Below are 72,089 nucleotides of genomic sequence, written 5' to 3' on the forward strand. Positions count from 1 at the left end.
TATCTATCTATTATATTGCACGCCTATCCGTGGCAGGTCATAATTATTCGGCATGTGGTGCTTATGGCTAGTGGAGCTGATGGTGAGAGTTCCTTATCCTGCTTTGGGTACGTTAATAAATGTAGCACTTGACACTTTATCACTTGAATTGTTAGGGGGACAGACAATTATGCTTATCAATTACTCTATGCACTTGTACTTTATGTATTCTTATAATGAATTTTGTATAATATGTAAATCATATATTTGGATGATGAATTGCACAATAAAATGTAAATAGTAATCACACGATTATATATAAGAATTAAGAGGGTCACATGATAATAACTGAACCCCTTTTTACATGTATAAACAGCGCAAAGTGAAGATTCTTTGTAACAATTTACAAATAGTGTAATCATGAACATGATATTATGAATATCATGAATGAATGTTGAATGTGCATGGCATAATAAATATACATATCCTCACGTTGCCTCTTTAACTTTTAAATAAGGACCAAGCATACTCGAATACATGGCCAAAACTCAAAATTGACATTGGATATGTGCAGATTGACCAGTGCAAGGCTATGGGCAAGAATATGTCCCTCTGCTGAACAAAGGCAGGACCATGCAGTAATGGTCATAGACAGAATTGTAGTAGTGTACTCAGAAAGCTGGAACACTGAAATAATTAAGTGGCTTACACTATTCTAAAATCTATTGGACATAAACACAATTGTGTAATTATACCAAATTAAGATCGAAATAAGGGGCCAAAGGGGAGAAGGAAGCAAAATAAAGCTTCATACTTGGTATCAAAGAGAAAAATAGACACTGCAAAATACAGCTTACAAAAAGTTTAATAGTAAACATTTACAGAAAAACTGAATATGGAAGAGATCAAAAGGGAATTTAATTTAAATGAGTTCAAGGGTCAATGCCTAAATCTATACAGAGAAGAGAAGGAATCATTAAAAATATTAAGTCACAATATCAGTGTATGGCATATAATACCTTTGACAGAAAAATGCTGAACCTAACCTGACACAATGATTCATATTACATTCAGATTATAATAATGGATATGGAGGCCATGTGGTTTTAAGGTGCCTTGTGTAAATATCTGTTCTAATTCCCTACTTTTTAAGATCCATTCATGATCTCCATTACCACAAAGAGGGATTATGTGATCACTGATGCTAAACCGGAGTTATTTTTCAGCGTCTCTGGGTTTTCCAAATAGGCCAGTTTGTGTAATAGTCTACAATAGGCCTACATGTGAATATACCTGCCTAGCACATATCATCTTCAAAAATACTCTGCACCAATGCCACATTCAGTATTGTTTTAATGTGTCTACACAAAATGAATTTAGGATCAGTAGCAGTGCATTTCTACACCTTGTCTGCCAACTGTCTACAGTTTTGACTGAGAAAGTCCTTCTTTCAAGCGCAAAACCAATTTGTGGATTTGTGGAGGGTGGCAAACCAGGAAAGTACTTGGCCAGTAGGATACAGAAATTTGCTGGGAAATCTACCATAACAGCAATTAGGGGAAGCGACGGTAGTATTATCAGGGATAATCTTAGATAGGCTGAGGTGCTTTTATTTGGAATGATACAATTCCGAACAAAGACCCAACAAAGCATTAGTGGAGGGATATCTTAAACATGTACGGTTTCCCACAGTGTCATTATAACAAAGAGAAGAACTGGGGGCCCCTATTACCCAACGGGAGCTGGAAAAAGCCCTAGAGTCATTTGATAAGGACACAACCCCAGGCCCTGACGGATTACCATTTAGCTTTTATAAGAAATACAGCAAGACGCTTCTCCCAAAATTAACCAGGGTCTTTGAAGTGCTCCTGCGTAGCAATAGGGTAGCAAATTCAATGGATGAGGCAGGCATTGTATTGATCCTAAAAAAGGATAAGAATCCTCTGGATGCAGCCTCATACCGTCCGATTTCCTTACTTAATACAGATGTAAAAATTCTGGCAAAGTTGCTGGCCCTCAGATTACAAAAAGTGATATCCAAAATAGTTCACAATGACCAAAACGGTTTCATACCTGGCCGGAGGACTTGGGACTGTATCCAGAGAATCTTCTCCGCCATTGAACTGGGGGAGGGGGAGCTCCATTCTATCCTGTCGATTGACGCAATTAAGGCGTTCGACAGGGTGGAGTGGGGCTTCCTATGGGAGGTTATGTTGAAATTTGGCTTAGGGGAAAAATTCACTAACATGGTGAGATGAATGTATAATTTCCCGAAAGCCAGATTTAGAGTTGGGGACAAAAATTAATTCGAGGCACTAGGCAAGGATACCCCCTCCCCCTACTGTTCGCTGTATATATGGAGCTACTGGCGATTAATATAAGAAACTCAGCACAGATAGAGGGTGGGGGATGTGGTGGCCTAGGCGATAAAATCTGCCTTTATGCAGATGACGTGGTGCTATACCTTCGTAACTCCCAAAACACTATCCCCAAAACAATCCATTTGGTGGAAGAATTCAGAACCATTTCATGTCTCAGGGTAAACTGGAACAAGTCCAGCATAATCCCTCTGGACAACGAAGTAAAAGAATGGGTTAGAAGGGAAGGACGGTTCTCATGTGTAGACAGCCTGAGATATTTAGGCATTGAGATTTCTCATAATATAGGAGAATTTTACCAACTCAATCTGGTCCCCTTAATTAAAAACTTGAGGAAAAGAATACAAGGGTGGGCCGGATTGTTCCTGTCCAAAGCGGACAAAATTGGGTTAATCAAAATGATTTTGCTCCCCCAGATCTTGTATGTTCTCTCCACATCCCCTATCTGGATTGACGCCCCCTTTTTCAAAATGTCAGAGTCAATGTTGAACAAACTTATTTGGGGGTGGAAAAGAGTGAGAGTAAAGATGGCATACTTATATAGACCGATTGGAGAAGGGGAACTAGGACTACCTTTTTTCCAAGGGTATTACCTGACAGCGCAGATGGGTAGATTAGTGGGTTGGAAAGATAACCCTTTATTTATAAAAATGGTTCAACTAGCAGATGGGAAAGTGGAGAACATTTTAGAATTACTAGTAAGTTCTCTTTTGAAAGAAGTACCCTACAACAACTGGATAGTAGTGAAGACATTGGTGAAGGCTTGGAAGGGTTTCAAGGATATATACAGGAGACCCCACTGTGGTTTTACACATTTTTAAGAGACCCAATGACACTCCCAGATAAAACCTTTTGGTGGAGATTAGGGATTAGATATCTCTCTCAAATTATGATTGACGGCCAAATGATGTCCTTCTCTGCACTTTGTTTGAGTTATGGTTTGAAAAAAAGGGACTGGTTGCGTTATAATCAATTATCACACATAATTAACAGTAAATCACAATATAGTAAATTTTCTTTAGTAACACATAAATGTCTTGATATTATCCGTAACACAAACGATTGTAATAAAATTATATCCAAAATATATAAACACTTAAGAAATCATTACTCAGCACATATGAAACACAACTAGAGATGAGCGAACATGCTCGTCCGAGCTTGATGCTCGGTCGAGCATTAGGGTACTCGAAACTGCTCGTTACTCGGACGAATACTTCGCCCGCTCGAGAAAATGGCAGCTCCCGCCGTTTTGCTTTTTGGCGGCCAGAAACAGAGCCAATCACAAGCCAGGAGACTCTGCACTCCACCCAGCATGACGTGGTACCCTTACACGTCGATAGCAGTGGTTGGCTGGCCAGATCAGGTGACCCTGGGATAGACTAGCCGCTGGCCGCGCTGCTCGGATCATTCTGTCTCTGGATGCCGCTAGGGAGAGAGCTGCTGCTGGTCAGGGAAAGCGTTAGGGTGTTCTATTAGCTTACTGTTAGGCAGGAGTGATTCTCAAAGAACCCAACAGCCCTTCTTAGGGCTACAATAACGTTCTACTTTTTTTATTTTAATTTGCATCTTTTACCATTTTGTGAGGAATTAGCAGGGGGACTTGCTACCGTTGTGTTTAGCTCTTAGTGGCACACATATCCATAGCAAAGACCGAAGTGGGAAAATTCAGTAGGGGTTGGATTTCTATTAGGCAATAACTCAGTGTCATCTCATCTGGCATAGTAGTGTGCTTCCTTTGATACTTGGCTAGAAAATAGCCATAGGAGAATACAAACAGCTTCTTGAAGCCTACAGTAGCGTTCTATATATTTGATTTCTGGTTGATCTGCTGGTGGCTGTAGTTTCTGCAGTGCATGTACTTGCCAATTCTGAGCAATTTGTAGTGAGACTTGCGACCGCTGTGTTCTGCGCTTAGTGGCGCACATATCCATAGCAAAGGCCGAAGTGGCAAAATTCAGTAGGGGTTGGATTTCTATTAGGCAATAACTCAGTGTCATCTCATCTGGCATAGTAGTGTGCTTCCTTTGATACTTGGCTAGAAAATAGCCATAGGAGAATACAAACAGCTTCTTGAAGCCTACAGTAGCGTTCTATATATTTGATTTCTGGTTGATCTGCTGGTGGCTGTAGTTTCTGCAGTGCATGTACTTGCCAATTCTGAGCAATTTGTAGTGAGACTTGCGACCGCTGTGTTCTGCGCTTAGTGGCGCACATATCCATAGCAAAGGCCGAAGTGGCAAAATTCAGTAGGGGTTGGATTTCTATTAGGCAATAACTCAGTGTCATCTCATCTGGCATAGTAGTGTGCTTCCTTTGATACTTGGCTAGAAAATAGCCATAGGAGAATACAAACAGCTTCTTGAAGCCTACAGTAGCGTTCTATATATTTGATTTCTGGTTGATCTGCTGGTGGCTGTAGTTTCTGCAGTGCATGTACTTGCCAATTCTGAGCAATTTGTAGTGAGACTTGCGACCGCTGTGTTCTGCGCTTAGTGGCGCACATATCCATAGCAAAGGCCGAAGTGGCAAAATTCAGTAGGGGTTGGATTTCTATTAGGCAATAACTCAGTGTCATCTCATCTGGCATAGTAGTGTGCTTCCTTTGATACTTGGCTAGAAAATAGCCATAGGAGAATACAAACAGCTTCTTGAAGCCTACAGTAGCGTTCTATATATTTGATTTCTGGTTGATCTGCTGGTGGCTGTAGTTTCTGCAGTGCATGTACTTGCCAATTCTGAGCAATTTGTAGTGAGACTTGCGACCGCTGTGTTCTGCGCTTAGTGGCGCACATATCCATAGCAAAGGCCGAAGTGGCAAAATTCAGTAGGGGTTGGATTTCTATTAGGCACTAACTCAGTGTCATCTCATCTGGCATAGTAGTGTGCTTCCTTTGATACTTGGCTAGAAAATAGCCATAGCAATAGGATAGGATTGTTTGGTTTTAAAAACTCAAAAAAAAACAAAAAACACAAAAAAAAAAAAAAAACACAAAAAAACACCAAAAAAAAAAAAAAGAAGTAAAAAAAAAAAAAAAGTTATAACTCTCATTTTAAAAATGTTTAACCCGAGGGCTAGGGGTAGAGGACGAGGGCGGGGACGTGGGCGTCCAACTACTGCAGGGGTCAGAGGCCGTGGTCCTGGGCGGGGTGAGACACCACCTGCTGATGAGGGAGCAGGGGAACGCCGCAGAGCTACACTCCCTAGGTTCATGTCTGAAGTTACTGGGACTCGTGGTAGAGCACTGTTGAGGCCAGAACAGTGCGAACAGGTGATGTCGTGGATTGCTGACAATGCTTCGAGCAATTTGTCCACCACCAGTCAGTCTTCCACGCAGTCCACCCATGTCACCGAAATCCCCACTCCTCCAGCTCCTGCACCTCAGCCTCCTCCCCCCCAGTCTGCCCCCTCCCAGGAAAATTTGGCATTTGAACCGGCATACTCTGAGGAACTGTTTTCTGGACCCTTCCCACAGTCACAAACCACTTGTCCGGTTGCTGCTGAGCAATTTTCCGATGCCCAGGTTTTCCACCAGTCACAGTCTGTGGGTGATGATGACCTTCTTGACGTAGTGGAAGTGTGTAAAGAGGTGTCCGACGATGAGGAGACACGGTTGTCAGACAGTGGGGAAGTTGTTGTCAGGGCAGGAAGTCCGAGGGGGGAGCAGACTGAGGGATCGGAGGATGATGAGGTGACAGACCCAAGCTGGGTTGAGAGGCCGGGTGAACACAGTGCTTCTGAGACGGAGGAGAGTCCTCGACCTGAACAGGTTGGAAGAGGCAGTGGTGGGGCCAGACGGAGAGGCAGGGCCAGAGCTGGTGCATCAGCGCCACTGTCAACTAGTGAAGCTCCCGTGGTGAGGGCTCTTGCGGCGAGGGCTAGATCTTCAGAAGTGTGGAGGTTCTTTAAGGAAACACCGGATGACCGACGGACTGTGGTGTGCAACATTTGCCAAACCAGGCTCAGCAGGGGTTCCACCACTACTAGCTTAACTACCACCAGTATGCGCAGGCATATGAATGCTAAGCACCCCACTCAGTGGCAACAAGCCCGTTCACCTCCGGCCGTGCACACCACTGCTCCTTCCCCTGTGTCAGCTGCTAGTCAGCCCCCTGCCCAGGACCCTGGCACAAAAACCCCATCGTCGCCTCCACGATCCTCCACAGCATCCACCAGCGTTCAGCTCTCCATACCCCAGACGCTGGAGCGGAAACGCAAATATAGTGCAACCCACCCGCACGCCCAAGCCCTTAATGTGCACATCTCCAGATTGCTTAGCCTGGAGATGCTGCCCTATAGGCTAGTAGAGACCGAGGCCTTTCGCAACCTCATGGCGGCGGCCGCCCCTCGGTATTCGGTCCCCAGCCGCCACTACTTTTCCCGATGTGCCGTCCCAGCCCTGCACCAGCACGTGTCAGACAACATCATCCGTGCCCTGACCAACGCCGTTTCTGACAAGGTCCACCTGACCACGGACACGTGGACGAGTGCTGCCGGGCAGGGCCACTATATATCGCTGACGGCACATTGGGATAACTTGGTGGAGGCTGGGACCGAGTCTGACCCTGGGGCTGCTCATATACTGCCGACGCCGAGGATTGCGGGGCCTACCTCGGTCCAGGTGTTTCAGGCCTACTATGCCTCCTCCTCCTCCCACCCCTCCTCCACCTCCTCCTCCGAACTACCATCCGTGGGCACGGCGCCATCAGTCGGTAGCTCTAGGCACAGCAGCAGTGCCGTCGCTAAGCGACAGCAGGCGGTGCTCAAACTGCTGAGCCTAGGCGACAAAAGGCACACCGCCCAAGAGCTATTACAGGGCATCACGGCGCAGACTGATCTGTGGCTGGCACCGCTGAACCTCAAGCCGGGAATGGTTGTGTGTGACAACGGCCGTAACCTGGTGGCGGCTCTGCAACTCGGCAGACTGACACATGTGCCATGCCTGGCCCATGTGTTAAATCTGATAGTGCAGCGTTTCCTCAAGACATACCCCAATCTGTCTGATTTGCTCACGAAGGTGCGCCGCATCTGTGCGCATTTCAGGAAGTCCAGCCCAGATGCTGCCACTCTCAGGGCAGCGCAGCGCCGCCTCCAACTGCCCGCTCACCGACTGTTGTGCGACGTGCCCACGAGGTGGAATTCAACACTGACCATGTTATCCAGAGTTTACCAGCAGCGCAGAGCGATTGTAGACTGCCAGATGTCAACTTCCACCAGAACTGGTAGTCAGGTCAGTCAGCTTCCTCAAGTCTACAATGAGGAGTGGACGTGGATGTCTGATATCTGTCAGGTGCTGAGTAACTTTGAGGAGTCAACACAGATGGTCAGTGGCGATGCCGCCATCATCAGCCTCACCATCCCGCTGCTTGGCCTGTTGAAAAACTCTCTGGTCAGCATGAAGTCGGAAGCTTTGCGCTCGTCACAAGAGACGGGGGAAGAATATTCCCTTGTTGATAGCCAAAGCACCCTGAGGTCTGTTTCTCAGCGCATATCGGAGGAGGTGGAGGTGGAGGAGGATGAGGAGGAAGAGGAGGAGAATGTTGGCGAGACACAAGAGGGGACCATTGTTGAGTCCTTCACTGTTCAGCGTGTATGGGCAGAAGAAGAGGAGTTGGAGGAGTTGGAGGAGGAGGAAATGGACAGTCAGGCCAGTGAGGGGAGTGAATTCTTACGCGTTGGTACTCTGGCGCATATGGCAGATTTCATGCTAGGCTGCCTATCCCGTGACCCTCGCGTTCAAAGAATTTATTCCAGCACCGATTACTGGGTGTTCACTCTCCTGGACCCACGGTACAAGCAAAATCTTCCCACTCTCATCCCTGGAGAGGAAAGGAGTGTGAGAATGCATGAATACCAGCAGGCCCTGGTGCACAAGCTGAAACAGTATTTCCCTTCTGACAGCGCTAGCGGCAGAGTGCGTAGTTCTGCGGGACAAGTAGCGAGGGAGAGTAGGCGAGCAGGCAGCTTGTCCAGCACTGGCAAGGGTACGCTTTACAAGGCTTTTGCCAGCTTTATGTCACCCCAGCAAGACACTGTCACCTGTCCCCAGTCTCGGCAGAGTAGGGCTGATCTTTACAGAAAGATGGTGAGGGAGTACGTAGCTGACCATACCATCGTCCTAAATGATCACACAGCTCCCTACAACTACTGGGTTTCAAAGCTGGACATGTGGCACGAACTGGCGCTGTACGCCTTGGAGGTTCTTGCCTGCCCTGCCGCTAGCGTCTTGTCCGAGCGGGTTTTCAGTGCAGCTGGTGGCATCATCACCGATAAGCGTACACGCCTGTCGACTGACAGCGCTGACAGGCTGACGCTTATTAAAATGAATAAAGGCTGGATTTCTCAGAATTTCCAATCTCCACCAGGTGAAGGAAGCTCAACCTGAATAATTGATCCACTCCTCCTCCTCCTCCTCATTTTCCTCCTTCTCCTCCTCTTTGTACAGTAAAGCAGAGGAAAATGGCTATTTTTTGACAGGGCCCACTGGCTCTTGCTATAGTACTTCATGCATTTAATTTTTCTGGAGGGCCACCTACCCGGTCCTCTGTTTGAAACAATTTTTGTGAGTGCCACATACAGGCACTCAATCTATTCCATTTTTCTGGAGGGCCACCTACCCGGTCCTCTGTTTTAAAAAATTTTTGGGACTGCCACATACAGGCACTCAATCTATTCCATTTTACTGGAGGGCCACCTACCTGCTCCTCTGGTTTGAAACATTTTTGGGACTGCCACATACAGGCACTCAATCTATTCCATTTTACTGCAGGGCCACCTACCTGCTCCTCTGGTTTGAACAATTTTTGGGACTGCCACATACAGGCACTCAATCTATTCCATTTTACTGGAGGGCCACCTACCTGCTCCTCTGGTTTGAAACATTTTTGGGACTGCCACATACAGGCACTCAATCTATTCCATTTTACTGCAGGGCCACCTACCTGCTCCTCTGGTTTGAACAATTTTTGGGACTGCCACATACAGGCACTCAATCTATTCCATTTTACTGCAGGGCCACCTACCTGCTCCTCTGGTTTGAACAATTTTTGGGACTGCCACATACAGGCACTCAATCTATTCCATTTTACTGGAGGGCCACCTACCTGCTCCTCTGGTTTGAAGAATTTTTGGGACTGCCACATACAGGCACTCAATCTATTCCATTTTACTGGAGGGCCACCTACCTGCTCCTCTGGTTTGAAACATTTTTGGGACTGCCACATACAGGCACTCAATCTATCCCATTTTACTGGAGGGCCACCTACCTGCTCCTCTGGTTTGAAACATTTTTGGGACTGCCACATACAGGCACTCAATCTATTCCATTTTACTGCAGGGCCACCTACCTGCTCCTCTGGTTTGAACAATTTTTGGGACTGCCACATACAGGCACTCAATCTATTCCATTTTACTGGAGGGCCACCTACCTGCTCCTCTGGTTTGAAACATTTTTGGGACTGCCACATACAGGCACTCAATCTATTCCATTTTACTGCAGGGCCACCTACCTGCTCCTCTGGTTTGAACAATTTTTGGGACTGCCACATACAGGCACTCAATCTATTCCATTTTACTGGAGGGCCACCTACCTGCTCCTCTGGTTTGAAACATTTTTGGGACTGCCACATACAGGCACTCAATCTATTCCATTTTACTGCAGGGCCACCTACCTGCTCCTCTGGTTTGAACAATTTTTGGGACTGCCACATACAGGCACTCAATCTATTCCATTTTACTGGAGGGCCACCTACCTGCTCCTCTGGTTTGAAACATTTTTGGGACTGCCACATACAGGCACTCAATCTATTCCATTTTACTGCAGGGCCACCTACCTGCTCCTCTGGTTTGAACAATGTTTGGGACTGCCACATACAGGCACTCAATCTATTCCATTTTACTGCAGGGCCACCTACCTGCTCCTCTGGTTTGAAGAATTTTTGGGACTGCCACATACAGGCACTCAATCTATTCCATTTTACTGGAGGGCCACCTACCTGCTCCTCTGGTTTGAAGAATTTTTGGGACTGCCACATACAGGCACTCAATCTATTCCATTTTACTGGAGGGCCACCTACCTGCTCCTCTGGTTTGAAACATTTTTGGGACTGCCACATACAGGCACTCAATCTATCCCATTTTACTGGAGGGCCACCTACCTGCTCCTCTGGTTTGAAACATTTTTGGGACTGCCACATACAGGCACTCAATCTATTCCATTTTACTGCAGGGCCACCTACCTGCTCCTCTGGTTTGAACAATTTTTGGGACTGCCACATACAGGCACTCAATCTATTCCATTTTACTGGAGGGCCACCTACCTGCTCCTCTGGTTTGAAACATTTTTGGGACTGCCACATACAGGCACTCAATCTATTCCATTTTACTGCAGGGCCACCTACCTGCTCCTCTGGTTTGAACAATTTTTGGGACTGCCACATACAGGCACTCAATCTATTCCATTTTACTGGAGGGCCACCTACCTGCTCCTCTGGTTTGAAACATTTTTGGGACTGCCACATACAGGCACTCAATCTATTCCATTTTACTGCAGGGCCACCTACCTGCTCCTCTGGTTTGAACAATTTTTGGGACTGCCACATACAGGCACTCAATCTATTCCATTTTACTGGAGGGCCACCTACCTGCTCCTCTGGTTTGAAACATTTTTGGGACTGCCACATACAGGCACTCAATCTATTCCATTTTACTGCAGGGCCACCTACCTGCTCCTCTGGTTTGAACAATTTTTGGGACTGCCACATACAGGCACTCAATCTATTCCATTTTACTGCAGGGCCACCTACCTGCTCCTCTGGTTTGAAGAATTTTTGGGACTGCCACATACAGGCACTCAATCTATTCCATTTTACTGGAGGGCCACCTACCTGCTGCTCTGGTTTGAAACATTTTTGGGACTGCCACATACAGGCACTCAATCTATCCCATTTTACTGGAGGGCCACCTACCTGCTCCTCTGGTTTGAAAAATGTTTGGGACTGCCACATACAGGCACTATCCAAATTAAATTGTCTCCATAGCAGCCTCCACACGTTGTCTCCATTGCTACCTCCAAAAGTCGTCCATATAGCTGCCTCCATACATCGTCCCTTTATCAAACGAGGTGTGTCAGGCAGAAATTTGGGTTGTTTTCATGGATTCCACATCAAAGTTGTTAACTTTGTCGCCACCCTGCTGTGTTATCCACAAAATATACTGGCAAACTTTTACCATTTAGGGATATTATTTCAGCGCTTCTTGCGCATCTGTTTACATTCCCCTCACCCGGCATATCCTAAACTTATAAGAACGCTACTACACTTGATCTTATACAAAAGGTTCTTAGAAGTGCTGTTTGGGGAGTAGCCTAGAGACAGGGGCTTGGATTGGCGAAAGCTCGCCTGGCAGCGGAACGCCAGCTCCATGCGCATCATGCGCTTCTTGCGCATCTGTTTACATTCCCCTCACCCGCCATATCCCAAACTTATAAGAACGCTACTACACTTAACTTGGTGCAGGCTGGGACCGAGTCTGACCCTGGGGCTGGTCATATACTGCCGACGCAGAGAATTGCGGGGCCTACCTCGGTCCAGGTCTCAAAGGCCTACTATACCTCCTCCCACCCCTCCTCCACCTCCTCCTCCTCCGAATTACCATCCGTGGGCATGGCGCCATCAGTCGGTAGCTCTAGGCACAGCAGCAGTGCCGTCGCTAAGCGACAGCAGGCGGTGCTGAAACTGCTGAGCCTAGGCGATAAAAGGCACACCGCCCAAGAGCTATTACAGGGCATTCCACATCAAAGTTGTTAACTTTGTCTCCACCCTGCTGTGTAATCCACAAAATATACTTGCAAACTTTTACCATTTAGGGATATTATTTCAGCGCTTCTTGCGCATCTGTTTACATTCCCCTCACCCGCCATATCCTAAACTTATAAGAACGCTACTACACTTGATCTTATACAAAAGGTTCTTAGAAGTGCTGTTTGGGGAGTAGCCTAGAGACAGGGGCTTGGATTGGCGAAAGCTCGCCTGGCAGCGGAGCGCCAGCTCCATGCCAAGATCCAACTAACATAGTTTTAACTGCAGCACCTTTAATCTACTACTAGTTCACTGCCTCCATACATGGTCCCCTTATCAAACGAGCTGTGTCAGGCAGAATTTTGGGTTGTTTTCATGGCTTCCATGTTAACTTTGTCGCCACCCTGCTGTGTAATCCACAAAATATACTGGCAAACTTTTATCATGTACCGATATTATTTGAGCGCTTCTTGCTCACCTCCTTTGGTTCCTCTCTGCCACCCATTGGTTTGAAGCCTGAGTCCATTTAGGGTATGTCGCCATGACACTCTCTAGCCTGCTGCCGCTGCCTCTGCATGCCGTCCCCTATAGTGTCAGGGTCAATTATTGGATGTTTTAGATGCTATCTAGCTTCATTCTGTCACTCTGTCATGGCCATGCTGTTGCCCATAATTTTGGCATAATGGTGCGATTAGGCAGCCTCAGAGGCATCCATGCATGCTGCCCCTGCTGTTTCATGTCCATTTCCGTGGTGTTTCCATCCTTTTCTGAGGTTCCCAGGTGTTTGGCCAAGCTTCCCTGTGCAGAGCCTTGGTCCCCTTGAAAAATGCTCAAGTCTCCCATTGACTTCAATGGGGTTCGTTATTCGAGACGAGCACTCGAACATCGGGAAAAGTTCGTCTCGAATAACGAGTACCCGAGCATTTTAGTGTTCGCTCATCTCTAAACACAACTCATTTAACAAACTGGAAAAAGTAATAGGGAAGATGAATGAAAATAAATGGAGTGAAATACACAGGAACACTAAGAAAGGTTCTAGTAATTGGAACCACAAGCTTATACAATTTTTCTTTCTGCACCAACTATATTATACACCATTGGATTTACATAGAATGAGGATTAGGGAGAACTCGACCTGTTTGAAATGCCAAGCCGCAGAGGCAGATTTTATCCATTTGGCCTGGCTATGCCCAGGTATTAGAACTTATTGGGAAGAGATCTTTGAGAAGATCTCGGCTGCTCTTAAGATCTCCTTGGAACCGCCGCTTACCACTGCTATCAAAATTGCATTCATTTGTATAGCCCGGAAATGGGGTTCCAAGGATTACCCAAAAATGGAAAATTGGTACTATCTTTCTTGCCAAATTAAAAAATATGAAGACATCTGTGTTAAGAAAAGGTCACTGGGGTCTAAGAGAACTAAATGTTGGGATAAATGGTTCTGAGAAACTTAAACTGTTGGGGAGTGGGGAGGGTTTGGGTACCCAGCAGACTCTCTGGGGGAGGGGGAGGGAGGGATATTTGCTGGTGTACTTTTTAAAAACCTATTTTTTACCACATAACCATACCAAAGTGGGACCTGGCATAATTTGCCCGGCGACCACACTACCTGACGGATACATCAAGAGGCTTGTGCCTCAAAACATGGGGGTGGTCACTATCATATTTCCCTTACAATGTTAATGTTTTACATCTAATGTTAAATTAACTAACTTGTTATGTAAAATAGAAAGTATGCAATGCAGCAAAATTTCTTTAAAAAATCATTAAAATTATGTTTTAATTGTTATAATTGTTTTAGCATAAAACTCTTCTCTCCTAGAAAGTGCAGCTATAAATTGTTTCATTGAGGTTTGTCTGTGTGCCCATAGTACCTATAAATTTTGAGCTTAAGTCAATAACAATCAATTTTGTAACATCTGTCTAAGAGATTACATGATAGATTTCAAAGCATCCAATTGTTTCAGTAACAAGCCTCTACAATCCTTTTTAGTAGAAATGGTTGACTTAATGGCAGTAACATTTTAACCTGTTTGTGCCACTGCAGAATTGTACAATATTTTATAACTATTATTATTATCAGTGAACTCAGACTGAAGGAGAGTGTTTTAAATTCCAGAGACATTGACAATCTGGAAGATAAATGCTTTTATTATAGAGTTAATTATATAATGTTAGCATCATTACATGCAGTCATATATTCTTGGATTCATTAGGTGTTTGGCGATAGATTTATTTTTGACATTTGGATTTGAGGTATCATCTGCAGGTGGCAATAGGAAACAATATGGTATGCTTTATCAGTTCAGCTACAGAAACAAAAGCCAAGGTAATTACTGTCATTCTGAGCAGCTAGAGACTTTTCAGACTGCAATGGGGATCCTGACAGCTCTGTCTTCTTCACTGTGGTTGATATCTGGTACACTGAACAAAGCAGTGTGCTCAGAGACATCTTCAGTAGAATACATTAATAGAAATGTTTGACAAGCATTTATATCTACTAATCCATGTAATCCACTCAAAAGTGTTTTTGGCTTTTAAAATTAAAGTAAGAAAATTATATATTAATGTGTAGTTATTACATTTATATGTATGTACATGTATTTTTTTAACAAAACATAGTTGAATAGCAATCAGTAGCTGTAAATGTTACACAAAGCTACTTTAGGTTGGAATTTTTGCTGTATTTTTAAAGGTGTTCATAGTTTAAAAATATTATGTTGGGTTTTATTGATGCATTTTGACCCTTGTGCCTCCGTAAACAGAAAAATGCAAGAAAACATTGTAGAAGATGTTATAATTTATCTAGAGGACATTAATGTAATTAAATGTATTATGAACTATAATTTCATATTATATTGTGCTGCCTTAAAAATAATAAAATTACGTACCTGCCTGCACACCCACATCTTCATCTTGGTTTGTCTTGCTTCTTTAGGATGATGCCTGTGCTACAATGTCACAGTGCTCCAACATCAAAAACAGGAGCATGTGTGCAGGTCAGAACCCCAACTAATCCAAAGTTTTCCCACTTACAAAGGAAAAGTATGTATTTTTTTATAGTAGGTACACTTCAGCTCTCCACTCCATAACTAAGGACTTATAACTTGTATTAATTGCATTTGTTTCACCTTGTTACCTATATAAAAGACTTAGATGCTGTTATATTAAACTGTGACAGCCATGGGTTCCCTCGGTCAGTTTGACTCTTCTTCAGCTTTCCTGTAACCATGCAGTGTATCAAATGTGTGTACTGCTCTCTGGTGCAATTGGAAATCACAGAACCTGTGACATGCCTACCACTAGTGAGCTTTCAACTTTATAGGTAGTGTGTGTCCTCCGATACAGTAGAAAGCCATAATCGTCTCAGGACTGGTAGTGCAAGACAATGTTGTGTCACTGGTACTGGATGTTTAACTCCATGCACAGAAAACCAGATGACAACTCACTACCCATGGGTGGTTATTTTTGTAACTGCTACTGTGGACAGCTCTTCAAAAGAGGGTATAATTTAACAAAGGGGACAAAAAGGAGGACACATTTTGAGAGGAGGTGGCATAAAAAGGGCACTTAATAAGACAGTAGGTAAAAAAGGTTAAATATAATAAAAAGGGGACAATGGAACAAAATAAGAAATGGAGCAAAAAAGACATAGGGTCAATAAAGGACATATAATAATGGGACAAAAAGTGGCAATATAATAAAAAAAGGGGGCAAACATGAGGGCATACAATAAGAAAGGGGTAAATAAAGACAGATTATAATAATATAATAAAAAGGGGCAAAAAGAGGGCATATAATAAGAAAGGCATAAAAAAGACAGATTAAGAATGGGGTAGAAAAGATGACATATAATATGAATAGGGTCAAAACGTACATACAAAAAAGGGAAAAGGGGGCACTGCATAAGAAATGCATGCAATAAAAAGGGACAAAAGGAGTAAATTTAATAATTAAGGGCACAAAGAGGACACAAACTTATATGGGCAAAAATGGGCAATTACTAAGAAAGGGGCTAAAAAGAGGGCACTCACTAATATGGAGGTAAAAAGGGGGAATGTAGTTAAAAAGTGGGCAGTTATCAAAAAGGGGATGCTTACTAAGAACAGGTGCCAAAAGGGTCTGCCAAAAGGAATAGGGAGTGTGAATAATAAGATGGGTTATAATTTTATGCCTATACCACTTTATCTATATGAACTCAAAGCTAGCCATTTTGAATGTGTCGGGACTACTACTTCTATCATAATAATAACACCATCTTTTCCACCCATACAATAAAAAAAAAATTGTTATTATTATCTTAAACTTTTAATTAATTTTTATCTTGGAGGAACATGGAAGGTATTATGCTGTAAGGGGTATAAAGTGGTTTCATCAATATGTGCGTTGCCAAATATTGGGCCTTGGGGTTGGATAGGGAGTTTCTGTAGGTTGAAAAAAGGCTGGTAATGGATAAACTATGATGATGGATAAAAATGTCTGCTTTGCAAACTTTACAGAGAGGAGTCATGGCTAGAAGAAGTTGCCTGAATGTCTTGCTGTAAAGCAGAATAACTCCATCAAAATGTCAGTTGTAAGTCAATGGACTTGCAGCTCTGCTCTAAGCTACCATGTACCACTGTATTGACACTGTTTTGAGGTATATTGGTCTTCGTGTACTCTGCATATACTTTATATTTACTATGAGTATGGTGGTATTATTCAGTCATTATATGGTATTATGCAGCCATGGCTCTCTTCAGTGTGATGATTGCTATATTGCTATATACTATTGCTACATATCATTGATATTGGTAGAGCGGATCATTCAAGGTTTTTTACGTATGAAGGGTGGAGGCAAATTGTTATTTTTTCCCAGGGCCAAAAAGACCGTAAACATTATTCTTTGAGGTGCTCCTCTGGAAAGGGGACTGGACGACTGCACCAAATTGAAAAGAGGTCATGTATTTCATCAACAACCTATTTCCCTCGGTAAAAGCATTATGAGGCTGAGTCTTCCAGCATGACAATGATTTGAACCAAACTGCCAAGGCAACTACAGAGTGGCTTTTGACCAACTTAGGAGCCCTCCTAATTTACACCTTTAGGATCTTGCTGGATTTCTAAATCTGCCATGTGTAAATGTAATGCTCATCAGTCTGCTTTGTGTTGGCATCATTTTTAAATGTTATTTTATTTTAGGATGTTATGAGAGATACAAATGGAACAAATTCAAGGAAATTTCCAATTCAATTTAATTTTTATTTATTTATTTAAAAATTATTATTAAGACCTAAAATGGACACATTCATGCAGTTTCTTACAAGTTTGGAATTACCCACATGTGGATGTTGCCCTCTGTAAGGGCCCACAAAAGAGCAGAAAAAGGGAACGAGAACCATTGAGATTGTATTTAGGTGCATTACCATATGAGGGTTACTTTTTGTGGAATGAGATACATTTTATAGTAACATCATTTTGAGATCTAACCTGAAGATGTTGAGTGCCATAGCAAAATCTTTACCACCCCAACAAACGATAATCTATTGTCTTTTGTACTAGTCTCCACTTAAGGGGAAAATGCACCTTATTTGAACCTCTCCTAAAACAGACTATGACTGCCCCTTATGCATACCCTGAATATATACCCCTATTTGTAATTTAATACAATAAAGACTTTTTGGTGTTTAGATGAAAATCTGCTTTTTGTTGAAGAGGCTTGCAGGACAGTAGTAATATCTGTATGTTGGAAGCCTTGTTTTTGTATATAAGCATCTCCGCAAAGTCATATATTACTAGTGACAAAATTTAGATGGCTAAAGAATGAATATATCTATAGCTTCTGCAGATCTATAAAAATAAAAAGTAGATTTGTCTTTCACTTTCAAACAGTAAGGGTTGATAAAAGGAGGGGGTAGCTCAGCTTTGGCTAGGCTGGAAAAAATATTGAAAGGCAATGCTTAGAAAGATGTTTTTCAAAATACAGCATTTCTGAGTGAGGACTGTATGCTGGTCTACACTGTTTGTGCTGAAAGTGTCAGAATTTTCAGTGATTTGATGCATAGAGACATTTCTCATGCATGATTTATTTTATGTGACAATAAGGGAATTGAGATGTTTACATCTGATTCACTTTCTATTGTCATTGTAAAAGTGTATTCTATCCTGAGGAATATTGATCAGATGATGGCATTTTTTAAAGAATATCAGTGTATCAGTATGCTGTAACCTGCAAGCACATATTTACAAACTGAATATGACATTTTGTTTGCAGCCTAATGCAATTTATATACAACTTTTAGTGCCTTTCATGGGTATTTGTGTTATATGTTACATTGATGGATACTTTGGTAATAGTTCTTGTTGTCAATATTCATGGTCTGCTAGGACAATTAAAACTTTCTTGCAATAAAAAATGCATATGAACTAGTGCAATAATGCAAAAAACCTCAACTAAATAAATAATCAATCAATCCCAATGGAATAGAGTTTTAGCACAAACCTTGGGAACCCTCCACTTTTCAGATATGCGGTAGTCCTGAAAGGGGGGAGTTTATTACAACAGGACACATGGGGGCTCATTTACTAAGGGACTGCGGACCGTGATTCCATCGGGTTTCCAGAATATTTCCCTTTTGCGTCGAATCGCCCCAGGTTTTTGGCCCACGTGATTGTGGCGCATCGGCGCCGGCTTGAATGCAACAGAAATAGGGGGGCGTGCCATAGGACAACCCGACAGATTCAGACAAACCGCAGAATTTAAAAATGAAATTGTGTTGCAAGATCAAGCACTCACATGCACCAGGAAGAAGAAGGTGAATTAGACGCACAACCTTAGTGAATCGCGGCAGACCCGAATCCTCGTCGGACAACGACAGGACTGGGTGAGTAAATCTGCCCCATTGTATGCCAGTCATGACACTCCACCCTCTGCCTCACGATGCTCCTGTTATACTAAAAGGCTCTGGACTGATCCTAAGCCAAATCTTGTCTGCCATAGAATTCTGCAGTAACCTGTATCCTGGTGCGAGCTTTAGCATATGCACCAGGAAGGGTCTTTTCTAGTACAGGCAGTCCCCGGGGTATGTACAAGATAGGGTCCGGAGGTTTGTTCTTAAGTTGAATTTGTATTTAAATCGAAACTGTATATTTTATAATTGTAGATCCAGACAAAAAAAAAATTTGACCCCAGTTACAATTAGAGTTTAAACATTTTTTGCTGTAATAGGACCAAGGATTATCAATAAAGCTTCATTACAAACATATTACAGCTTATCATTGCAGCCTGGGACTAAAGTAAAGCATTCAGAAAGCTTCACCAGAAGTCAGAGGGGTCTGTCTGTATCTATGGGTTGTCTGTAAGTCAGGTGTCCTTAAGTAGGGGACCGTCTGTATTTTAAATTATCATTCTATTAATGAGTACTTCTTTAACCCTTTCATTACTTAACCAATATCACATATTTGCTTTCCCGTTTCTTAATCCTCTCTTTCCACAAACTATATCTTTTTTTCTATTTAAAGAGATATATGATGGCTTATTATCTGCAGGACAAATTGTACCTTACAGTAGAACCATTTTGTATTTTGTTCAGTGTACAGGAAAGCTGAATGAAAAATTTAAATGCGGTAGAGTTGGCAAAAAACACAGTTACACCATATTCCTATGTGCTTTGTTTTTACATATGCATGGTCAAAATAATACTACCCCTTTGTTCATTGGGTTGCTGTGATGACAGAGATACCAAATTTATATAGGTTTCAATTCTAAAAAAAATAAAAACAAACTAAAATCTTTGTCCCTCCCAAACAATCTTCATATTCTGACTGATGCCAATACCATTTTCATAGTGTACAGAGCTATTTTAGGTTTTTTTGTGGGAGAAGCTGGTGTTTTCACTTATACAATTTTGGGGACTGTAGGACTGTCTCAGACACACTGTAATATATACAGTATATGCTATTGACAGCTAGGGGAGCCATTTACAGGCTTCCAGCTTTCATTGTGCTGATTGCTGCCCTTTGATGACCGAGTTGGAATTGGTTAACATAGAAACATAGACTATCCCAATCACACAAAAATCCTGAAACAACTTCTTCAAAGTTTTGAATAAATAAAATCTTGAAATGTTAATGATGGTAGAAAATAATATAATAACTCTATGTTATAAAATAAGAATTGAAAATTGGACTTGAAGCCTGTGTCGGAGTAGGCTTAGTCTTTGTAAACTTGCTTACCATTGTTTATTTTTCTTTATTTTTTCTTTAATATAAAAATCTTCCAGAACAAATCATTTCCCACAAACCAGCAGAAGTATGTATGCAACATGGACACAGTAAACACCTAATTTTCCTTTCCAGATTGATAAGATATTGATTCTGAATCATTGATTTGTTTTATAACACTGTTATATGATAATCGAATTTTAGGATCCCAATGCTATTCTCCTCAACTACAGTGTCAAGTTTTTAGAAAAGCACCTATTACTGAACAAAAGCAGTGAAATGCCATGCTAGCTGTAGTATCATAGGCTGACCTTTCTAATGACAACTGTGGTGTTTCATGGAAAGAATTGAAAAAAAAAAAACAATGGATATTATTGCACCCAATGAAAGGAAAGGAACCCAGCAAATGAAAATATCACGTGTAGAGAATCTCAGGCTTAACCAGGTCAAAACCTATAAAAGTCAGTTGCAATTGGTGTTACATACTCTAGTATCAAGTAATTGTTTTGCCTGCAGGTGCATGTCATGATATCTAGGTTTTTGAATTGATGTTTTATTTCAGTAAGAAACAATGTTACGCAATCCGGCTACATTTTCTCCAGTACTTCACCTGTAGCAGCTGTTTTCCATTTTCCAGTGAACGGTTTTCCATTTTTTTCCCTGAGTATGCTATTTGTGTTTTCCAAGGATTGCATACTGATCCTATTTAATCTGTGTTTATTCTAATTTCAGTTTTCTTTTTCAATGATTCAGTTGGATCTGGCATAGATTTAATTCTGGTGTAGGTGAAAAGAAATTCTCTCCAATGGGTCTATGACATTTATGTACAGTCCTTTTATTTGCTCAGATAATGCAAATTTTTGTAAACTTTTAGTTTTTTAGGATGTGAAAGCAGATCAACAGATGCAACATGTACATGAAAAAAAATAATGTGAATACAATAATAACATATAATGGGCTAAAAAAGGATGTGTTATTTTTGCAGATGCACAGAGGACACGCCTGTGTGATTGTGTACTTAGGGTTTATTTTATTATTTTAGGAAGCGTGACTGGGTATGGTTAAAACACAGTTATTACAGTATCAGCATTGCTGTTTGTGAGGTAGGGACTCCTTGCAGCACATTCCACTATAATGCAAGGACTTCCATACACCGTGTGGTGCTTACTCCATGGGATCTTGAGTTCAGCTTATGATAAATTTGAGTAAAAACTAGATTGATGTGTTTAAACTTTTGTTAACTATATATAATTTTACTTGAAACTGCACTGTAAACCCTCCTCATTCCAAATTCACACGACCGAATCACATTACTGAACAACAAACATTTCTCTACATTTTGAGTACCTAACACTGAAATATTATACATTTTTATGACGCGCTAATTGTGATTAGGGTAACTAAAACTTTCTCAGATGGTTTAACCTACATCACGAGGACCTGGCGTTTCTAATTAATCTTATCTTATTATATGTCTAATGCATATTAATATCGTTGGGACTTTTTAATGTCTGCCTGTAGAGCAATAAACAATCTAATTTTGGTTGCTATGAAACATTCATAGTGATATCAATTTGATTGTAAAAGCTAATTAGTAAAGATTTTCTTTTGTGTTAATGATGTGCAATTGATTATAGCTTGAGGATGTAAAGAGACTAGAGGTTTTTTCCCTGATAATGAGTATTACATTTCATCCCCTATGCACTGTGAAAGAAACACTAAGGTAATGTCATTTTTATTAGTTTTTATGGAGCAAACAATGAGTACAATATATTCATCTTAGTATGCTGCCACAGCTGTGTGGTATTAGACCTTGTTCACCCTCCCTTGTGGGAATACAAAGCTATTATTATGCAGTAGCACAACTAATTGAGCTCTTATGTCCAGCATGCACTGAAGTTATACTACCAGTTGACATTTAAGATTAACTCCTTAAGATTCAACCATTAATAACTTTCCATTTTGTTAACAGCCACCAACACACGTATGTCTATGTTTTTTAGGAATAAATTACCACCAAAGTTTATGTACCTTTAAAGGGCAAAGAAGCTAATGATGGAGTCAGAAGCTTTTGTATCATTTTCTGTATCCATTGACAAAAGCTGGCTAGTTATTAGGCCTATCCATATGATACCTGTATTTCTCACCGTAAACTGGCAATGAAATTGCAACACAAAAAATCTAACATATTTTCTTGATGTTGTGCCGCACTGTCAATCTTTAGAAGTCTATGGGAATGCAAAACAAAGGTCCATATATGGTGTTTAGGAAGAAAATACTCAGCTCACCTGAGAACTGGTCAAAATTATTCCGGTGTGTGTCTTTGAGCATGGACACTCCAGCTTACAAGCACTTTTATAAACTTTAGTTCAGTTCAGGTAAAAACATTGTATCGGGATACAAAGGATACAGGATACAAAGATATTCTGAACTGAATTAAAGTATGTAAAAGTTTTACTATATTTCCGTGGTGAATATGATCTTTGGAAGCTGGACTATGCCTTTTTTCTATGGCACATATGGTGTTGTCAACCACTTTCAAGCCGTTTCTGCAGTGGGTTGTCCATGAGACTAGGTCACATAGGTGCCAGCTCATCATATTTTTTTAAGAAATGATGGAACCTCTAAATGCATATGGTCATGTGGGTGTGCATTGATCAAATAAAGAGAATGTTCAACACTGTGGAGTAAATTGAAAAATCTTTGTTTCATAGCAACTTAAAATATAGTTCTTTTTTCAAATTAACTATTGCTTGTCTCTTCCATTAGAGTCACAAGTTAAAAACAAGTGCAGATCAAACTGTTACAGATTAGGTAAACATCATATACTCCAAACTCTATTACATAGCTAAACAACAAAATACATGAAGAACATTTCATAACTATAATATCTCAAAGACATCTAGTGTATAGCCATCTTCTTACAAGGAAGAAAAAAACTTTCTCAGAGAACCAGATCTTATTGACTAACTGTTCCTTATATAAACTAGATGATAGAATGATACCAATTACCTTCTTGAAACACTTTGAGACACATGTTCCTTTGTTTTGGGTTGGCTTTTGCTTCCTTATTTGTACCTTTTTGTGGCACTTGTGCATTTTTTTAAACTTTTTTAGCACCTAAGACAACCTACCTCCCTTTAAAGTTTACCATAGTCGAATTACCTGCTGTGGTCCTTCAGTTATCAGCCGATTCCAGATGTGAAAGTTGCGACTTTTTTTTAAAAAGGCACAAATCCATCCCTGCTCTTGCCAGGCATAGAAAATAGCTGTTTATGATTTTTTGCAATTTCAAAAATGTATTAAATACCATAACTCCTAAAAAAAGGAAAAACTCCTAAGATACGTGTGATCAACAGAAAAGCAGAAAAAAGATAAGAGCAGGAAACCAAATTTAAGTTATAGTTACTGACAAAAATAGCATTAACACAGCTGGAGAGAGCCTTTGATAATGATTCCAATGATACCTGTATCATGCTGCTGGCTTCTTCCTAGCCTGAGATATATCTGGTATAGTAAGCATTATTTCTTATTAAATCTGATTCAGCTCCTTCTGAATCAGATTCAGCTTTCTGGTTGTAACCTCGGCTCACCCCACTCAGGCCAGAACAGGACAGCATGTTTGTAATTGGCCTATCTGAAGCATGTAATGAGTCACATGCTTGTGACTTCACTGAAGGTCTTTTGCCAGAACACAAGGGACTATTAGATGATGCAGGACAACATGTTTGTAATTGACCAACCTGAAGCATAAGATGTGAAGAGTCACATGCTTGAGACATCACTGCAGGTTCTACAGCCACTCTTAACAAGCATCCTGTCATCTCTAACTGTTCTATACGGTTTCCCGTGGTTACCAGAAAGTTTGGCAAATAGAGTTTAGCTAAGGGGACACGGTAAAGCTACTACTAGCAGCTAAACAGCTGCAGATAGCTAATTAGAGTAAATTGGGGAAATGCTTATTTTTGCTTAATGCAGAGATAGGAAAAAGTTTTTATACTTTACAGATTACTTTAAGATAAATGTATCCAATTGTATACCTTCTTCCAATGCTCTTATCTCTTTTTGAAACACATCAAGGGATCATTTATCATAGCTAGTTCTCTTTGTTCATAAATACTTGCCGATGTCAAGATGTTGCAGGCGTAGTTTTATGCAATAAAACGAACAAGCACATATCGCATAGCTGACACAAAAAAGGCACAAATTAGGCCTAATAACACAAGCAAAAAACCTAAGATATAATGAAAATGAAATGAGAATGGTCAGTGACTAGAGATGAGCGAGCACTAAAATGCTCGGGTACTCGTTATTCGAGACGAACTTTTCCCGATGCTCAAGTGCTCATCTCGAATAACGAGCCCCATTGAAGTCAATGGGAGACTCGAGCATTTTTCAAGGGGACCAAGGCTCTGCACAGGGAAGCTTGGCCAAACACCTGGGAACCTCAGAAAAGGATGGAAACACCACGGAAATGGACAGGAAACAGCAGGGGCAGCATGCATGGATGCCTCTGAGGCTGCTTAATCGCACCATTATGCCAAAACTATGGGCAACAGCATGGCCATGACAGAGTGACAGAATGAAGCTAGATAGCATCTAAAACATCCAATAATTGACCCTGACACTATAGGGGACGGCATGCAGAGGCAGCGGCAGCAGCGGCAGGCTAGAGAGTGGCACGGCGACATACCCTAAATGGACTCAGGCTTCAAACCAATGGGTGGCAGAGAGGAACCAAAGGAGGTGAGCAAGAAGCGCTCAAATAATATCGGTACATGATAAAAGTTTGCCAGTATATTTTGTGGATTACACAGCAGGGTGGCGACAAAGTTAACATGGAAGCCATGAAAACAACCCAAAATTCTGCCTGACACAGCTCGTTTGATAAGGGGACCATGTATGGAGGCAGTGAACTAGTAGTAGATTAAAGGTGCTGCAGTTAAAACTATGTTAGTTGGATCTTGGCATGGAGCTGGCGCTCCGCTGCCAGGCGAGCTTTCGCCAATCCAAGCCCGTGTCTCTAGGCTACTCCCCAAACAGCACTTCTAAGAACCTTTTGTATAAGATCAAGTGTAGCAGCGTTCTTATAAGTTTAGGATATGGCGGGTGAGGGGAATGTAAACAGAAGCACAAGAAGCGCTGAAATAATATTGGTAAATGATAAAAGTTTGCCAGTATATTTTGTGGATAACACAGCTGGGTGGCGACAAAGTTAACAACTTTGATGTGGAATCCATGAAAACAACCCAAATTTCTGCCTGACACACCTCGTTTGATAAAGGGACGATGTATGGAGGCAGCTATATGGACGACTTTTGGAGGTAGCAATGGAGACAACGTGTGGAGGCTGCTATGGAGACAATTTAATTTGGATAGTGCCTGTATGTGGCAGTCCAAAAAAGTTTTCAAACCAGAGGAGCAGGTAGGTGGCCCTCCAGAAAAATGAAATAGATTGAGTGCCTGTATGTGGCAGTCCCAAAAAGTTTTCAAACCAGAGGAGCAGGTAGGTGGCCCTCCAGAAAAATGAAATAGATTGAGTGCCTGTATGTGGCAGTCCAAAAAACTTTTCAAACCAGAGGAGCAGGTAGGTGGCCCTCCAGAAAAATGAAATAGATTGAGTGCCTGTATGTGGCAGTCCAAAAAAGTTTTCAAACCAGAGGAGCAGGTAGGTGGCCCTCCAGAAAAATGAAATAGATTGAGTGCCTGTATGTGGCAGTCCAAAAAAGTTTCCAACCAGAGGAGCAGGTAGGTGGCCCTCCAGAAAAATTGAATAGATTGAGTGCCTGTATGTGGCAGTCCAAAAAAGTTTTCAAAGCAGAGGAGCAGGTAGGTGGCCCTCCAGAAAAATGGAATAGATTGAGTGCCTGTATGTGGCAGTCCAAAAAACTTTTCAAACCAGAGGAGCAGGTAGGTGGCCCTCCAGAAAATGGAATAGATTGAGTGCCTGTATGTGGCAGTCCAAAAAACTTTTCAAACCAGAGGAGGAGGTAGGTGGCCCTCCAGAAAATGGAATAGATTGAGTGCCTGTATGTGGCAGTCCAAAAAACTTTTCAAACCAGAGGAGCAGGTAGGTGGCCCTCCAGAAAAATGGAATAGATTGAGTGCCTGTATGTGGCAGTCCAAAAAAGTTTTCAAAACAGAGGAGCAGGTAGGTGGCCCTCCAGAAAAATGGAATAGATTGAGTGCCTGTATGTGGCAGTCCAAAAAAGTTTTCAAACCAGAGGAGCAGGTAGGTGGCCCTCCAGAAAAATGAAATAGATTGAGTGCCTGTATGTGGCAGTCCAAAAAAGTTTTCAAACCAGAGGAGCAGGTAGGTGGCCCTCCAGAAAAATTGAATAGATTGAGTGCCTGTATGTGGCACTCCCAAAAATTGTTTAAAACAGAGGACCGGGTCGGTGGCCCTCCAGAAAAATTAAATGCATAAAGTACTATAGCTAGAGCCAGTGGGCCCTGTCAAAAAATAGCCAGTTTCCTCTGCTTTACTGTACAAAGAGGAGGAGAAGGAGGAAAATGAGGAGGAGGAGGAGTGGATAAATTATTCAGGTTGAGCTTCCTTCACCTGGTGGAGATTGGAAATTATGAGAAATCCAGGCTTTATTCATCTTAATAAGCGTCAGCCTGTCAGCGCTGTCAGTCGACAGGCGTGTACGCTTATCGGTGATGATGCCACCAGCTGCACTGAAAACCCGCTTGGACAAGACGCTAGCGGCAGGGCAGGCAAGAACCTCCAAGGCGTACAGCGCCAGTTCGTGCCACATGTCCAGCTTTGAAACCCAGTAGTTGTAGGGAGCTGTGTGATCATTTAGGACGATGGTATGGTCAGCTACGTACTCCCTCGCCATCTTTCTGTAAAGATCAGCCCTACTCTGCCGAGACTGGGGACAGGTGACAGTGTCTTGCTGGGGTGACATAAAGCTGGCAAAAGCCTTGGAAAGCGTACCCTTGCCAGTGCTGGACAAGCTGCCTGCTCGCCTACTCTCCCTCGCTACTTGTCCCGCAGAACTACGCACTCTGCCGCTAGCGCTGTCAGAAGGGAAATACTGTTTCAGCTTGTGCACCAGGGCCTGCTGGTATTCATGCATTCTCACACTCCTTTCCTCTCCAGGGATGAGAGTGGAAAGATTTTGCTTGTACCGTGGGTCCAGGAGAGTGAACACCCAGTAATCGGTGCTGGAATAAATTCTTTGAACGCGAGGGTCACGGGATAGGCAGCCTAGCATGAAATCTGCCATATGCGCCAGAGTACCAACGCGTAAGAATTCACTCCCCTCACTGGCCTGACTGTCCATTTCCTCCTCCTCCAACTCCTCCAACTCCTCTTCTTCTGCCCATACACGCTGAACAGTGAAGGACTGAACAATGGTCCCCTCTTGTGTCTCGCCAACATTCTCCTCCTCTTCCTCCTCATCCTCCTCCACCTCCACCTCCTCCGATATGCGCTGAGAAACAGCAAGGGTGCTTTGGCTATCAACAAGGGAATCTTCTTCCCCCGTCTCTTGTGACGAGCGCAAAGCTTCCGACTTCATGCTGATCAGAGAGTTTTTCAACAGGCCAAGCAGCGGGATGGTGAGGCTGATGATGGCGGCATCGCCACTGACCATCTGTGTTGACTCCTCAAAGTTACTCAGCACCTGACAGATATCAGACATCCACGTCCACTCCTCATTGTAGACTTGAGGAAGCTGACTGACCTGACTACCAGTTCTGGTGGAAGTTGACATCTGGCAGTCTACAATCGCTCTGCGCTGCTGGTAAACTCTGGATAACATGGTCAGTACCTCGTGGGCACGTCGCACAACAGTCGGTGAGCGGGCAGTTGGAGGCGGCGCTGCGCTGCCCTGAGAGTGGCAGCATCTGTGCTGGACTTCCTGAAATGCGCACAGATGCGGCGCACCTTCGTGAGCAAATCAGACAGATTGGGGTATGTCTTGAGGAAACGCTGAACTATCAGATTTAACACATGGGCCAGGCATGGCACATGTGTCAGTCTGCCGAGTTGCAGAGCCGCCACCAGGTTACGGCCGTTGTCACACACAACCATGCCTGGCTTCAGGTTCAGCGGTGCCAGCCACAGATCAGTCTGCGCCGTGATGCCCTGTAATAGCTCTTGGGCGGTGTGCCTTTTATCGCCTAGGCTCAGCAGTTTGAGCACCGCCTGCTGTCGCTTAGCGACGGCACTGCTGCTGTGCCTAGAGCTACCGACTGATGGCGCCATGCCCACGGATGGTAGTTCGGAGGAGGAGGTGGAGTAGGGGTGGGAGGAGGAGGAGGCATAGTAGGCCTGAAACACCTGGACCGAGGTAGGCCCCGCAATCCTCGGCGTCGGCAGTATATGACCAGCCGCAGGGTCAGACTCGGTCCCAGCCTCCACCAAGTTAACCCAATGTGCCGTCAGCGATATATAGTGGCCCTGCCCGGCAGCACTCGTCCACGTGTCCGTGGTCAGGTGGACCTTGTCAGAAACGGCGTTGGTCAGGGCACGGATGATGTTGTCTGACAAGTGCTGGTGCAGGGCTGGGACGGCACATCGGGAAAAGTAGTGGCGGCTGGGGACCGAATACCGAGGGGCGGCCGCCGCCATGAGGTTGCGAAAGGCCTCGGTCTCTACTAGCCTATAGGGCAGCATCTCCAGGCTAAGCAATCTGGAGATGTGGACATTAAGGGCTTGGGCGTGCGGGTGGGTTGCACTATATTTGCGTTTCCGCTCCAGCGTCTGGGGTATGGAGAGCTGAACGCTGGTGGATGCTGTCAGGGGAAGGAGCAGTGGTGTGCACGGCCGGAGGTGAACGGGCTTGTTGCCACTGAGTGGGGTGTTTAGCATTCATATGCCTGCGCATACTGGTGGTAGTTAAGCTATTAGTGGTGGAACACCTGCTGATCCTGGTTTGGCAAATGTTGCACACCACAGTCCGTCGGTCATCCAGTGTTTCCTTAAAGAACCTCCAGACTTCTGAAAATCTAGCCCTCGCCGCAGGAGCCCTCGCCACGGGAGCTTCACTAGTTGACACATTTGGCGCTGATGCACCAGCTCTGGCCCTGCCTCTCCGTCTGGCCCCACCACTGCCTCTTCCAACCTGTTCTGGTCGAGGACTCTCCTCCGTCTCAGAAGCACTGTGTTCACCTGGCCTATCAACCCAGCTTGGGTCTGTCACCTCATCATCCTCCGATCCCTCAGTCTGCTCCCCCCTCGGACTTCCTGCCCTGACAACAACTTCCCCACTGTCTGACAACCGTGTCTCCTCATCGTCGGACACCTCTTTACACACTTCTTCCACTACGTCAAGAAGGTCATCATCACCCACAGACTGTGACTGGTGGAAAACCTGGGCATCGGAAAATTGCTCAGCAGCAACCGGACAAGTGGTTTGTGAGTGTGGGAAGGGTCCAGAAAACAGTTCCTCAGAGTATGCCGGTTCAAATGCCAAATTTTCCTGGGAGGGGGCAGACTGGGGGGGAGGAGGCTGAGGTGCAGGAGCTGGAGGAGTGGCGATTTCGGTGACATGGGTGGACTGCGTGGAAGACTGACTGGTGGACAAATTGCTCGAAGCATTGTCGGCAATCCACGACATCACCTGTTCGCACTGTTCTGGCCTCAACAGTGCTCTACCACGAGTCCCAGTACCTTCAGACATGAACATAGGGAGTGTAGCTCTGCGGCGTTCCCCTGCTCCCTCATAAGCAGGTGGTGTCTCACCCCGCCCAGGACCACGGCCTCTGACCCCTGCAGTAGTTGGACGCCCACGTCCCCGCCCTCGTCCTCTACCCCTAGCCCTCGGGTTAAACATTTTGAAAATGAGAGTTATAACTTTAATTTTTTTTTAACTTTTTTTTGTGTTTTTTGTTTTTTTTTGTGTTTTTTAGTTTTTAAAACCAAACGATGCTATCCTATTGCTATGGCTATTTTCTAGCCAAGTATGAAAGCACCCTGCTATGCCAGATGAGATGACGCTGAGTTATTAAAAAAATAAACGTAAAATAAAAAAGGAAATGGAAGACTGTGCCTAATTGAAATCCAACCCCTAATAAATTTTCCCACTTCGGTCTTTGCGATGGATATGTGCGTCACTAAGCGCAAAACACAGTGGTCGCAAGTCTCACTACAAATTGCTCACAATTTGCTAGTAGATGCACTGCAGCAAGTACAGCCACCAGCAGATCAACCAGAAATCAAATATATATAATGCTACTGTAGGCGTAAGTAAGCCGTTTGGATTCTCCTATGGCTATTTTCTAGCCAAGTATGAAAGCACACTACTATGCCAGATGAGATGACGCTGAGTTATTAAAAAAATAAACGTAAAATAAAAAAGGAAATGGCAGACTGTGCCTAATTGAAATCCAACCCCTAATAAATTTTCCCACTTCGGTCTTTGCGATGGATATGTGCGTCACTAAGCGCAAAACACAGCGGTCGCAAGTCTCACTACAAATTGCTCACAATTTGCTAGTAGATGCACTGCAGCAAGTACAGCCACCAGCAGATCAACCAGAAATCAAATATATATAACGCTACTGTAGGCGTAAGTAAGCCGTTTGGATTCTCCTATGGCTATTTTCTAGCCAAGTATGAAAGCACACTACTATGCCAGATGAGATGACGCTGAGTTATTAAAAAAATAAACGTAAAATAAAAAAGGAAATGGCAGACTGTGCCTAATTGAAATCCAACCCCTAATAAATTTTCCCACTTCGGTCTTTGCGATGGATATGTGCGTCACTAAGCGCAAAACACAGCGGTCGCAAGTCTCACTACAAATTGCTCACAATTTGCTAGTAGATGCACTGCAGCAAGTACAGCCACCAGCAGATCAACCAGAAATCAAATATATATAACGCTACTGTAGGCGTAAGTAAGCCGTTTGGATTCTCCTATGGCTATTTTCTAGCTAAGTATGAAAGCACACTACTATGCAAGATGAGATGACACTGAGTTATTAAAAAAAATAAACGTAAAATAAAAAGTAAATGGCAGACTGTGCCTAATTGAAATCAAACCCCTAATAAATTTTCCCACTTTGGTGTTTGAGGTGGATATGTGTGTCACTAAGAGCTAAACACAACGGTAGCAAGTCCCCCTGCAAATTCCTCACAATATGGTACTAGCTGCAAATAAAAAAAAAAAAGTATAACGTTATTGTAGCCCTAAGAAGGGCTGTTGGGTTCTTGTAGAATCACTCCTGCCTAACAGTAAGCTAATAGAACACCCTAACGCTTTCCCTGACCAGCAGCAGCTCTCTCCCTAGCGGCATTCAGACACAGAATGATCCGAAAAGCGCGGGCAGCGGCTAGTCTATCCCAGGGTCACCTGATCTGGCCAGCCAACCACTGCTATCGACGTGTAAGGGTACCACATCATGCTGGGTGGAGTGCAGAGTCTCCTGGCTTGTGATTGGCTCTGTTTCTGGCCGCCAAAAAGCAAAACGGCGGGAGCTGCCATTTTCTCGAGCGGGCGAAGTATTTGTCCGAGCAACGAGCAGTTTCGAGTATGCTAATGCTCGACCGAGCATCAAGCTCGGACGAGTATGTTCGCTCATCTCTATCAGTGACCAAGTAGGAGAAATGAAAGAGAAAAAGAATCACCACCTACTTGAGATTGAAAAGGGTATACACATTGTGGTTTATCATGATAAGCACGGTATGATGATAAACATGCTAAATTAATCAAGAATGTCATCTTTAAACATTGCAGTCTTTCAAAATATAATGAGAGATTAGGTAAATTATTCCAGGCTACTGATCAGTTTGTTTACTGCAAAGGGAAATCTTTGGCCAATTTGTTGCTGCACTTTTTTAAACCTAGATGCAGGGCACATACGCTTGTATGGTATGCCAACACTGTTCGCCGATTATCAAGGGGGAGACAATTAGCCACTCATTGAAAGGTTATCCTATTTCAGATTGGCTTTTTTTCGTGTAATTCTAGCAATGTTGTATACTCATTAAAATGATTATGTGGCAAAATATATGTTGTAGAAACTACTCACCCAGTGTAGGTGAGATTAAACTTTCTGCTTTTAAGACATTTAAGGCTAGAATGGAGAAAGGTGATGCACATGGGAATAAGGAGACAAAGGACACGACCAGAAAGAAACAATATGGGGAAACAACAGTGGCTACACACTTTTTTGAACAAAAACATAGGGTGTGTGACTTGCGACGGTGTATTCTACAATTTATACAAAATTTATGTAATTTGTATAAATTTTTGTTTTTGTGATATGTGACAATGTACCGTATATTCCATCGTATAAGACGACCCCCCTACTTTCCTGTTTAAAATATAGAGTTTAAGATATATTCGCCGTATAAGACTACCCCTTTTCCAACGCATAAAAAACACCGGTAAAAATTAAAAAAAAAACAGATTTGAATTTAACATGGTCCTTTTTTTAATGTAAATTCTTATGACATGCAGGTATATATAGCAGGAAAACTGTTGCTCATAAACATAAGGCATACAACAACAACATTACCATTACAGCACAGCCCCCAGTAGTATACAGCACAGCCCCCAGTAGTATACAGCACTGCCCCCAGTAGTATACAGCACAGCCCCCAGTAGTATACAGCCCAGCCCCCAGTAGTATACAGCCCCCAGTAGTATACAGCACAGCACAGCTCAGCATTAAAAAAAAAATAAACTTATATACTCACCCCGATGCTCCCCCGATGTCCGCGCCGTCTTCTTTCTTCTGCCGGGCGCCGCCATTGATCTTCCCCAGCAGGCGCCTAGTATGACGCGCCGCTGCTGACGTCATACTAGGCGGCGCCCCGGGAAAAGCATGGCGGCGCCCAGCAGAAGAAAGAAGACGGGGCGGAAGACGAGCCGTGCAGACATCGGGGCCAACGGAGGGTGAGTATGCGCCCCGATGTCTTTTTGAGGCTGCCAGCAGCTTTTTGAGGCTGCCGGCAGCCATCGCTGTTCAAACACCCGCTAGCACCGATCGCGGGCGTTACCGGTAAGCCTTTGCTGCAATATGCAGCAAAGACTTACCGGCTATGGAGAGGGCTCAGCCCGTGAGCCCTCTCCATGCACCGGGACCCGACCGCCGTCATATAAGACGATTACCGGCGTATAAGACGACCCCAGAGAAGACAGAAGATTTTTCTGTCTTCAAAAGTCGTCTTATACGCCGGTATATACGGTAATGTGTTATGACGCTATACTGATAATATTCTAGAACATTGTGCTCATATGTGATAGTTGACTGCAGATGAAAATTCTAATGTAGTTGTTTTGTTATTCAAAGAACTGTGTGGAAGTCTTTCCCTTCACGTGCTAAAGAAATGGGGTGACCCCCAAAACATAGCGGACGGGAGCACACACCATTTGTATCCACGTAACTAGGACTCTGCTATATTGCTTGGAGAGGATATCTGTAGTCCATTGTGCTTTAAAAGGACTATTGATGGACTTTATGCTTTTACATAGTATCAACGCATGGTATGTGTTATCAGATGAAATTAAATTTATATAAAGAAAATAATTTTGCATGAAGCTGCTGTCGGATATCTGATTGTTTCCATATTTCTTGTGGATATGTCATAAATAGTATGGGAATACCCTTTTGATTTGTTCTGCACACCAAGATTGAAATGTATTTTAGTCAGGGACTATTGTATATTTTTTCTATAACTTAAGCAATTTATGCTGTCACAGGACATCCCACCATGCTCTGCCAATGCTCAACAATAGTGATGGGTTTGGCATAAGATGAGAAAAGGTTGCTAAATATGGCACTTTCCAACAATGACCTTAAACACACAGATACAATAACAAAGCAGTTGCTATAGAACAATAGCCAGAATCCTGACTAAACCCAACTGAGGATCTCTGGAGAGACTTGAAATGGCCACCAACGTTCACCATCCAACCTGAGGGAACTGGAGAGGATCCGCAAGGAATAATGCAGAGGATTCACAAATCCAGGTGTGAAAAACTTGTTCCATCTTTCCCAAGAAGACTCATGGCTGTACTAGCTCAGAAGGTGTTTCTACTCATTACTGAGCAAAGGGCCTGAATATTTATGACCATGTGATATTTCAGATTGTCTTGTTTAATAAATTAGCAAGAATACCTACATTTCAGTTTTTTTCTGTCAAGATGGGCGCAGAGTGTACACTAATGAGCAAAACAAGAATGTTTTTGATCTTACCAGTTAGCAGAAATGAAACAGAAAGTGAAAGTATTGAAGGGGTACTTTTCGTACCCACTGCACATTTTTAGAATCTGTACAACATAACTCTCATACAAAACAAACCCTAAAGATTTACTACCTTATGTTCTGTGGCCATGAGTCTCTTCAAAATCCTTTGGGATGGCAGGATGCTGATTAGTTATGATGGCAGCCTGGGATCTTGTGAAGGATCTCACTTATGTTTTGCCTGAGGCAGAGTATAAAGGCATCATGATAACAATACAATATATTCATAAAATAATTCATTATAACTAACAGTTTAAGTCATAAATAGCATTTTCAAGTCTCCAAAGAAGGCTCAAAAGTATAATTAAATAAATAAAAATAAAAAAATACTTTACTGGTGTTTTTTTTTCAGCTGCCAACTCCCCACCCCCACACAAAAAACTAGAAAGTCATATGCTGCCACATAAATACTTAAGAAAATAATAGCCAACAGATAGCTTGTTTCACTTTGCACTGTATGTTTTGGTTGGGCTCTTTAAAAAATCTTAGAAATTATGCATTATGCAAACCAAGTGGGTTGCATGCTGGCAACTTGCTGCATGGCTTATATCTTGCCTCCACTTTGTCAACTTCCCTCCAAATGTGACCCTAGGCTACAGTCACATAAGTGGGGATAGGCTGGCAGCCTGATTCTGCCAATGGAGTAGCAAACAATTTCATCATAGAAGACAATTTGGAATGTTAATTTATAAAGGGTAGACAAGAAGTGGTTAACAAAGAGGTTGTTGTAGTTATAGTATTTTCAGTCAAGTGTTTAACTGTGCAGAGAAATTTACATTTCTGTAATTACCTCTTTCAGATTTCTGTGTTCCAATTACATTAATCTTTTATTTGATATGCTTTGTAATGTGCATTATAATAAATGGTAAATAAAGATACATTTTAACCGATTTACCTTAAGTTAAATATTTGAGCAGAGTATTTTGTTTAAAAAACATTCTCTTATGATTGTAGGTTTTTAAATTAGACATGTAAATGTTATATATGCTGCACTTTGTGCTTTTAATACAATTTACTATATTGGTTTTAGTAATTATTTGCTCAAAGCTGAAACGCACAAACTTATAACAGCAGTTCTTTTAACAGATGTTACTATCCAGGCCTGCTGCTAATAAGGGAGACTAATGTTTCTCAGAAGGATGCAATGTGATTTCTTCTTATTCTGTTTTGGAACATTCCTTAACAAAAAGCAATACTCATGGCAGCGCGCTGTATGAGCTTGACAGATGTAGAACCCAAGGGTCATGCTCTAGCATACATCTCTACAGTTGCTGCACACCAGTCACATGTTGTCCTGCTGTCTTCTATTGACTTGAATTATGGAATACATTTAAATATGTACGCAGTAAATGGAACTGCATGCAGGCACTAAAAACTTGTAATAGAGTGAAGCAATATGAATACATTTTCACAGATAAAATATATAATTTAGTTGCCAATAAAAGGGAAGACATACAGTACATAGAGTAGTATCTTAAGATGTTTATACACACATCACTACCATTATTTATTGGTTTATGTCTGTCTTGGACATGAACTGAGCCCCAAAAAGTGTTCTTTTTTAGCTCTGGGTTGAACATGAACATTATTTAGGCAGAATTATTTAGCCAGATTCCAGAAGAAATCATATTTTTTTTTGTGCAAATGTACGGTTTGCTTGTCATTTAAAAAGGTTCTCTCAGTGATTCTTCTTTATTCCCCTCTCCACCCATAAGGGATGTAAGTATTTACTGCATATGAATGTGTACTTTTCACAGACCACGAACAACAAAACCGTGGCCCACCGATGACTAGAAGAGGACTTCCAAAATTTCAGCCAAAGGCCAAAATAGGAACTGCTTAAAGGACATCTACCACTAGGATCAATGATTGTAAACCAAACACACTCACATACTGGTGTGTGCCCACTCTGGCAGGATCTGCTCTTCTTTAAGCTTCCTATGCCCTTGATATTAAGAACAAAATGCTCCAAGATTATGCAAATTAACACCAGTGGAGCAGGATCTGCTCTTCTTTAAGCTTCCTATGCCCTTGATATTAAGAACAAAATGCTCCAAGATTATGCAAATGAGTCTGAGGGGCTCCAGTCCCCATTAACACCAGTGGAGCATAAGAAGCTAAAAGACGAACATATCCTGCCGGAGGGGGCACACACAAGTATGTCGGTGTGCTTGGTTTTGCATCCTTGATCCTGGTGGTAGATGCCCTTTTAAAATGTGCGGCATCTGTGTGACCCAATTTAACTATAGGGGGCCCTTTACTATTAATTGAAACAACTGCTAGCAAGTGGCCAACGTTTGCTTTTATGTACATGTGGCCTCCTGTTAGGGGCTCATTTGCTGTCCAAGCCATATGAATATCAGACAGACGAGTCAATTTACAAAGCCTGTTAGCATCTCATTTTTGGGACATTTTTACCTGAGTATTATAATACGGCCCATTATATACTTTGCTCTCTATGTATATTTTATATGCACAGCCTTACAAATATGTGAAACAGAAAAATCAACAATACAATAAAAAAATCAATACATCACTCCTATTACTCCTTGAATGACATGGTCCCTTCTCCTAACTCCTCCTAAACTAACTATTAAAGTAGATGCCTTTCTCTGTCAAAAAACTATTAAATTCAGCTACCTTTCTATATATGGTCACCCTGTGTTTTTGTGTGTTGCAGTGTGTCTGTGTTCATAAATATTAAAAACATTGAATTATGTTTTTTATTAGACTAATAATTTGGTTTATTTATTAAAACAACTTATTTTTTTAGCTTTGGATGTGGTCTTATGATGTAGGAAATACTAAAATTAATATATATTAGCTTAATTTTACTGAAGACTGTTGTAGAATTAGTAAAAGAAAAAAGAAAAAGACCCCTTATCCACAGTGGAGATGTTTCTGACTTTACAGGGGTGTGATCTGGCAAATATCAAATACAGATGTTTACAAGATGATCACTAGTGGGTGTGCACTTATAATGTTTTATATTGGGAATTATGACATATGTGTTTTTATTGGAACAGTTCTAAATGCTCATATATCATTAACAGATGACATATAAAATGTAGCTTACTTGGTCTCTATGGTCTTTGTGTATGTGTTAAATAACACTATTAGTCAAATGATTACTTTATCCATATGAAGAAAACATAACACCAGGAACCAATTAAAAGCTAAAGAAGCTGTTTTCTAGTGTAGAAAAATATATTTTGTTCAATAATAATTTAGTTAATTTGTGTGCACTTAATTATGTTGTTCGTGTTTTGCTTTAAAAAACAAAAAGAATTTCATTTGAAACAGTGTTTAAAAGGATTATGTAGTTAGAAAATGTAGTAATGGTCAAAGAAATAAATCTCTGTCTGCTCACTGAGTACAAATTTGGTGCTAAGGTATCCTCTAATACTAGAACATCAAACCCCTAAAAAGCCAAATAATTATATTGTGGACAGGTGCGGTTTAGTTTACACTTCTGTATATCCCAATGACAACATAGTAATAAAGAGATTATTACTAGAGATGAGCGAGCACTAAAATGCTCGGGTACTCGTTATTCGAGACGAACTTTTCCCGATGCTCGAGTGCTCGTCTCGAATAACGAGCCCCATTGAAGTCAATGGGAGACTCGAGCATTTTTCAAGGGGACCAAGGCTCTGCACAGGGAAGCTTGGCCAAACACCTGGGAACCTCAGAAAAGGATGGAAACACCACGGAAATGGACAGGAAACAGCAGGGGCAGCATGCATGGATGCCTCTGAGGCTGCTTAAACGTACCATTATGCCAAAATTATGGGCAACAGCATGGCCATGACAGAGTGACAGAATGAAGCTAGATAGCATCTAAAACATCCAATAATTGACCCTGACACTATAGGGGACGGCATGCAGAGGCAGCGGCAGCAGGCTAGAGAGTGTCATGGCGACATACCCTAAATGGACTCAGGCTTCAAACCAATGGGTGGCAGAGAGGAACCAAAGGAGGTGAGCAAGAAGCGCTCAAATAATATCGGTACATGATAAAAGTTTGCCAGTATATTTTGTGGATTACACAGCAGGGTGGCGACAAAGTTAACAACTTTGATGTGGAATCCATGAAAACAACCCAAATTTGTGCCTGACACACCTCGTTTGATAAGGGGACGATGTATGGAGGCAGCTATATGGACGACTTTTGGAGGTAGCAATGGAGACAACGTGTGGAGGCTGCTATGGAGACAATTTAATTTGGATAGTGCCTGTATGTGGCAGTCCAAAAAAGTTTTCAAACCAGAGGAGCAGGTAGGTGGCCCTCCAGAAAAATGAAATAGATTGAGTGCCTGTATGTGGCAGTCCAAAAAAGTTTTCAAACCAGAGGAGCAGGTAGGTGGCCCTCCAGAAAAATGGAATAGATTAAGTGCCTGTATGTGGCAGTCCAAAAAAGTTTTCAAACCAGAGGAGCAGGTAGGTGGCCCTCCAGAAAAATGAAATAGATTGAGTGCCTGTATGTGGCAGTCCAAAAAAGTTTTCAAACCAGAGGAGCAGGTAGGTGGCCCTCCAGAAAAATGGAATAGATTGAGTGCCTGTATGTGGCAGTCCAAAAAAGTTTTCAAACCAGAGGAGCAGGTAGGTGGCCCTCCAGAAAAATTGAATAGATTGAGTGCCTGTATGTGGCACTCCCAAAAATTGTTTAAAACAGAGGACCGGGTAGGTGGCCCTCCAGAAAAATTAAATGCATAAAGTACTATAGCTAGAGCCAGTGGGCCCTGTCAAAAAATAGCCAGTTTCCTCTGCTTTAGTGTACAAAGAGGAGGAGAAGGAGGAAAATGAGGAGGAGGAGAAGTGCATAAATTATTCAGGTTGAGCTTCCTTCACCTGGTGGAGATTGGAAATTATGAGAAATCCAGGCTTTATTCATCTTAATAAGCGTCAGCCTGTCAGCGCTGTCAGTCGACAGGCGTGTACGCTTATCGGTGATGATGCCACCAGCTGCACTGAAAACCCGCTCGGACAAGACGCTAGCGGCAGGGCAGGCAAGAACCTCCAAGGCGTACAGCGCCAGTTCGTGCCACATGTCCAGCTTTGAAACCCAGTAGTTGTAGGGAGCTGTGTGATCATTTAGGACGATGGTATGGTCAGCTACGTACTCCCTCACCATCTTTCTGTAAAGATCAGCCCTACTCTGCCGAGACTGGGGACAGGTGACAGTGTCTTGCTGGGGTGACATAAAGCTGGCAAAAGCCTTGGAAAGCGTACCCTTGCCAGTGCTGGACAAGCTGCCTGCTCGCCTACTCTCCCTCGCTACTTGTCCCGCAGAACTACGCACTCTGCCGCTAGCGCTGTCAGAAGGGAAATACTGTTTCAGCTTGTGCACCAGGGCCTGCTGGTATTCATGCATTCTCACACTCCTTTCCTCTCCAGGGATGAGAGTGGAAAGATTTTGCTTGTACCGTGGGTCCAGGAGAGTGAATACCAGTAATCGGTGCTGGAATAAATTCTTTGAACGCGAGGGTCACGGGATAGGCAGCCTAGCATGAAATCTGCCATATGCGCCAGAGTCCCAACGCACAAGAATTCACTCCCCTCACTGGCCTGACTGTCCATTTCCTCCTCCTCCAACTCCTCCAACTCCTCTTCTTCTGCCCATACACGCTGAACAGTGAAGGACTGAACAATGGTCCCCTCTTCTGTCTCGCCAACATTCTCCTCCTCTTCCTACTCATCCTCCTCCACCTCCTCCGATATGTGCTGAGAAACAGACCTAAGGGTGCTTTGGCTATCAACAAGGGAATCTTCTTCCCCCGTCTCTTGTGACGAGCGCAAAGCTTCCGACTTCATGCTGACCAGAGAGTTTTTCAACAGGCCAAGCAGCGGGATGGTGAGGCTGATGATGGCGGCATCACCACTGACCATCTGTGTTGACTCCTCAAAGTTACTCAGCACCTGACAGATATCAGACATCCACGTCCACTCCTCATTGTAGACTTGAGGAAGCTGACTGACCTGACTACCAGTTCTGGTGGAAGTTGACATCTGGCAGTCTACAATCGCTCTGCGCTGCTGGTAAACTCTGGATAACATGGTTAATGTTGAATTCCACCTCGTGGGCACGTCGCACAACAGTCGGTGAGCGGGCAGTTGGAGGCGGCGCTGTGCTGCCCTGAGAGTGGCAGCATCTGTGCTGGACTTCCTGAAATGCGCACAGATGCGGCGCACCTTCGTGAGCAAATCTGACAGATTGGGGTATGTCTTGAGGAAACGCTGAACTATCAGATTTAACACATGGGCCAGGCATGGCACATGTGTCAGTCTGCCGAGTTGCAGAGCCGCCACCAGGTTACGGACGTTGTCACACACAACCATGCCTGGCTTCAGGTTCAGCGGTGCCAGCCACAGATCAGTCTGCGCCGTGATGCCCTGTAATAGTTCTTGGGCGGTGTGCCTTTTATCGCACTAGGCTCAGCAGTTTGAGCACCGCCTGCTGTCGCTTAGCGACGGCACTGCTGCTGTGCCTAGAGCTAGCGACTGATGGCGCCATGCCCACGGATGGTAGTTCGGAGGAGGAGGTGGAGGAGGGGTGGGAGGAGGAGGAGGCATAGTAGGCCTTTGAGACCTGGACCGAGGTAGGCCCCGCAATCCTCGGCGTCGGCAGTATATGACCAGCCCCAGGGTCAGACTCGGTCCCAGCCTTCACCAAGTTAACCCAATGTGCGGTCAGCGATATATAGTGGCCCTGCCCGGCAGCACTCGTCCACGTGTCCGTGGTAAGGTGGACCTTGTCAGAAACGGTGTTGGTCAGGGCACGGATGATGTTGTCTGACACGTGCTGGTGCAGGGCTGGGACGGCACATCGGGAAAAGTAGTGGCGGCTGGGGACCGAATACCGAGGGGCGGCCGCCGCCATGAGGTTGCGAAAGGCCTCGGTCTCTACTAGCCTATAGGGCAGCATCTCCAGGCTAAGCAATCTGGAGATGTGGACATTAAGGGCTTGGGCGTGCGGGTGGGTTGCACTATATTTTCTTTTCCGCTCCAGCGTCTGGGGTATGGAGAGCTGAACGCTGGTGGATGCTGTGGAGGATCGTGGAGGCGACGATGGGGTTTTTGTGCCAGGGTCCTGGGCAGGGGGCTGACTATCAGCTGACACAGGGGAAGGAGCAGTGGTGTGCACGGCCGGAGGTGAACGGGCTTGGTGCCACTGATTCGGGTGTTTAGCATTCATATGCCTGCGCATACTGGTGGTAGTTAAGCTAGTAGTGGTGGAACCCCTGCTGATCCTGGTTTGGCAAAGGTTGCACACCACAGTCCGTCGGTCATCCGGTGTTTCCTTTAAGAACCTCCAGACTTCTGAAAATCTAGCCCTCGCCGCGGGAGCCCTCGCCACGGGAGCTTCACTACGTGACACATTTGGCGCTGATGCACCTGCTCTGGCCCTGCCTCTCCGTCTGGCCCCACCACTGCCTCTTCCAACCTGTTCTGGTCGAGGACTCTCCTCCGTCTCAGAAGCACTGTGTTCACCTGGCCTCTCAACCCAGCTTGGGTCTGTCACCTCATCATCCTCCGATCCCTCAGTCTGCTCCCCCCTCGGACTTCCTGCCCTGACAACAACTTCACCACTGTCTGACAACCGTGTCTCCTCGTCGTCGGACACCTCTTTACACACTTCTGCCACTACGTCAAGAAGGTCATCATCACCCACAGACTGCGACTGGTGGAAAACCTGGGCATCGGAAAATTGCTCAGCAGCAACCGGACAAGTGGTTTGTGACTGTGGGAAGGGTCCAGAAAACAGTTCCTCAGAGTATGCCGGTTCAAATGCCAAATTTTCCTGGGAGGGGGCAGACTGGGGGGGAGGAGGCTGAGGTGCAGGAGCTGGAGGAATGCCGATTTCGGTGACATGGGTGGACTGCGTGGAAGACTGACTGGTGGACAAATTGCTCGAAGCATTGTCGGCAATCCACGACATCACCTGTTCGCACTGTTCTGGCCTCAACAGTGCTCTACCACGAGTCCCAGTAACTTCAGACATGAACCTAGGGAGTGTAGCTCTGCGGCGTTCCCCTGCTCCCTCATCAGCAGGTGGTGTCTCACCCCGCCCAGGACCACGGCCTTTGACCCCTGCAGTAGTTGGACGCCCACGTCCCCGCCCTCGTCCTCTACCCCTAGCCCTCGGGTTAAACATTTTGAAAATGAAAGTTATAACTTTACTTTTTTTTTTACTTTTTTTTGTGTTTTTTTTTTTTTTTGTGTTTTTTAGTTTTTAAAACCAAACGATGCTATCCTATTGCTATGGCTATTTTCTAGCCAACTATGAAAGCACACTGCTATGCCAGATGAGATGACGCTGAGTTATGAAAAAATAAACGTAAAATAAAAAGTAAATGGCAGACTGTGCCTAATTGAAATCCAACCCCTAATAAATTATCCCACTTCGGTCTTTGCGATGGATATGTGCGTCACTAAGCGCTAAACACAGCGGTCGCAAGTCTCACTCCAAATTGCTCACAATTGGCTAGTATATGCACTGCAGCAAGGACAGCCACCAGCAGATCAACCAGAAATAAAATATATATAACGCTATTGTAGGCGTAAGTAAGCCGTTTGGATTCTCCTTTGGCTATTTTCTAGCCAAGTATGAAAGCACACTAATGAGATGACGCTGAGTTATGAAAAAATAAACATAAAATAAAAAGGAAATGGCAGACTGTGCCTAATTGAAATCCAACCCCTAATAAATTATCCCACTTCGGTCTTTGCGATGGATATGTGCGTCACTAAGCGCTAAACATAGCGGTCGCAAGTCTCACTCCAAATTCCTCACTATTGGCTAGTATATGCACTGCAGCAAGGACAGCCACCAGCAGATCAACCAGAAATAAAATATATATAACGCTATTGTAGGCGTAAGTAAGCCGTTTGGATTCTCCTTTGGCTATTTTCTAGCCAAGTATGAAAGCACACTGATGAGATGACGCTGAGTTATGAAAAAATAAACGTAAAATAAAAAGGAAATGGCAGACTGTGCCTAATTGAAATAAAACCCCTAATAAATTTTCCCACTTTGGTGTTTGAGGTGGATATGTGTGTCACTAAGAGCTAAACACAACGGTAGCAAGTCCCCCTGCAAATTCCTCACAATATGGTACTAGCTGCACTACTAGTGCCAGCAAGCCCAGCCACAAGCAAACAAAAAAAAAAAAAGTATAACGTTATTGTAGCCCTAAGAAGGGCTGTTGGGTTCTTGGAGAATCACTCCTGCCTAACAGTAATCTACCTGCACACTAACGCTAACCCTGACCAGCAGCAGCTCTCTCCCTAGCGGCATCCAGACACAGAATGATCCGAGCAGCGCGGGCAGCGGCTAGTCTATCCCAGGGTCACCTGATCTGGCCAGCCAACCACTGCTATCGACGTGTAAGGGTACCACGTCATGCTGGGTGGAGTGCAGAGTCTCCTGGCTTGTGATTGGCTCTGTTTCTGGCCGCCAAAAAGCAAAACGGCGGGAGCTGCCATTTTCTCGAGCGGGCGCAGTATTCGTCCGAGCAACGAGCAGTTTCGAGTACGCTAATGCTCGAACGAGCATCAAGCTCGGACGAGTATGTTCGCTCATCTCTAGTTATTACGTATTACTGAAAGACACATCTCAGTACTTTGTTTCCTCTTGACGGCAATTGAGGAAGAGAGAGCAGTAAGGTATCACTTCCTACCTGCGGTACTAATAAACATTGAAACTATTTTGAGGAGGCACTGTATATATCTACATATATTACAAAAGGGCACTATATGCTTTAAATTGTTTATGTGACATACTGTATAAATGTAAATAAGAGGGCCGTTAGTGGGATGGTTGGGCATACACTATTATCTGTACATCTGGAAGGGGTGTGAACAGGGGATAAATTATCAAAAAAATGCTCTCTGAGACAAACAACATTACAGTTACTGGTTACTGAAGTGGTTATCTTTGTATTTATATATTTTTATATCACAAATTTTCAAACTCAGCAACTAGCTGAACTTATCAGGGTGCATTGTAAATATATAACTATACAGAATTGATTCTTCACTGTGCTCCTTTTATAACCAACATTCAACTTCATGGAAACTCAACAGCTGGCCCCCGCACTAAAGAGATTATTTTTATTACTATTCAATTCTAAATATTCAGCTTGCACTGGAAATGTCTCTTCCTTTTGAGAATCATTCTAAATAAGATTGTTACATTCAAAGCAACTCTCTGTTATTTTCTCAAAAATAAAAACAAAAGAAAAAAACTACCTCCATTAAATTAATTATTCTGAATAATCTGAAAGCATGTTTTAAAGTGTTATGTCAGTACATCATAATCATACTTTAGCTAGAAGTTCTCATGGTAAGGAGAAAAAGAAATCAGCGCAGAATCCACTGACAATCTATAGCCATACTCTTCCCGTATTACAACTTATCTGTATTTTTAATTGGTGTCGAAGTACAGAGTATATTAAAAATACCAAAATAGTTTATAAAAATGGAAACTACATAGCTTAAAGGTGTATTCCAGTGAGGGCAATATTCTTAATTATACCTAGGATAACAAAATAACACATTCTGTAATTATTGTTATTAACAAAAATATAGCATTTCCCAGATATAATTCCAGCCTTTCTCTATTTGTCATTGTGTACACACAATTTCGGTTGCCCCTGGATCCGACCGTAAATCTTTTGACTATGTTCAGATTCCTCTCATGAATAGTCTCTCTTGTCTGCCCACTGTATTGCTCTCTGCCTCCTACCCCTCCCCCCTGCATTACAAGAGCAGCTCAGACACAGGCACTTCCTGCCAGCAAACACCATCGTGCAGAATTCACTATACTAGCTACAGACAAGATATTTTTTTTTATGCAAGGTGAGGGAGGCATAGCAGAGCTGAGTGTGTGTGTGTGTTATAGGTGAGATTTCAGGGCTGGAGTATGTCATTGTGTCTTGTATCCATTTCATGGATCTCATCATCTCTCATCTGTCTCATCTTCTTTTTCTATGTGTTAGATACTAGTAGAAGAATGTTCAGAAGCCAAATATAGGTATAGATAAACCTTGTACCCTGATCTAACCACTTTGTCAGCACAGAAGAATCATGAAGTATCTGCTTAGAGAGTCCCCACAATTTTACAATTACTATCATTGAGTTATAGGAGCTAAAATAGCAATAAAATAATCATGTTAGGTAAAAGCGCAACCCAAAATACCCAATAAAAACGGTTATTCCTGCTGGTAAAACCCAGAATGGAAAATAGCAGCCAACATGTCCCGCAAAAAAATTATACCTTTCATAGCTCTGTAGTATGAAAAAAGTAAAGTAGACCAAAGTATGAAAAAGAAAAAAAAAATTAATTTATTCATTTATTTAAACATATTAAATATGAATACAATTAGTATAATTGTTAATTTCTAACTATATACAATTATACGCAATATACAAGGTAAGAAACTATTCATTTATTTATTCATTCATTTATTTAATGGATTTTCATAACATTTTAGCATTTAAAACTATATTTTATATAATTTTTATTGTTGTCATTATTATTCATACAAATGTTTTGTAGTATGGATTTTTAAAATAGATTATCTACCTTGTACTAGCTATTTTAACATGCAAATGCCTTCTTTGAATGGCTAGAATAAGTTAAAAATGTAAATTCATATTCTGACTTGCATATCACCACTGTGAAAATGTCACAAGACTACATTAGCTTCAACCATGCCTAAAAATATGAGAAAAACACAATGGAGCTTTTCAGTAATGATGAATAGCCATGTTTTGTTCAGTTTGACTTGGTCAGTAATTGCTCTTCACACATGTCTCAGACTACTACAGAGTGACTTAGATGACAATATATTACATAATTGGTGAAACATTAGTCACATATAAGAAGTAAATACATTTAACATTTGTAAACAATTTGGAAATGTGTATCTAGACCTGGAGTACTGTTGGTATTGTGGAGAATTTTCTATGTCCAAACATAAAAATAAGACTAATTTGTCATGCTTTGTGCAGCGCTGCGTAATCTGTGTGCGCTATATAAATAAAGAATTATTATTATTACAAGATATTACAGCTGACACTGTCCACTAACACTCGCGATCGAAGTGTTAACCCGAACGCTTCTCACTAAAAATGTGTCATCCGAAACATAAAAAAGTTATGCATTTGAAAAGACGCTAAAATTAACATTTTCTCCAAATTATTTTTTATTCAGTAAAATTGGGAAAAAAATTAAAATCTATTTTCATAATCATGGCAACCCATAGAATAAAAATAATATACAATTTTTATGGTGTGGTAAACGGCCACCACCCCCCAAAAAAAAAATCTTACCAAAAATTGATGATTTTCATTTCCTATACCAATAGAGAGTTAATAAAATGTCATCATTTAGCTATTGATGCTTTAAAATTATAAACCAGAAAAGTGCATCTCATGTGGCAAAATAATAAGCCACTATAGGTTCACATTAAAAAAAGAAAGAAAATTGTAGCCTGTAAATGTGACAATGCAAATCTGCTCTGGATGGCTCCTCCTTCCATTCTATGTTCCATACAGCAGTGTGCCCATACAACAATTTACCCCCACTTATGGGGTATCAGTGTACTCAAGAGAAATTGGGTATCAAACATTTTGGAGCCTTTTTTCATTTCATCCATTGCAAATGTTTAATTTTCCACCCAAAATGAATGTATTGTCCAAAAATATTACAATTTGTAGACCTCACCTCCATTTTGTTTTAACTTCTATAAAACACCTAAAGGGTTAACAAACTTCTTAAAAGTACTTTTTCATATGTTGAAGGATGTAGTTTCCATAATGGTGTAATTTGCAAGTCTTTCTATGATTTAGGCCTCTCACAGTCAATTGAAAGCTGAGCAGGTCCCTATAAATACAGGTGTTGGCAATTTTCCAAAAAATGTAAAAACGGCACCCAAGCCTCATAACATTCTATATGGAATCTTCAAAAAAACATACCAACATAAACCAGACATTTGGGAAATGTAAGTTATGAATTAATTTGGGTTCCATGACTATCTGCTTCAAAAGTAGAGAACTTAGAACTTTGTAAATAAAGAATTTAAATTTTTTTCCCCAAATTGCCGTTTTTTTTAAAATAACTAAACACAAAACATATCATCCAAATCATCCGAATCAGTCAGATTGTCCGATTACACCCCCCCTCCCAATTTTTGTCACATGGAGATGGCGCAGCTGCACCAAAATCTGATCGCATGCGACACAATCCCCTGCTAAATACATGTCCCAGCGGCGTAAATCCCGAAAACATAAGGAAGTCCGATGAAAATGCGATCCACGGACTCTTAATAAATAAGCCCCAATGTTTCTTCTGAGTTTTTGGAATAGAATTGTTTTCCGATTTACTTTTATAGTATTTCAGGGTCTTGGTTAAATTATCATCTGAAAATTATTCCATTCAATCTGCCCCACGATGGCCTTCCTGTTCAAAACTTCTCAATGTATCTAAACAATAGGTTGCATCCATATGTAGGGTGATTCCATGCAGTTGTAAACAACTGCATAACACAATTTGAGATACCTTTTCTCTTTTTATTTTGTGTCAATGTGTACAATTATGATTAAATGTATTCAAGTTGAAAATTGTTAATAAAATATTGTTCTAATTCCTGTGAAATGCTTAACAAGTTAACATGCTTACCAAATGTTTTGAATCATTTAGCAGTTCTTAAAGGACACCTGTCATCATGTCACCATTATTACCCCTCCCATTTCCTCCCCCTGTTCATGTCTGTGTGTAATGTATAGTAAAGAATTCCTAGTGTCTGTGCTTCATCTGATAACATGCTCTCCCTCCTAATACACGTTTGAGACATCAGCTACACAAGTAGCTGACATGTTCTGCTATAATATGGCTGCCTGGAGCTGTTGTATCTTTCACATACACACATACAGGCTGCAGGGGATGTGGCCACCAGCACCAGGAAGCACATGGAGGAGCCATTACACCATTATACAGGCTGTCAGTGAAGCACTGGGGGTGTGGCTGTGCCTCCCACTCATGAATAAGCTGGATAGCTTGAATATGCTAATAACTCATTGGACATTTCACAGGTCATTTGCATACAGCTTTAGGACCTCATTGGTTAAGTTTACAGGCATGTAGAGGGACAATGAAGGGATAGAGGCAATGCTTTCTAATGGCAGTTTAGAGTATGGGGTTATTTTGCCTGACGGGTTCTCTTTAAGTTGTGATAAAGTGCCGAACATGAGTGTGGCCAGTTTTACCTTTCTGTACCTTTCAGTACCTATAATCATTTCTTCTATGTGTAAGCTTTAAAAAAATATGGCAGCTAGTATAAAGCAGATATATAGTGCATAGGGTTTTTAAAATAAATTTCAAAGTGAATCAACTATAATATACCAGTGATATGAAGTACAATGCCCCACATTTATCCCTGCTCCATTTTTCTGTCTCACTTTGTATTTAAAAGGTGCTGCACTATACCCCACGCAAAACAAAATTGTGCACTGAAGGTGGCAGTCCGGTGCACAACCTGACAATGCGCCACATTTATCATGCAGTGCCAGACAGAATTGTATTGAATGCAAAAAGTTGGTGCACTGTCGAAGCAGTGTAGGGGGTGCCAGATTAATGAAGAACATGTGCCACAATTCCTGAATCTGGTGCCACCTGCACACCAAGTGCAGTTTGCACTGTTTTTGATAAATGTGGGTCATTGGCTAAGATTCATTAACCCCTTAACGCTGAAGCCACTTTTCACCTTCCTGACACGGCCCATTTTTTCAAATCTGCCCTGTGTCACTATAAGTGGTTATAACTTTGGAACGCTTTAACATATCCAAGTGATTTTGAAATTGTTTTCTCGTGACACATTGTACTTCATGGTAGTTACAAAATTTTGGTGGTATGTTTTGCATTTATTTATGAGAAAATCAGATATTTGGTGAAAATTTGGAAAAATTCTCAATTTTTGAAATTCAAAATGTTCTACTTTTTCCACACATGAGTCATAACTAGAGATGAGTGAGCACTAAAATGCTCGGGTGCTCGTTATTCGAGACGAACTTTTCCAGATGCTCGAGTGCTCGTCTCGAATAACGAGCCCCATTGAAGTCAATGGAAGACCCGAGCATTTTTCAAAGGGACCATGGTTCAGGAATAAAATGTGTTATTTAATTGAAAAAGAATGTCTTCTGATGAGTTAGCAGATGTATGCAAACATCTGCAATCTATTCTTCACTGTTCCGCGCGTATATTATCTCCCGACAAGTTATCAGATGTGAAGAACAGTGAAGAATAGAATAAAAACAGTGAACACAGGATCATTTAAGTGAAAAACGCAGTGAAAAACACAGTGAAGAATAGATTACAGATGTTCGGCGTGCTGCCCGATGTCTCCCCCGTGCTGCCCGATGTCTCCCCGTGCTGCCCGATGTCTCCCCGTGCTGCCCGATGTTTCCCCCGTGCTGCCCGATGTCTCCCCCGTGCTGCCCGATGTCTCCACCGTGCTGCCCGATGTCTCCCCGCGCTGCCCGATGTCTCCCCGCGCTGCCCGATGTCTCCCCCGTGCTGCCCGATGTCTCCCCGCACTGCCCGATGTCTCCCCCGTGCTGCCCGATGTCTCCCCGTGCTGCCCGATGTCTCCCCCGTGCTGCCCGATGTCTCCCCCGTGCTGCCCGATGTCTCCCCCGTGCTGCCCGATGTCTCCCCCGTGCTGCCCGATGTCTCCCCGTGCTGCCCGATGTCTCCCCCGTGCTGCCTGATGTCTCCGTGCTGCCCGATGTCTCCCCCGTGCTGCCCGATGTCTCCCCCGTGCTGCCCGATGTCTCCCCGTGCTGCTTGATGTCTCCCCGTGCTGCTTGATGTCTCCCTGCTACTTGATGTCTCCCTGCTGCCGTTCCGCGCGTATCTTCCGACAAGTAAGCAGATGTGCCGAACATCTGTAATCTATTCTTCACTGTGTTCTTCACTGTCTTTTTCACTTAAATGATCCTGTGGTCACTGTGTTCACTGTTTTTATTCTATTCTTCATTGTTCTTCACTGTGTTTTTTTAATTAAATGCTCGATCTCGAGCAGGGGAAATACTCGTCCGAGCAACGAGCCGTTTCGAGTACCTTAATACTCGAACGAGCATCAAGCTCGGACGAGTATACTCGCTCATCTCTAGTCATAACACCAGAAAATGTAATAACTAACATTCACCAAATGTCTACTTTATGCCTCCATGGTTTTTTATACATACTATCATTTTTGTAAGCTGTTATGGGGCTTTGAACGTTAGGTGCAATTTTTCACATTTTCATAAAAAAAGCAAAATCCTGCTATTGAGGGACCCTCTCAGGTTTGAAGTCACTTTGAGAGGCCTAAATTAAAGTAAAACCCCATAAATTACCCCATTATAGAAACTACACCCCTTAACGTACGTAAAACAACTTTTATGAAGTTTGTTAACCCTTTAATTGGTTTACAGGGGTTAAAACAAAATCGGATGCAATTTTGAAATTTTTTTTTTTTTACTAAATTAATGTGTTTTTCATAAAATGTACAAATTCTCAGTGGATAAAATACCAAAACGCTCCACAAAATTTGATACCCAATCCCTCCCGTGTATAACAATACCCCATATGTGGTGGTAACCTGCTGTATGGGCACACGCCAGGGCATGGAGGGGAGCTGCGCCATTCAGAGCAGATTATGCATTGTCACTTTTTAATGGCTATAGAATTTTTATTTTTTTGGCAATTTGGACATATAAGGGCTTATTTTTTGCGACATGAGATGCACTTTACAAATACTTTATTTTAGTGGGCCTGTAGCTTTTTGATGAGATTTTATTAACTCTTTAATGTATGGAGGAAAAGAAAATTGTCAATTTTGGGTTCTTTTTTTTTTGTATATTTTGGGGGTCGTACACCATACACTAAAAATACTATAATATTTTTATTCTCTAGATCACTAGGATTATGGTGATACCTCATTTGTATAGTTTTTTATATATTTTACAGGAAAAAAACGAATATAAAGAAAATCTCATTTGTTTTTGCATCGCCATCTTTTCGGAGATATAACTTTAATATTTTTTGGTTGACAGTGTTAGTTTAGAGCTTATTGTTTACGTGTTGAGTTGTTCTTTTCAGTGGTACCATTTTGGTGCACATAACTTTTTTTTTATCACTTTTTGGAACATTTTTGTGAAGGGATTTTATGAAAATTTACATTTTTGGCGAGTTTTTTGCGTTTAGTTTTTACGGCGTTCACCGTACGGGTCCAATAATGTTTCTGACTTGTTGTACAGATTGTTATGGACGCGGCGATACCAAATATGTGGGGTATTTTGGTGATTTTCAGTTTTTTTCACTTTATTAGATGTGTATAGAGAATGTTTCTGTTTAGGGGACTTTAACTTTATTTAATTAATTCTTTTTATTCAAAAGTGTGTTGAATTAGTGTTTTTTACTTTTTTTCTTTACTTTTACAGGTTGGCTGATCACTGATCACTTGTTCAAGCTATTCTTCACCTAATACAGTATAATACAGATGCTGCGCATGCTCAGTGTGTCACAGCCAGGTCTTGCCAGAAGGCACGGACCCGGCTCCCGGAAGAAGAATCGCGCAGCCCCGGGCACCGGCAGTCCCGGGCACCGGCAGTCCCGGGGCTGCGATCAGAGCAGCGGACCCCCCCCCTATAAGCGCCGCGGGGGGGTCCAATTCCAGCTAAATGCCCCTGACACGCCGCGGTCAGCGCGACCGCGGCGTGTTAGGGGTTAACACCCGCGATCGGAGAAATCTCTGATCGCGGGTGTTAGAGGCAGGTGTCGGCTATAATATATAGCCGACACCCGCAGCTTCTGGCGCCGGCTCCGTTCAGGAGCCTGCGCCAGAAGCTTGACGTACTATTACTGCATTTTGTGGGAACGCACCTCCTGCCATGCAGTAATAGTACGTCAAATGTCGGGAAGGGGTTAAAGCCCTTGCAATAGTTTTCTGTCTGACTTTGCACATTCTTTTTAGTGCAAACTGCTTACAGTAAGTATTTATAAAGTGTCTGAGACACATTTGTGGCACACCCTAATGGCTGCATTATACCTGACGCAACAAAAATTTCTGTACATTGTGCAGTTTACACTATTTTTGATCAATCTGGGCCATTGTGTCCTAAATAAAATCTCAAAATCACTTGGGCAAAATTAAGTTGTTCTTGGTAAAGTAACACAAGTGTGAGTTTGAAAAATGGGGCTTAGTGCTAATGAGAAAAATAAGTGGTGATCATAAGGGTATTGTAATTGTACAGTGAATACTATAAAATATGTGCATACATGTGCAAATCTTTTTCTGTCAGAATGTTTGCCCTAAACGAGAACAAAATTGCCATGTTGTGGTTAACCTTTTTCATAAATGCTATATCTTCAATGACAATTTTAGTGGCAGCTTTGCTGCAGATTTGGTAGACAGTGATATCCACTTGATTAATGGATTTCTCAGGCCAAGCTAAATGTACTTTTAAAACATAATTCTGCCATTTATTATAGGTAATGCCTGTAGTAATGTAACGTGCCAAAGCCTTCTGTCGAATATGATTGCATTGCAGCTGCAGAAAATCTAGGCAGAAAAAAATTTAGGCCAGGACATTATTAAATTTTAAAGTATGCCTTTGCTACACTGTTGTAAAAAGCCAAATAGGGTATTCGAATCTCTGGAGATCTCAAGTATAATTTCTTTATCATGTTCCATTTAAAATTTAATTATGTAGTCTACAACAAGGAAGAATCTCTGTGTTCTAAATAGGTCAGGCAATGAATAAGCTATCAGGCTATGAATAAGCTAACAATATTATAAAATTTTTCCCACAGAATATTAAACTTTCATATGTTTGCTGGTGTCCTTAATTAAATGCATAGACACTATACATGGAATTTGACTTTACAGTGTGCCGGATACATGTTGACTACATGAAATTGCCAGTTTATATACTCTATTTGCTTAACAGTCAGAACTACAGTTCATAAAATAAAAAATTGCAAAGAAAACAGAGAATGGAAAAAAAATGAATATAGAATGTAAATTATACAAATACTAGACCAGACAATGAATAATAGTTTAGCCCTCTGACGAACTAATAAATAATACAGACTCCCAGGCCAATAAATAAATACACACAGATTCCAGAAACGCCCATACCAGAAACGAGATAGCAATACAAACCCCAAAGTAGGTAAAAATCAATAAAGCATACCTCAGATTTGATAATATACGGTATTGCAGGCTACACACCAGATAATATATGATAATATAGAACTTCAGCCAGATTATAAATAATATAGACCCCAGAATACAGGCAGCCCCTGGGTTACATTCAGGGTGTTGTTGGTTTGTATACAAAATACAAAATGTATTTTGTGCCTGTGGATTTTAGCAGAAGATTTGCAGCATTCAGAGAGCTTCAACCTAGGTCACAGTGTTCAGTGAGGTCCGTAACATCTGGAAGTCAAGTGTTCCTAAAGGAAACCTACCATTTGATTTGATGCAGTATGAACCAAACATACCTGGAGAATGCTGTAGCTACACTGATGCAGGATCATATCCTGGTTGATCCCTGGTTAATTGGTTAATCCCTGAGTTGAGTAGTTTTGCTGAAAAACAATTATAAAATTCAGGACCTTGAAAAAGCTGGGTCAGACTGGCTGCCTACATAAACACATTACACGTAGAGCTTAGTCATGAGGTAGTCTAGACATGAATAATGAACCTGAGCAGGATCACTCATACACAGCAGCTGGGGTATGGTGCAGCAATTGATTATTCTGCCATTAGGCACAACCCTGGGATTACATCATGCTGTGCAGAAGCGAGACAGCTTCATTATCATAATTTTATAATTGTTTGATCGGCAAAACCACTCAGCACAGGGATTAAACAAGATATGATTCTGCATTCTCAAGGCATGTTTGCTTCATAATGCATCAAATCAAATGGTAGGTTTCCTTTAAGTCAGGGACCGTCTGTAAAAACCCTAGACCAAATAATAATATAGACCGCAGAATATACATTGGGTATACAATCCCCAAACCAGGTGATTCAAAGATTACAGGCTTCAGACCAGACAACAATAATAATAATAATTCTGAAACCCTCCTGCTGCATTACTTTATATACTCAAGTATAAGCCAGGTTTTTCAGCACAACTTTTGCGGTGAAAAATCCCCACTCTTATACTTGAGTATATAAAAATGTAAACTGAGCACTCACTTTTCTGATGCACTGGGCAGGCCCTCTTTTTATTTCATATGCACGGGAGAAAGCTCCAGGTCAACGTAAGTCCTTCATAGTATGTGGGCAGTAGTTGCTATATGTGCGCCAGCGCCAGCTCCCTAAGTTGTAACCTAAGTTGATAACAGCATGTAGAGTAGTTCAAAGAAGAGCTGGCACAGTAACACAGTGAAAGTCTACAGACATTAAAGTAATAGCCAGGGTCAGAAAGTAGGGTTTATGAAAGAAATATATATGCAGGTTGGATGTAAATAATCTTATTAAAAACAAATTAAAGGTTCTTTGGTGGAACAGCTATTAAAAAAAAGATAAAAATGGTAATTGGACAGATGCCAAAACCTGCAATGGATCATGAATAGTTGAATAATGTCTTTTTTTAAAAAAAATCTCATATTCAAATTATTATTAATATAAACTATTATGTTTAGAGGCCCATCTGCTTCACAAGAATAAAAATGTATAGTTGTGGAAATCTGAAGTCTACATCGGTTTACCTCCTTTAACAAAATTATGTTTTGCATAATTATACAAGCTGTGAGCAAAAACTGTTCAACCATTATATTTCACTGTTTTAATTATGAACACGCATTCAGAACAAGGCTAATGCCTATGTATAAGATTCACAAGAGAACAAATAAAGTAGCACAACCCTGATCCCTTTTTATAAAGCTAACTATAACACTTGGAAAGTTAATATGGGTTATGTTGGAGAGAAGGACATAAAGGCACACAATGAGGTGCAATGCCCCTACATACAGAAGCCACGATCACTTCCCTGTCATTTGTTGCAATAGAACATCTGTGTACCAATTTAGATACAACATAAAGGCCCGTTTATTTAATTTTAGCACATTTTAATGAATGCAAAGTTAAAGAATATTATTGATTTTGTACTGCTGATTATGTTCTTTGGCAAGTGTACTCTAATTCCATCTGCATTGTCTGAGAAACTTAGTAGATAAATACATTATGAGTACCTGAAATATAAGCAAATTCTCTTTAACTAGTATCCATCATTAAACCAATAATGAGGATAATAATATGTTGTAGATAACGTGGTAATTATAGTAATGTAATATATTTTAATGATCATGTTTACACTGTAAAAATTTTGTTACTGTTTAAATTGTTAGTAACCTATAAAAAATGTAAACCTAACCAATGATTTAAACCGTGATTCAACCTTAAGTTTTACATTCAATTAAAGTATAATGTTTTCTATCATTTGTCAAAGTTAATGGAAATCTACCATCAAAATCCATTGTGATACAGGACACTTATGCATAGATCCAGGCACTGTGACTGTTGTAATCTTCTTATATCTGTTACCAATGGCATTCTTCCCTCTTTTAGAACTTTTACAATTATGTGAATGACCCTGAAGGGTTCAGCGCCCTCCTTCCTCGCCAGATGGAATCTATCTGCAGCAGAGGAAGCTTAAGCACGCAGTAGTAGGGGGAAGTGCTCCTTGCACAATGTAACAGTTGTTGAATCTGCAACATGAAGTATCATAGTATATAAGGCTGGGAAAAGACACAAGTCCATCAAGTCCAACCTTTAAGAATTAAATAAATGTTTTATCCCCATAAGCCGTGATATTTTTTCTCTCCAGAAAGGCATCCAGGCCTCTCTTGAACATGTACATAGAGACGGCCATAACAACCTCCTGCGGCAGAGAGTTCCATAGTCTCACTGATCTTACAGTAAAGAACCTTTGTCTATGTTGATGGTAAAATTGCCTCTCCTTTAGGCACAGAGGATGCCCCCTTGTCCTGGTCACAGGCCTAGGTATAAAAATATGTTTGGAGAGATCCTTGTACTGTCAGTTCAGGTATTTGTACATTGTAATGAGGTCTCCCCTCAGTCGTCTTTTTTCTAAACTGAATAATCCCAAATTTTATAATCTGTCATTGTATTCTAGTCCCCCCCATTCCCTTAATAATCTTGGTTGCTCTCCTCTGCACCTGTTCCAGCTCTACTATATCCTTTTTATACACTGGTGCCCAAAACTGTGCACAATATTCCATGTGTGGTGTGACCAGGGATTTGTATAAGGGCAAAACTATGTCTTTATCATGAGAATCTATTCCTCTCTTGATACATCCCATAATTTTATTTACTTTAGCAGCAGCCGCCCGGCTCTGGTCACTAAAATTAAGTTTACCATCCACCAATACCCCCAAGTCATTTTCAGCTCCAGTTTTACCAAGTAATTGACTGTTTAGAACATAATTATACTTTTTGTTTCCATGGCCCAAGTGCATAACTTTACATTTATCTACATTAAACCTCATCAACCATTTCTCTGCCCACTCCTCAAGCTTCCACAAATCCCTCTGTAATGCTAAACTATCGGCCTCAGTATTTATTACTTTACACAGCTTAGTGTCATCTGCAAATATTGAAACTTGATTGTGTAAACCCACTACAAGGTCATTAATAAAAAATATTAAAAAGTGGCCCCAATACTGATCCCTGTGACACTCCACTGGTAACGTCAACCCAATCTGAGAATGTGCCATTAATGATGACCCTCTGTTTTCTATCACTAAGCCAATTACTTACTCAAATACGCAGATTTTCCCCTATTCCCAGCAGTCTCATTTCATATACCAACCTTTTATAGTGTCAGATGCCTTTGAAAAGTCCAGATATACAACACCCACAGCGTCCCCCAGGTCCAATCTTGAATTTACCTCCTCGTAGAAACCAATCATATTAGTCTGACAGGACCGATCTCTCATAAACCCATGCTGACGCTGGGCTATAAGGTTATGCACAGTGAGATACTCCAGGATAGCATCTCTAACAAACCCCTCAAATATTTTGATCACCACAGAAGTTAGACTCACAGCAAAGACTTACCGGCTATGGAGAGGGCTCAGCCCGTGAGCCCTCTCCATGCACTTGAAGCCGAGCCATGAAATGCTTCTGACTTGAACAATGTCCCCTAGGATCGATGTAGCACTGGTTAACAAGACCTAAGGTGAATAATTATTTTACATTAAAGGGGTTTTCTCATGATAGAAAATTCTCACATCTCAAATCCCTTGTTACGCTTACACAATAAAGATAATTTTAACCCCTTACTTTACAATGTTACTCAGTGTTATTGCTGTTTTAGCTTCTATCACTCCCTAGGCTGCTCAGTGTAATATTTCAGGGTGTGGGCAGGGACTCTCTAAGCAGACACATTATAATCCCTCTAGTTCTGTGGGGTGACAATGTGGTTAGATTATCAGGGTACAAGGTGTATATACACTTTCATCTGGCTTCTGGCATTGTACTAACACACTGACTCATAGAAAGAGAGATGAGACAGGTCAGAGATGATGAAATGCATGAGATACCTATTACACGGAGGAATGACAGACAGAGGCTGACATACTTTTACAGTGTCAGCTCTGCTACATCTCTGTTTTGACAGATATATGCCTGCCTCCTCCTTCCCCTGGATGACCTATCTGCTTATAGTTTGTAGTTTGCAGCTTTTTTTTCCTCACCATGTGTTGTTTGCTGGCAGGATGTCAGTGAGTGTCTGTAAACTCCGTTCAGGGCCGTAGGAGGGCGTGGCTAAAGGCACAGAGCAGAGAGAGACAGAAATCCAAGATGGTGGCCCAACTCTAAAGTCAGAAGTTACAGGGTCGTGTCTAGGGGCAACTGAAATTGTGTAAACCAGGACTGACAGAGACAGGTTGGACATATATATCTGTGAAATACTGTATTTTTGTTAATTACAGTGAATTAGAGCGTTTGTTATTTTGACTCTTGTATTGCCTAGCACTACAGCATAATCACCATTTAGTGTATGAATTAAGCCATCCAATGGCCTGGGAATAACGTCTCTCAGATGTCGTGGTCCATCCTGCCGCCGCAGCAACAGCAGCACCTAGTGACACACATGCCATTTCAGCCAGTAAAGGCTCCAGCACCTCTGTCGAAGGGAGCTGTTTGTCTTTGACAACATCTTCCAGTCCAGATGCTCCTGATCCTCGCTGTGCATGGCGCCAGCAGTCGTTGAATGAGGCGATCACAAAGAGACAACTGTATGCTTCCAGCCATCCTAAGGTGCAGAAGCTGACCATGTCCAAGTTGTTGGTACTGCAATCCCTCTCTTTCCAAGTCCTGGACTCTGCCCCCTTCAGAAAACTAATTGCTTGTGACAAAACCGAGGTGGGGAGCTCCAGACGAAATTTCTTTTCCAAACAGGCAGTACCAGCCCTTCACAAATATGTAGAACAGAAGTTGGGCCAGTCCTTGAACTTATTGGTTTCTTCCAAGGTGCACGGCAGCCTGGACGTGTGGAGCTGTAACTGCAGTCAGGGCCAGTACATGTCCTTTACGACCCACTGGGTGAATGTGCTTGCCGCCTAGCCACACCAACAACTTGAACAGGAGATGCTGCTTTCTCCTCCACATTGTTAAACTGCTGCTCCTGCGCCAATGTCCGCCTCCTACTCCACAACCTCAGCCTCCACAAGTCTAAGTGCTGCTCCATCATACCACATACCAGGAGGTAGAAGGCGAGGCAGATGACCCAGAAGCATTGTGGCAGTATACAGGGGAGATGGAGGCCGGGAGTCCCTCAGAGTCACTTGCGCAAATGGATCGCAGCATGCTGCTTTGCTTATCTAGTGACAGCCGAAAAGTCAACATCCGGCATAGGGATGAGCTTTGGCTCTCCACCCTCTTGGACCCTCGCTACCAGTCCAAAATGAGTGCCTTTTTTCCAGCTGCCGAGAGGGAGGAACAACTAGCGTACTATAGAGAAATACTGTGCAGACAGTTGGCCGCTGGCTATGTGTGCCATTGTCCATCCTCTGTCAGGTCTGACCAGTGGATTCCTGGCAGTCATCGCTCACATACTACTGCTATGGCTGCTGTCGAAATATGGGGGGGGGGGGTAGGAGCAGTAGCAGTTCCATCAGCAGCAGCTTAAGTCTGAAGTCTTTAATGAGCAGCTTCTTTCACCTGCCTAATGAGGAGGGTAGTCGCCAGCAGCAGCAGGACATGGTGCAGGCCCTGCACCAGCAGGTGGTGGTCTAATTGGACAGCACTCTACCACCCCAGGTAGAGGACCCCCTGGACTACTGGGCAGCCAATCTTGATGTGTGGCTGCAACTTGCGGAGTTTGCAGTAGAGAAGCTGTCCTGTCCAGCAAGTAGTGTGGCATCAGAGCGGGTGTTCAGTGCAGTAATTGTTACCCCGTCTCCGTAATGTGGAGGGACTGGCCTTTGTCAAGATGAATCAGGCAATCAAACTAATGCCTTATGCATCAGATTGGATAAGCCATGATGCCCTCCTCAAATGTTGAGAAATGAGTCTGGATCCTAACTACCTGCCTCAGCCACTATTCTTATGCTGCCACCCGCCTGGTGCAAAACGTCTGCTGCCAGTTGCTTCATCTGCCTCCAACCATCTGTACCAGGGACTGGACTTGTCAACCACCTTCACAATCTGTAATTGTGTCACTTTCTGACCTCCTACTGCTGCCGCCACCTCCACACTCTGTCATTGTGCCACACTGTGGCCTACCATGTTACTGCTACCTCCAGAATTGGTCATCGTGCCACTCTGTGACCTCATGCTGCTGCTGCTACCTCCACACTCTGTCATTGTGCCACACTGTGGCCTACCATGTTACTGCTACCTCCAGAATTGGTCATCGCGCCACTCTCTGACCTCATGCTGCTGCCACCTCCACACTCTGTCATTGTGCCACACTGTGGCCTACCATGTTACTGCTACCTCCAGAATTGGTCATCGCGCCACTCTCTGACCTCATGCTGCTGCCGCAACCTCCACACTCTGCCTTTGTGCCACATTGTGGCCTACCATGTTGCTGTCAGCTCCAGAATTTGTCATTGTGCCACTCTCTGACATGCTGCTGCCGCCACCTCCACACTCTGTCATTGTGCCACACTCAGGCCTACCATGCTGCTGCCATCTGCAGAATTTGTCATTGTGCCACTCTGTGACCTCATGCTGCTGCCGCCACCTCCACACTCTGTCATTGTGCCACACTGTGGCCTACCATGTTGCTGTCAGCTCCAGAATTTGTCATTGTGCCACTCTGTGACCTTATGCTGCTGCCAGCACCTCCAAACTCTGTCATTGTGCCACACTTAGGCCTACCATGCTGCTGCCATCTGCAGAATTTGTCATTGTGCCACTCTGTGACCTCATGCTGCTGCCGCCACCTCCACACTATGTCATTCTGCCACTCTGAGGCCTACCATGTTACTGACACCTCCATAATTTGTCATTGTGCCACTCTGCGGCCTACTCATGCTACTGCCAACTGACCGCTGTCTACCTGGAACACCCTGTGATTTCCATAATGCTGTTTTCACCCTCCACCACTCTATGACGTTGCCACTATGTTTGGTTTTCCCCTTCATTTCATCTGTTACAAGGAGTGAAAAGCTTCAGGATTGATAACCAAAAGCAGGATTGGATACAGAACACAGAGGACATGCAAATATCCCATTTACTGGTCATCTCTGTTTTGGATCATTTCCTGTTTGTTTTTGGCTTTAGCAATACTGATGGATTATTGACCAATTGAAAGCGGACGATGACAGATGAAAAAGAGGGCAAAATGATTAGTGAAATCAATGCAAAATTACTGTCGACACCCTCTGCATTCTTTTGGGGGTTTTTTTACATGTTTTATCATTTAACAGAACAGTTATAGTGGGATCTTGGCACTCGGCTCAGTCGTTTCTAGCTGGCACAGACGTTACCTTGTCAGGTGTGAATTCCAGCTTCATTTATTTGGTCAAGTTGGCCCCTGTAAGTGGCCGTGAAATTGAAGAGTGAAGCGATTCTAAGAGTGGTGGCTGTCATGTGCGTGTCATACTAAAACAAAGCATGGTTTGAAGACCAAACTATGCTCCCTATGCATATTTGAGCATGGCACAACGTTCTACAACACCCTAAGGCTTTCTGCAACCAGGCAATGCCTGTTTTTTAACATGATTTGCCATGATTCAGGTCGAACAAATTTTGTCAGAAAATTTGCCAACTGGGCGAATCGAATTTTTTAAAAATGTGTCCATCTCTACTTATAACCCATTCCATCAGTATTGATGTATAGATGTGCTCAGATATATAGATGTTCCAGTCGTTAACATTTTTGTACAGTAATAACTTTTAACATCATAGTTATATCAGAAGGTAAAAAAAAGCCAGTGACAGGCCTGCGTTAATTCTTGAGCTGTTATCATGTTATAAGACAAGTAAAAAGGTTATTTCTATCTCAGCATTAACATTTAATTTACCTCCCATATGCATACATTTAATAATAGTTTGTAGATATGAAATGTCCAGGAGTTACTGAATGTCCCACAGTCATTTGAGGGTAGTCAACGCTGAATCCGGGTGGTCGGGCAGTGCCTCAATAGTGCAAGCCTAGCCACTGCTAGCAGAGTGTGGGAGTGGTCTTTTCTAAAGAAAGCCATCTGGTTTCTAAGGGATAACATAACTACGTTTATTGAAAATTATCTTCACATAGGTACATTTTAATAACATGCAATTGAAGAAAAGTATATTTATGGCAGATGAATTAAATTAAATGTGAAAGCCCAGATGAGGATACCTCTTTAAGATTTTCTATATGTAAACATCTTGATAAAAGTAGCCTGGAGGCAACTTATTCCATGGTAAATAATTCAACTGCTATAAGCATGACATTACTAGTGGTTCAACATAATTGAAGCTCATTGATGCTGGCAGTAAGCTACCGGTAAATTAGCCAAGTAATGACATGTGGGAAGCTTACCCACTGACCTGCTTAAAGTGCACTTATGTTAAACTTTGTTCCTATGTTCATGGGCATTCCCTGAATTAAACTTTACAGTATTTGGTAAAAGGATGTAGCAAAGCGCCATCAACCCCACTATAAAGCTTCTGCAGCTGAATTGAGAACGAAGATGCACCAGAAGATTTTTCTGTAACTGTACTGTGTTGGGCCACATGTTGGGCTCTTTATACAGAATGAGTGTCACTTTGAGGGAGTATTATCAAGTATTGGGGCAACCATGAGTTGTATTGTTATGTGGGGGGGGGGGGGGGTCACATGGAAGAGGGGATTTTATTTAGTGTAGGGATTTTGAATGTATGTAACATGTGGGAGCCATTTACTGTTTAGTGGCCACAATGAGGAGTGTATTGTGAGGGTCACATTGCAGGCAGTATACTGTCCACGGACAAGACTATGCATCAGGGCACCAAGGACCAGGCAGGGACATAGTCAGAGAGCAAATTGAGATCAGGACCTTGGTGTTCCTGCGTAGTCAAAGATCAGGGAAGGCAGAAAAGATGTAGGATCGCAACTGAAACAAAGAAACACTGCAACTACCTTGGCAGAAATTTTCACTCTCTTAAAGGATCAGCACAACCTATAGGCAAAAGCATGAGAAAAAGCAAAAGGATTTATTGTCAGAACGAGTAATGCATCTGGAAAACTGTGATGACCACAGCCTTGGCAGGATTCTATCCTCTATCCCCAATTACTACCATTGCTTTTTATCAATTTTACAATGTTTTCCAATACTTTTACCGATGTTTTTATGAACTCTTTACAATACACTTTTCTTAGTATCATTCATTAGGCTCCCCATGCTAGTTACACTCATCTCCGGGCCAATGCCGGGATCGTACTGCTCTTGACGCAATCTCTTGCATCATGCATGTGCAGTACCTTTCAGCGAACCGGACACAAGATCGGCACTGCTCATATAAGCATCCGATCAGAACTCCCACCAATACACTCCTGATTGAGCGCACAGCGTCTCCAGAGGACCATGTAAAGTAAGATAACGTCAACCATATTGGTTCTCTTCCCTTACAGTATGGTTTCCTTTTACCTACATTCACTCTAACAAAAATGTGCACCTCCGCTTTCTCACATGCCATGCAATTGCACATCATTGCAAACCACTGCAGGAAAGGACGTACAGTCTCAGAGGAGTAGAATCCCTGAAATAATCACAAATGCTAGCTTATTGCTAGCACTTGCATTTATTTACCCCAATCCACCAACATCATGCCAGTGGGGAGTGAAAGGGCATGAAGGGGGGCACGGCCAGCCTGGAGTGGACCGGTGTGGGGTGTTACTCGCTGCAACTGGCACATTTTTTCCTAAACACTGCACATACGCTGGTGCACAAGCACCAGCGAATGATAAATATCCCCCCTTAGTCTCAATCTTAAGGTAAATAAACCAAATCAATACATCATAGAATTATCTTCTAACGATAATCTTCTTCTAATTATGTACACTTCTATTAATTTCATTCATAGTCACCACCACATTCTTCTAATAAACCTGATCATGTACTAATAAAATCAGCTCTACATCCTTGCACTCAATCATTGTATAGGCATCCTTTACTCTTCTAATCTAAGTAATCTAACTAGTTCATTTTCATGTAATCGTTTATGTATTTATAAACCATACAATGCCCTATTCATGTATTTATTTAATAATATATAATATTCATGTATTTATTTTCGTTTATATATTATGTAATCACTTTTTTATGCATTATTTATTTAAGAATATATATGATGTATTTTGTTTGGATCCATATATCCATATTGATATAAACAATTAGATGTATTTACACTTTTATGTATTTACAATTTTATCAACTATAATCATGTTCTATTAGACAAGATATTTTTCACATGTACTATTTCCTATTTTAATTTTATTTCATTTGCAATCACTTAATTTCATTATTATAATAATTTTTGTCTGACATAACTATATTTTGTAACTTTCTTAGAGTGTATTTTATGGACCTAATGAATGGGTGTCCCACCCCCAAAACGCGTAGTCCATCGACGCGTAGTCGATCTCAAAAGTTTGTGGATAGTGTGTCCATCAATACCCGTTTTTTTAACTGTATTTTACACTACATGCTCATCCAGCACTACCTGTACTGGATCCCGGGAGACCACTGCAATCCGCTCAATACCAGGATCCTGTTGTATCCCCTAATCTTGAGGCATTGAAGCAAGGTTACATCAGGTGAGCAATTCTAATAAATCTTACCAATACCAGTCTCTGAAAAATACTACACTAGGGTCGCCGCTCGTGTCTTCTTTTTCTAATAACATGGTAGGATTCTGACAGATCTTGTTCAAACAGTAAATCAGTAGGCTTTCTCTATAAACTGGATATTTAGTGCCTATAAACAAATACAGTATGTAATAAGAAAATGCCCAATTTTGACATCAAGTGAAAGTCATATGCTTTATCAGTTTATACACAGGTACAATTGCTTCAAAACTATAGACTTTGTATTCCAGAACAATGTCAATAGGGCATATCAGCTATAATTAAAAAAAGAAGCTAAAGACGTGATAACAGTTATTTAGACAAACATGGTATTGGAATCACCTTGCAGGGTTAAAGAAGTCTAGCTATGTACTGCGTAGTGATCATCCCTTCTAGCAATAATTATGCTTTTCTTTTGGGAAGAAACTCCATGTAATATGCAGATGCTAAAGAAGTTATGTAAATTTGTTTCAAAACCTCAAGTCTCTTTAATTCCTTGAAATGAAATGTTATTATTCTGCACATGAGCATAGAAAGAAATGCTTAGATAATTACAATGAAAAATTATAATGTAATGATAATAGATTAGGGTATATGAAAGTTTTGTCTTTCAAGTGTTAGTATATGCAGATATGTAAGAAGAATTGTTATATAAATATACGAAAAAATAAATAAAACCTTCCCTTTCACTTTTCCTAAGTTCCATCTTGTGGTTGTTTCCAAAATGAATTGTGTAATCTTTGAGACAGTGAATGAAATAAAGGGTGCTCTTTAGTAACATTTCTGCTATCGGGGGCATAACTAGGAAAGGCTGAGCACCATAGCAATATTGTGGCTGCAGCCCCTTCCATTGAGAGGGTTTCTCCAGCCAAAAACTATGAGTGGTATGGCTGCTGGATTTACCCACAGCCATTCTGCTATGCATAAAAAAACAATCCAAAATAAGTTTGATGAGTGAATCCTGTTGCTGCGTAGACATGCATTCCTGGATCACAGAGCTAAAAGGGCCTAAGCTAAAATTACTGAAAGGCCTCTCAAGACCTTAACAGTCCACAGAAAGTGCTACAAACCATGCAACAACAGAAAAAATGATGTTTTAGGGATTAGCAAATGAGTGTTATTTACTTACAGTATTTGCACTATAGTGTTGTCTTCGAAGAACAATATGGGGCACAGTTCACACTAAGCAAATTTGTGTCTGATACATGAGGAAGGAGTATATACCTAGTAAGAGGTATAACATCTGCATATTCTTTCCATTGCGCAAAAAATAAACATAGGACAGTGTAAAGTCACTTTGACATAGACGATGCTTGCACCAATTTCATTATTTCCATAAACTAGTTTTCACAATACAACTGAATTCATCAATTCTGGCTTTACATTAAAGGAAATCTACCATTTGATTTCATGCATTAAGAACCAAACATACATTGAATGCTGTAGCTACCCTGATGCAGGCACATCTTGTTTAATCCCTGAGCCGAGTGGTTTTGCTGACAAAACAATTAAAAAATTATGATAATGAGGCTCTGTTACTCCTGTGGTGACCCCTGGCACCCCTTTGCACTGCTCCAGAGAATGCTGTATTCACTGTGTTGTCCCTGACAGGCAGAAGTAATCAATCGCTGCATCATCCCCCTGCTACTGTGTATGAGACATCCAGCTCAGGTTGATTAGTCCCATCTAGACAATTCAGGCAGCTCCTGTGTATGTTGAGTGTGTGTTTTTGTACGGCAGCTAGCTTTCAAAGGTCCTGAATTTCCACTCACTCAGTTCAGGGATTAAACTGTATATTTCCTTTAAGGGGTAAGTTTTAGCGCAAATTGAAAATGGTCTATGTTCAGCGACTTTTGATTTTTTTTGTGATTTTTTAAGCGACTTTCGCAAACAACCCCATAGCACAAGAACAACGCCATCAGATTTATCAAGGGCCAAAGCCACTTTAATGAATCGAAAGGCAGCAGAGCTCTAAAGACAGACATAGAACTATAGTAAGGAGCTGGTTTAATGATAAATTACCCCCAGTGAGATTTTTAGCTGACGCACAATCAAGCACTTATTGTACTTCATGTGATGTAATCCAGGACTACTATATATCAACTTATAAGACTGCTATGTTTCCACTGTACCAACATACAGTAAGTAGCTCTATCCCCACTATCTCCTCTCCTAGCTACATTTTTACCTCACTGTGGGTAATTGTGGGTATCATTGTTTTTTGTCTGCTTGTGGCGTTGTTTTGGCACAATTGCTGTTTTGCCAAATGGACATATGACAGGGCAAAGTCACTTTGACATAGGCCATGCTTGTACCATACTCATTATTTGTATAGGCTAGCTTTCACAATTGGGTTGAATTTATGATATGATACTTTAGGTTCAGGCACAAGTTTTAGTGCAGATTGATGACAGTCCCCACCCGTTCTATGTTCTGCATCTTTTGATGGACTTTTGTAAACAACACACATAACATAGGGTACTACAAGAGGATTTAATAAAGGCCAAAACCACTTAAAAAATTTTGACAGCAGCGGAACACCAAAGGGGAAAATTATTGCTAGAGCTAGCGAAACGGTTGCATGTGCGATCATCTCAGGGCTGATAAATATCCCCCATAGAACTGTTGTAAGGAGCCAGACTAATGATCAATTACCCCCATTATGTTTTATGTATTTACACTTACAGTGGGTACTGAGACTATTCAGACCCCTTTAAAGTTTTCACTCTTTGTTTCATTGCAGCCAACTGGTAAGAACAAAATAATCTTTTTAGTGATCACTAATGTACACTCTGCCACCCATCTTGACCAAAAATGTAGATATTTTAAGCTTTATTCAGCAAGAAAAACTGATATATCACATGGTCATAAATATTTAGACCCTTTGCTCAGTATTGAGTATAAGCACCTCAGGTTGGATGGTGAATGTTAGTGGACAGCCATTTTCAAGTGTCTCCAGAGATGGTTAACTGGGTTCAGGTCAGGGCTCTGGCTGGGCCAGTCAAGAATGGTCATAGAGTTATTATGAAGCCACTGCTTTGTTAATTTAGCTGTGTGCTTAGGGTCATTGTCTTGTTGGGGGTTGAACCTTCAGTCCAGTTGGAGGTCCAGAGCAATAAAGATCCTGCCTGACTAGAAACGTTTAAAAGTAAAATTTTATTAACATTTTTTTGTAAAACTAGTCTCACGAAGTATAAACATCACTTCATTTTTCTTTTTTCAGGCATTGGCCAGCAACTTTGGACTAGTATAGTGGTCCTATAATGAGGCAGCCCTTTTATGGGAGTTGTATTGCACTGCCCCGATTGTGTGAGCCACTAGTGGTCTATTAGAAAGCAGTGACTTAGCTAGTCTAGACCTAACAATAGGCGCTGGTGATTTTTGTGGCCTGGTTTTGATCTGCATTAATTCACACTTAACGCGTTTCTGCATCCCATTAAGTTGTGTAAGAAGTGGATACAACAATAACTAGCAAATACTGAATGACAAAGCCAGCATTTAATGGAGCCCGACTACTCCTGATTGGATAATACAAATTAAAACAGCTGAGACTTAAACACACAAGCAGGTAATGCAGAAACACCAGCTACAAAAAGACAGGTAAAACAATCAGGCTATAGCACAGTGGCAGAGAACTGACTAGAAAGGCCACGGGACACCAGTTTAAATCCTGATATTAGCAGTGCCTGATTTCCACCACACATACCTCTCAGAATTAACACCAAAAAGTTCTGTATTCATCTTATCAGACTAGAAAATATTATTTCTCATAGTCTTGGAATCCTTCAGGTGTTTTTTGTAAACTGTATGCAGGTTTTCATATGTCTTGCACTGGGGAGAGGCTTTCATCGGTACACTCTTCCATAAAACCCTGACAGATGGAGGGCTGCAGTGAGAGTTGACTTTGTGAAATGTTCGCCCCTCTCTCTACTGCATCTCTGATCTTTGGGTTCTTCTTTACCTCCCTCACCAAGGTTTTTCTCCCACGATTGCTTATTTTGGATAGACTGCCAGGTCAAAGAAGAGTTATGGTCTTCCAAAACTTTGTCTATTTAAGGATTATGGAGGCCACTGTGCTCTCAGGAAACTTGAGTTCTGCAGAAATAGTTTGGCAAACCTTGGCTACATCTGTTCCTTTGATTTCTGTCTCTGAGCTCCATGGGCATTTCCTAAGACCTCATGATTCTCATGTGCTCTGACATGCACTGTGAGCTGTAAGGTCTTATACAGACAAGTGTGTGCTTTTCCTAATCATATCCAATCAGTTTAAGTAAACACAGCTGGACACAAATGAAGGAAAAAATGATCATCTCACGGATGATCAGAAGGAAATGGACAGTATGAAAGTTTTTTCAGTTTTTTTTCTGTCAAGATAGGGTGCATTAATGTGCAAAAAGAGGAGTTTTTTGATCTTACCAATTGTCTGCAATGAAACAAAGAGTGAAAAATCTAAAGGGGTCTGAGTACTTTCCATACACACAGTACATTATACACATTTGTTGACCTGATGCTTTGAAGTGTAAGTATAGTTTCACAGCAATCTACAGTATATTGGAAGGAAATATCCAATAATATAAGAGGCATTTAAGAACAAGGTTTTTTTTTACAATTTCTCTATATTTACTTTTCTAATTTTGATTGTTTTATTGTGTTGCATTTAGGATTTACCATAAATAAGTTTAAATGAAAACTTTGTCTATGCAAATGAATTTTCATTTAAGCCACCACAGAGGTTTATAAATCAGTAAAGATATCTGCCCATTGTAATCCTCTGCACAGAGGATCGGAGAGGAGGAGCTGGAGCAAAGGTAGAGGCGTGTTATGAAAATCTTCTACCTGTCAGAGAAGATAAGCACAACAAATGTTCCATCACAACGCCTCCATTCTGACAGTAGAGAGGACTATAATGGTCAAATACTAGGAGTGATATGTACACTATGGGGGCTAGAAAGATAATTCAAAGTACCCATGAATCTGTGTAGCAGCCTCTGCCAAATGGTATGCCAATTTAAACATGTGTGAGGTGGTAAAAGATCATCCAGACAAATATTCAACCTTCCTAAGTACCATGTATATTTTTGAGGATGCAAAAGGTCAATTTAAATTCATAGTTATTTTTTGTACATTTTATTTTCATGAAGTAATCATTTAAGGTTATTTTATCAGTGCCTCGCTATCTAATAATATTTTCTTACCAATTTAAACGGTCATGATTTATCAGTATAATTTATCTTGGTATCCTTAGTAATATTAGATAAAAATGTCTAATACTCCTAACAAAAACATACGTCATTTGAATATGTTTCATTTTGCTTGGAAACAGATAGATCTACTAAGGTCCAGGTCCAACATCAATGGTTCTATGTAGTTAAATGATATGGACTACTAAGTACCTGAACAAGCCTTTAGTAAGACTCCCTCTCATTAAAAGTCACTTATTGATACTTTTACCATGGTAATGGTTACTAGCCCGGGAGGAGTGTCAAAGCTTTAGGAAATGGCACATTAAACCTAATTTATACAGCTTCACACAGCGGCAGACAAAATGTGTAATGTTATGCACTAGAGCTTGGAAGCATATTTGAAGTTGCATTAGAAAAATGACATTCCACAGAGAGAACTATAAAGCACCTTCAAGTTCTGCGATGGACAATTTATCATCCTCTGTTACAGCAGCTTGCACAACTCTACAATCTTGCCATTGCCAATTATTAATTATAATTACTGAGTACCTGAAATAATGTTTTATTACAAAGAAGCAGAAAGATTGCTTTAAATAAACTAATTGGAAAAAATAGAAACAATCTAATTATATGTTAAGTTTTTAGTGTGCTCAGTTTCAGCTATTTAACCCGTTAGAGATGTAGCCTTTTTGATGTTGAGTTTCCATTTTTCACTCTGTAACTGCAATAATAAATTAAAAAAATAAAATTACTGTATTTGCAGACCTATATGGTTACTTTAACCCGAGGGGATCTGATCTTTCCTTTAATATACTACAACACAGCATATATTGCAGCATATGGTGGATTTACTGAAGATTGTTATATTGCAACAGATTTTCAGAAATGATATTGCCTGGAGTCTCACACAGACTCCAGGCTGTCACGGCAATGGGTCCGTTGCTAACTATGATGTTTATGAAATACCTCTGGCATCTTTGCCAGGGGCATTTCAATGGTTATTATATGCATATAATCCAGCAAACACCTGGTCTGTTTGAACAGGGTTCAGCCTGTGAGCTCCCTCCATACATCTTTAACCCCTTAACGGCAAAGCCACTTTTTACCTTCCTGACAAGGCCCATTTTTTTCAAATCTGCCCTGTGTCACTATAAATGGTTATAACTTTGAAACGCTATAAAATATCCAAGTGATTTTAAAATTGTTTTCTCTTGGGGCACTTTGTACTTCATGTTAGTTGGAAAATTTTGGTGGTATGTTTTGCATTTATTTATGAGAAAATCAGATATTTGGTAAAAATTTGGAAAAATTCTCGATTTTCGAACTTCAAAATGTTCTACTTTTTCCACACAAAGTCATAACCGCAAAAAAAGATAATAACTAACATTTACCAAATGTCTACTTTATGTGTACATGGTTTTTTATGCATACTCTTATTTTTGTAGGATGTTATGGATCTTTGAATGTTAAATGCGATTTTTCACATTTTCAGAAAAATCGCTAAATCCTGCTATTGAGGGACCTGCTCAGGTTTCACGTCACTTTGAGAGGCCTAAATAAAAGTAAAACCCCATAAATGTAAAACGTAAACGTAAAAAAAACTTTTATGAAGTTTGTTAACCCTTTAATTGTTTTACAGGAGTTAAAACAAAATGGGATGCAATTTTTTGGCTAAATTAATGTGTTTTTCAAAAAATGTACAAATTCTCAGTGCATAAAATATCAAAACGCTCCACAAAATGTGATACCCAATCCCTCTCTTGTATAACAATACCCCATATGTGGTGGTAACCTGCTGTATGGGCACACGCCAGGGCATCGAAGGAAAGCCACGCCATTCAGAGCAGATTATGCATTGTCACTTTTTATTGGCTATACAATCTTTATTTTTTTGGCAATTAGAACATATAAGAGCTTATTTTTTGCGACATGAGATGCACTTTACAAATATTTCATTTTAATGGGTCATTAGCTTATTGATGAGATTTTATTAACTC

Source organism: Engystomops pustulosus, chromosome 4 (assembly GCF_040894005.1).
Source record: "Engystomops pustulosus chromosome 4, aEngPut4.maternal, whole genome shotgun sequence".
NCBI lineage: Eukaryota > Metazoa > Chordata > Amphibia > Anura > Leptodactylidae > Engystomops > Engystomops pustulosus.